Genomic DNA, 71557 nt, shown 5'->3' on the forward strand with positions numbered 1-71557 from the left:
AAATTTTCAAAGTATACATGTGTGCGTTACACACACTTACAAAAATTAAAAACTCACGTGCTTTTTTAGCTTTTGCGCAAATGCGCGATCATGATGCGCCAACAAAAAATTGACGAAAGAACGCACCTAATAAAACTGGAAGCCGAACTTCGTGTCACCGAGAGAGAAACTCAATGGTTGGGATGTTGTCCTTGTCGGTACAGTCACGTCAACTATAATTGGTTGAGACTACTGAAATATAATGTTACTTTTATACCGTGTAGTACTAGTTTGTTTTGACGTTGACTGTACACGATTTAATGTGCGCATGCGTGAGTGAGGGGAATAGGGGGACGTTCCAAAAATCATTCGGAAACCCGGAAGTTCAAGATTGTGATCATAGTAAATTTTAGATATTTTGTTGTGGTAGACATGATTTTTTGTTCATGTATTTTTATAGGCACAAAACAATAAATTATTATTGTTTAATTATTAATAATAATTATAAAAATACTTTTCACAACTGTAATAAGTAACAAAAGTAAATGGCATATGAATATGGCTGTTTTTGTTGTTTACAATATCTTCAGTAACCTCTAGTTACTTATAAGTTTATTTTATCACTATATTTTTTCGTCTACTGCGCCGCTTCCGGGTTTCCGAGTGATTTTTAGAACGTCCCCTAGGTGCTTTTTTTTGTGTGTTTATTTTTTTTCACTTCAATGCGCATGATCATGCACATGCTCATATTATGCAAACTTGAGGAGAGAACAGTGGCGTCGAACGAATAATTCTTAAAAAATAAGAAATAAAATATGGCTAATCCAGCCCTTCATGCCCTACGCTGTTGCAAAATGACTTTTTGCTGACTGCGCATTCAACTGCGCCTGCGCGAAAATAAATAGAAAAAAAATAAATACACAAAAGAAAGCACGGAAAGCACCTAATGCCCCTAAGCATGGGAGTTCACTGGAGTTCACCTTCCAGCACCCGTATTCACGGGGCAAAATTGTTCTCATTAGGGCTTTTTTTTTCCGCTGATGGCGCTTGACAAAATTTTTTTTATATAGATTTCATATAAAGTTAAAACGCCACCATCGCCCTAATGAGAACATCCTCTGCACCCGTATTCACGGGGCAAAATTGTTCTCATTAGGGCTTTTTTTTTCCGCTGATGGCGCTTGACAAAATTTTTTTTATATAGATTTCACATAGAAAAGCTCCACAAACGCCACCATCGGAAAAAAAAAGCCCTAATGAGAACATCCTCTGAATACGGGTGCTGAATACGGGTGCAGCACCCGTATTCACAGGGCATATTTTATGCAATTTAGGGCTTTTTTTTGCCACTGATGGCGCTTATAAATTTTTTTTTATATAAATTTTACATATAAAAGCTCCACAAGCGCTACCGGTGGATGAAAAAAGCTCTAAATTGTAATGCCCTGTGAATACGGGTGCAGACTGCAGTTTTATTATATTTCAGTGTATACTACACGTGTAACTTACACGGTATCTTATCAGTTATCTACAAACCCATCACTGCATATATAGATAGAACCAAGAAATGACTAGAGGTCTCTAGTCTTCTTGGATAGAACTATGTTTACATATTACATAGAACTTAGAAGTTAGAGCAGGTTAGAACTTCACTCTTCTTCTATGTAGTGTACCGGTCAAAATAATACAGATACACAAAATAAATAAAAAAAAACAACAAATTCAACTAATTAATTAAAATGTCAAAATTCTTTGCATGGTTTGCAACACCTGTCGGAAAAAAATTTGTTGGTATTGCTGCAGTAACAACAACATGTGGAGTTTTTTCAGCTCACTATTTTCCACAAACATTTTTACTAAAAAACTACTACCATGATTTCGTAACAATGCGCAAGTATGAACAAAGTACTTTTTAAATAAGTTAATTAACAATTAAAACTAATCTTTCAAATAGATATTATAAACAGGCTTCAAATTTAATGTCTAAGTTAATCAAAAATATACCTACATGATTATTTCAACAATCATTTTGTCGTCTTATTCTTTTTTAATACCTTGATGGAACTGGCATTAATAACAATACTTTTTATTAATTCACCTAGCTTTAGATGTACCTGTTAATAATATCTCGTATTAATATTTTTAATTGGAAGCCCTTAATTTTGAAATATTAATTCTTTCAGAAATGGAAATCCTCTTCCTGTAACGCCAAAATTGACAGCACTTGTCAATGAAGTTTTTGATGATTTGAAGTTAGATGAATACAAAAGAGTAATTATCAAACCATTTATGGTTTTTGGCTTTGACGTTTGGCATGCAGGATTTTTGTCATCTCGTTTTGGATCTCTCATTGGTTTACCAATAAATTTTACATATACTGACGAAAAATTAATTAACAAAGAATCAATATTAATTAACAACGAGCCAGTCGAGTGGAATAGTGAAGAGGCCAAACAATTAATTGATTCTTTAATGTTATCAGAGGAAGCTAAAAAATATGCAATTGCAAGAGAAATACTGATGACAGATAATACAAACGTTACAACTCAAGCTATTGTTTCATCTTTATTGGTTGGTGCCTGTTATGGTTTTACTTCTCACTTAAATGAAAGTCTAAAAAATTTTCAAAAACCACAATCATTGCGTGTATTATTTTACGGTATAATGGGTACATTTTTTTGGGGACTTTGGACAATGCAAAAAGATGCATGGACAAGATATATTGAGGCTGACGTTGATAAATTATTGGCACAATTAGGTCCAGTATATGTTAAAGGTGGACATGAATATTATGAAAAATTAGCAAAACGTAATGCTGCACTTAGAAGACTTCTTGGTGGTGAAGGACAAAATTTATATACAGCAAATGGTAATGAAGTAATTTGGCTTCGACAAAAACGACTTCCTGTTTCTTATAGAAAACAATACTTCGGCGATTTATTAAAAAATTACGAAGTCACTAATGCTCAAGCATCATAGTTGCACTTATAATTATTATTGATTTTTAAATAAAAAATTTGTAAATATGATTAATGAATTTATCATTATTATTTATTTATAAGGCATTTTTTCCTTCTTTTGTCATCAAAATATTGATTAATTATAATTACATATTTATTTACATAGAATAATAATAATAATAATAATTTGATTGATTGGTTATAAATATTTGTTTACACTATATATTTAAAAAGTTTAATTATTCTGATAACATGCATTTTCATTGTATGTACATTAAAATAAAATAAATAAATTCTACAATGGTAAAATAAAAAATTATTGCATTTGGACCAACGTATTGTTTTTTTTTTTAAATTTTTTTCGGTAAGTATATTAAATTATCGTAAGTATAAAACTTTTACGCAAGTCTCAATGAACCTAATAACGTTAACTTGTCTTCTTCTTTTTTAAGTATTTTGTTTGTTTGATCTTGATCAAATTTAACAACTGCTGCAATAACTCTAGCAAGCACCAAGGTTTCCCGACCCATCATATATTCATAAAGAATATTTCTCAGATATTCAATCTCAGTTGAGTCTTCAAGAGTATCATGTCGGAGTTTTATGATTTTACGTAGCTCGGTTAATTCTCGTCGTTGAGACATAACTGTCTGTTGAAGTGAATGGAATGATCCTGTATTTGATTGAACAGCTGCCATTGCAACTCTTGACATATTTTCCAATTCCTTTAAATAAATAATTGATTATTAATTAGATAATTGGATTAAATGTTTACACAGTAAATAATGTGGGTAGTAATTTTAGTATTTTAAACGGAATTTAATAAAGAAAAAAATAAAAAATGGGAAAGCAATAAATTCATTACTAATGCCTAATTACTAATTACCTCAGATTTTTGGTCTAATTTTTCATCAGTCTGTAACAAAATAGCCAATAAAATAAAAATAAAATTGAGCAAAAAATAGCAGGCATAAATAATATTATATTCGAAAGCAAAAACAAATATAACATCTAAATAAAACATTCATACATATCAACATTTTACTTACAAGCTTGTCATTTTGCCACTCTTTAGTCAATTCTTTAATGTTATCGTCATGTTTAGCCTCTAATTGGCTGATTTTTTGCTGAATAATTGCTTGCCACTTTTTTTCAATATCACGCAACTCAGCAGCATGTGAATCTTTGATATTTGCAATTGTTGCAACAAGTTTTTCGATTTCTCTCATTGTATCATCGCTTTGTTCTCTTTTTAAACTTTCAATTTCTTCGGATTTTGCTGTCAATTCAACTTGAAAATCTTTCAATTGTTCTTTATATTGTTGTACTAAATCAGACTCATAATTTTGTTGACGATCTGAAAAAAAAGAAAAAGTATTAATTAATACATTACCAAAATTGAACTAGTTGGATTTCTAATAAATTGGTAACATTAAATTTTTTAAAACTAAGTGCAAATTTATCTGACATTAATTGTGAACACGTTAAAAATTTTCCAACTTGAAAGAATAATTTTTTTGTCAACTCAACAGCCAATTATTTCTAAAGAAAAATGAATTAATAAGTGTTTGAATGACATTAAAACGTAACACTATTTTGTTGATATTCTCACGAATTTTACGTTTAGTAAATGTTGAGTATACATTTCGAATTTGCAATATATTGACAACAATCATACTTTGATAAAAGTTGAAAAAATTCGTTATTAAATTGTTAGAATGATAAGACAAGTTGAAGAAGAAAAGACACAAACACAAACTTACCAAATTTTTTATTCAATGCTGCTTGTAATTGTTCATCTTTATCATGCAATTGTGCTTGGAATTCTTTAACTAATTGTTGCATACGCATACCCTGCTCAGTTTCTACTGTTTTTATTTGATCTTTAAGACTATTAGTTTCTTTTTTTATTTCTTCATTTAATATTTCCATTTGAGACTCTTTTGCTTGTGATGTTATAAGTTTTGTTTCACGATCCTGCAATTGTGCCTGAATTTCTTGGATAAGTTTTCTCAAACGATCTTCTTCTTCACATGAAATACTATTGTTTTTGTTATCAGTAAGTTGATTCTTTCTATCATCCAACTGTGCCTCTAATGTTTCTGAGTGTTTTTTCAATTCCTCTATTACCTGTGTAGTCCAAGCTTCTTTTTCTAATAGTTCATTTAATTCTTTATTTTTTCGGTCATATTTATCATTAAAATCTGCTTGAAGCAATTTTATTCTATTTTCTAAAGACTGTACATTATTTTTTAGTTCTTCAATTTCTGCCAAATGTTTATTAGAAAGTTGTTCCATATCAAAAATTCGTGATTGATATTCTGTCTCAGATTTTTGAAGTTGATTGTTTGATTCTTTAAGCTCTTTCAATTGTACTTCGGCATTTTCTTTTTCTATTTCAATTTCATTTAATTTTGTTTTTAAAATGACATTTTCTTTACGTTGATTTTGCAAAATTAAAGACTCTTCACCAAGTGTTTTTATTTGATCTTTTAATATCTCATTTTCACTCAAAAGTTGAGATAATTTTTCCTCTAATTCAATGCTTTTTTCTTGAATATTTTCAAGTTCTTTATTGACTTTGACTAAGTTTTCATTTTCAGCCGTAACTTGTTCAAGTTTTATTAAATAATTTTTAGCACTCTCTTCATGAGTTTTTGCTGATGTTTCAATATTTTTTAACAATATATTTTTACTTTCTGAATCTTGTAATTTTGCATTTATATCTTGAATAGCTTTAGTTTGTTTATTTTTTAAAATATTTAATTTTTCAATCATTTGATTTTTAGCTTCAAGAGTTTCTACCAATAATAATTTTTCAGTTTCAAGTTTACTATATTTTTCTTCAACATCTTTTAATTTTATTTCTATTGCTTCATTGTTGTTTTGACTTGATCGATTATCTTCCAATATTTTTGATATTTCATCATCTTTAGAAGATAATTTATTTTCCAATTCTTGTATATTATTTTCAAAGGCAATTTTTTGATTATCAAATTCATTTTTCAGCTTTTCTTGATCTACACCATCTTGAATATTTTCATCGGTTAGTCGTTTGCATTCAGCTGCAAGATCTCGTGATTTTTCTAAACTTTCTTCCAATAATTTTGTGTGATTTTCAATTTGCAATTTTATTTGAGTTAATTCTTCATTTTGTTCGTTGAATTTTTGTTCCCAGGATAACAATCCAGTATCTTTTTCTTCAATCAATGTATTTTGTTTGAGAATTTCTGATCTCAAATTAATAACAGATTCTTCAGATATTTCAGTTTTTTTTTGCAATGTTTCATTTTCTACTTCTAGTGTTTTTAATTCTTCACTTTTTGTTTCAATGACTGATTGATACTCCAAAATTTCTAATTTAAATGCTTCAATTGATTTAGATGCTTCTTCCCAATTTAGTGTTAAATCTTTATTTTCAGCTTCTAATATTTTTGTTTTTTTAAGATTTTCTTCAAAAAGTTTTGAATAATTTTCACATTCTACTTTAAGATTCATCAATTCTTCATAATTTTTTTTTAATTCTGAATTTTCTAATTGTAAATCATCTGACTGTTTTAGACTTTCATTCAATTCCATTGCATATTTTTCACACTTCTCTTTTAATTGTTCGAGTTGTTGAATTTTTTCTGATGTAGTTTCATTCTGTATTTTATAATTATTTAAATCTTCTTTCGTTTTTTTTAGTTCAATTTTAGTTGATGACAATTCTTCTTGAAGTTTTTCAATATCTATATCAGTTAATTTATTTGTTTCTTCAATAATATTGAGTTTTTCTTTTTCAATATTTTCTAATTTCTTAGTATCTTTAATATTGCTCAAATGTTCTTCAAACAATTTTGTTAATGTCAAAATTTCATCTGATTGTTTATCCTTGTAATTGACAACTTGTGATTTAATTTCTTCACATGAAACTTTAAATGAATTAATAGTTTTTTTGTAATCTATAATATTTGCAATTAAACAAATTTTTTCACGTTTTAATTGATCAATATTTATTCCATTTTCTTTGAGTTTTTCACGAAGATCATTAATTGTTGAACGACAAGATTTTAATTCACTTTCAAGTCCAAGCAATTCAACTTTTTTACTGTCAATTTCATCAAGTAATTTTTCAGAATTTTCATTTACATTTGATTCTTTATCATTGAGAATTTTAATTTGATTATTTTGTGTTTCTATTTTTTCTTTTGCTTTTACAATTGCTGCTGTATATGCTTGAATTTTAGAATTAAGTTCGTCAATTTGTTGATTTTTTATTTTCAATTCATCTGATATTTGATTTTTTTCTTTTTCTTCAATTTCATTTATTTTTTTTTCTAATGAATTTTTTGTTTTTACCAATTCTTCTTCTACAATTTTCATGCATAATATTTCTTTTTCTAATTGTTCAATTTTTTTTTGATAATTTTGATTTTTTTCCAATTCATCTTGATACATTTTTTGTATTTTTTCACTATCGATGAGTTTTAATTTTTCCAATTCAATAGTAAGACTATCTTTTGTCACATTAAGTGTTTGGAGTTCTAAATTTAATTTTTTAATTTCTTCTTCTTTTTCTTCAAGTTCACGATGAATCGACCATTTGTTTTCAGCCAATGATATTACCGATTCTTCTTCTGTTTTTTTCATTGCACTTATTTGATTATTCAAATTACTAATTTCATCCCTTGCAGTCTTTAAATTGTCTTCAATATTTTTAATATCTTGAGATGTTTGTGAACGATAAATATCAAAGTCACGTTCAATAATACTTTTATCTTGAGTGATTTCTGATATTTTATCTTTATTTTTTTTTAATGATTCTTTATATTTTAACAAAATAGATTCCATTGTTTCTAATTTTGTTTTTAATTGTTCATTTTCAGCTTTCAATGCTTGTGATGATGATTCTTGATTAGAATCTTGTGGCTCTGTTGAAATATCAATAAGCATTTCTGTTTTACAATTTGGATCATCTTTTGAGTCATCAGGTTGATTTTGTAGAGACACTAATCCGTTAGCCTGTAAAAGCCTTACCTGCCAAAGAGCAGGTAAGATGAATAATATTAATAAAAAAAAAAAATTTAACAGTACGTTGTTGAAAATAGTTGAATCAAAAATTAATTCAAATTTAAGTATTTCTATTGATTCATCAATGTAAAACTGATTTCTGTAAACTTTCATCAAGTCGCTTTTTAATTGTTGAAATTTTCAATATTATTTCATTGTTGAAAGAATATTGCAAATTCGAAATACATTTCATATTTCGATTTTATAAACTGTTCTATTTTTAAATTACAATATTATAAGTACATACATTATTTTTCATAATAAATTTAACACGAGAATTTAATCAAAATGATTTTAATGAAAAGATTTCAGCGATAAAGATACTTTTATAAATAATTTTAAAAAATGAGACTTACTTTTGTATTTAGCGTATCAATAATATGATTTTTTTCTTCAATATCATTTCTGAAAGCATCTTCCAGATGAGCTTTCGCTTGTTGTTCTAATTGGGATTGCTCTTTAAGATTTGAAATTTTTCCCAATGCTTTTTCTCGTGTTTCAACTAACAATGTTTCCAATTTATTTTTCGCCCTTTCCATTTCACGATAATGATTTGCCAAATCTGTATATCTGCCACGATATTTATGATACCTCGTTTGAACTTTGCGATATGCTGAATAAAGCTGATCTTTTGATACTCTATCAAGCTGAGCCGAAATATTATCATCGGCTTCACTTGCTGACTGATCCATGTCTGACTGTAGATGATACATATTGTCAGGACTCTCGTAAATTGGAAATAACGATGATGCGTCAGAAGTACTTGTGATACTGCTTACTGATGATTTTCTAGATACACCTTGAGAATTCAATGATGGTGGTGTTAAATCCACACTTTGAAATCCGTGTTTTGCCGGACTGTTTTTTGGTGTTTCTGTTGACACAAAATAGTCCAAAATTAGTATTTTATTTGGTTAGGTTTACGGACTTTTATCACTAATAAAATGGTGACACGATAATATAATACACACCGTCCCCCTCTTCTGTCAAACTGAAGTTGTCGTTTGTTGCTGAGATATCTTGAATTGAACTGTTTGACATTGCTGGTGAAACTGCCTAATTTTGTTTTTATTTTTTTAATTAAATTATTATTAACACATTGAATAATAACAAATGCTAACTGTCAAAACTAAATACCTGGGCAAATTGCTGCATACTTGCTTGTAATCTTGCTGGTGATTGCTTCATTTCTTCAGCAAGTTTGTCTTTAAATTTTTTAAACATTTTTAAAGAAATTTAATATTTTTAATTTGATAATCTTTTTAGAAAATATAATAAACTTTTTAATTTATGTCTACGTGGAATGTTAACTAGAAGTAAAACTAGGACAAATAGTTTCTCATTATTCACATTCACGTGAAAGTTATATATTAGTAATTCATAGTGTCAATGATTCTATGATTAGAATTGATATTCTAATTGTTAAAGAACTAAAGAATTTATTTACTTTGAATTTAGTGAAACAAACATTATTAAGAGATTATTTATTTGTTTAACAATACACAAATTTGCACTGGTCATTGATTGTATTTCGGAAGAACAAATGAAAATAAGAAAAATAGCTGTATATTTATATGATATTGTCCAACATAATTAGGGCGATGACAGTAATGACGTCATACAAACAGATCGCAATATTACGGTATCTTTGACATCTCAATTTCATGACGGTTTTTTATAAGAAATTTCTTACGATTATGGGAAAAATATGGAAAAGTTTCTGCGCATGCGCAAGGCGATAAAAATTCGATTTATAGATAGCCAAGAAGACTAGAAATTTCTAGTCTTCTTGTAGATAGCGCAATGGGTGCATTCCTTTAATAAAAATTTTTTTTTCGCTCTGCAATTTCGCCCTGTAATACCGACCAAAATTTTATGGGGATATTATCATATCCGAGACAACATGTTTTTTTGTTGGTTTCTTACAGGAAATTTTCTCACGATTACGGGAAAAATACGGAAAAAATTCCTACGAGTGCGCAAAGTGGTTAAAAATCGAGTTGAAATATCGAAAAAACGGCTATTTATTGGTTGTATATCGTATAGTTGTTAAAATAACGAATAATTCCAGAATTTAATAATTGCAATCGATAGAGCTCGTCAAAGAGAAAAAAATGTCTTAAAAATTTATTCGATATCTCGAATAATTTTTGAGCTATGATAATTTAAAAATTTCGATATATTGATTTTTTTTTTAAAAAAAAATAAATGCAATCGATAAGGCTAGTCAAGAAAAAAAAAAAAGTCTACATAAAAATTTCGATATTTCGAATAGTTTTCGAGTTATAATAACTTATAAATTTCGTAATATTTTTTTTTAATTTTTATAACGGCAAACCATAAAATTCCCCAAGTTAAAAAAAAAATAATAAATTTCCATATCTCGAATAGTTATTGAATTATCGATATTTTTCCAAAAAAGTATACGAAAAGTAAAAAGTTTTCTGGGTAACGCCAACAATATATCCAAGTTTTTTTTTACTTAGCTATATTTTTTACTTAGCTATATTTTTTACTTAGCTATATTTTTAACTTAGCTATAAGATTGACTTAGTTATATTTATAGCCAAACATACAATATCTACATAATTTTACCAGCTATATTTTTTACTTAGCTATATTTTTTACCATCTATATTTTTTAACTTAGCTATATTTTTTACTTAGCTATATTTTTTTACTTAGCTATATTTTTTACTTAGCTATATTTTTTACTTAGCTATATTTTTAACTTAGCTATATTTTTTACTTAGCTATATATTTTACTTAGCTGTATTTATAGACAAACACACAATATCTACATAATTTTACCAGCTATATTTTTTACTTAGCTATATTTTTTACTTAGCTATATTTTTTACTTAGGTATATATTTTACTTAGCTATATTTTTTACTTAGCTATATTTTTTACTTAGCTATATATTTTACTTAGCTATATTTTTTACTTAGCTATATTTTTTACTTAGCTATATTTTTCACTTAGCTACATCTTTTTTTTCACAATCCCTTCTAAAACTGTATAATTTTTTGTAAAAATATCGATAATTCAATAACTATTCGAGATATGGAAATTTCTATTTGGACTTTTTTTTTTAACTTGGCGAATTTTATCGATTGCCGTTATAAAAATTGAAAAAAAAAAAAAAAAAATAATATATCGAAATTTATAAGTTATTATAACTCGAAAACTATTCGAAATATCGAAATTTTTATGTAGACTTTTTTTTTTTTCTTGACGAGCCTTATCGATTGCAGTTATTATATCCGAAAAAAAAAAAAAAAAATCAATATATCGAAATTTTTAAATTATCATAGCTCGAAAATTATTCGAGATATCGAAAAAATTTTTAAGACATTTTTTTCTCTTTGACGAGCTCTATTGATTGCAATTATTAAATTCTGGAATTATTCGTTATTTTAATAACTATACGATATACAATCAATAAATAGCCGTTTTTTCGATATTTCAACTCGATTTTTAACCACTTTGCGCACTCGTAGGAATTTTTTCCGTATTTTTCCCGTAATCGTGAGAAAATTTCCGATAAGAAACCAACAAAAAAACATGTTGTCTCGGATATGATAATCTTGCCAATTTTATAAGAAAAAGCTGTTTCTTGTAGTGGCAGTACTAGCACATGACATTATTTTTTTTGGCTTACAATTATTGGAAAAATTACCTGAATGACTGTTCAATATTTATGTCAAACTGAAATAAAAAGAGAATTTACTTGTTGTAATTGCTTGTTATTATCACATTGTTGTACAGAATATTATCGTAAATGTTCAAAGTCTGGAAAATTAAATAGAGGATTCTATCACTTTTGTCGTTGTTTCTGTTTCTAGTTTTTAGTTTTTAGTTTTTAGAAAAAAAATTTTTTATTGAAGGAATGCACCCAGTAGGTGCTTTCTTTTGTGTATTTATTTTTTTTCACTTCAATGCACATGATCATGCATATGCTCATATTATGCAAACTTGAGGAGAGAACAGTGGCGTCGAACAAATAATTCTTAAAAAATAAGAATTAAAATATGGCTAATCCAGCCCTTCATGTCCTACGCTGTTGCAAAGTGACTTTTTGCTGACTGCGCATTCAACTGCGCCTGCGCAAAAATAAATACACAAAAGAAAGCACCTAGCATAGGCAAATATAGGCTGCTTTCTTTCATGAACTTGGTGTTCAGCAGTCCAATTCACAGAGCATTACAATTTAGGGCTTTTTTTTCCACTGGCAGCGCTTGTGAAGCTTTTGTATATGAAATCTATATAAAAAAAATTTTACTAGCGCTATCAACGGCAAAAAAAAGCTCTAAATTGTAAAAAATTTGCCATGTGAATTGGACTGCCAGCACCCGTATTCAGCAGATCAATTCACAGGGCATTACAATTTAGGGCTTTTTTCCTCTACTGGCGGCGCTTGTAGAGCTTTTGTATGTGAAATCTATATAAAAAAAATTTGACAAGCGCCATCACCGGCAAAAAAAAGCCCTAAATTGTAAAAAATTTGCCCTGTGAATTGGACTGCAGAGGATGTTCTCATTAGGGCGTTTTTTTTCCGATGGTGGCGTTTGTGGAGCTTTTCTATGTGAAATCTATATAAAAAAAGTTTTGTCAAGCGCCATCAGCGGAAAAAAAGCCCTAATGAGAACAATTTTGCCCCGTGAATACGGGTGCGGAAGTTCAAGATTGTGATCATAGAAAACCGCTCCAAAATGCAACCGCTTTAAAAACGTATATTTATTATTGAGCATAGGGTATGATTTTGTGCGCATTCATTACGGTGCAGACAATCTCTCTCTCGCAGTCATACGCCTCGACAAAAATTTTTTGCGCATGTCCGAATAATCCGTTCAGTTCACACGTATACACAATGAATTTGTGTGCGTTGCCGAATGTTTCCGAGCTCCTACTCGAATAATAGGTGCTTTCTTTTGTGTATTAATTTTTTTCCACTTTCATGCGCCTGTCATGCAAACTTGTTGAGAGAACAGTGGCGTCGAACAAATAATTTTTCAAAAATAAGAATTAAAACATGGCTGATCCAGCCCCTCATGTCCTACGCTGTTGCAAACTGACTTTTTGCTGACTGCGCATTCATTTGCGCATGCGCGAAAATAAACAGGAAAAAAAATAAATACACACAAAAGAAAGCACCTAATAATTCGGACATGCGCAAAAGATGTCATAGAAACGACTTCGACAGAGATTGTGCACCTTAATAATGAATGCGGCACTTATGGGAAAGCATAGGCGATGCGCAATATTAGGTGCTTTCTTTTGTGTATTTATTTTTTTTCACTTTCTTGCGCATGATCATGCACATGCTTCTGTAATGCAAACTTGTTGAGAGAACAGTGGCGTCGAACAAATAATTTTTCCAAAATAAGAATTAATACATGGCTGATCCAGCCCCTAGTAGGTGCTTTCTTTTAGGTGTTTATTTTTTTTCACTTTAATGCGCATGATTATGCACATGCGTATGTCATGCAAAATTGAGAAGAGAGCAGTGGCGTCGAAACAAATAATTCTTAAAAAATAAGAATTAAAACATGGCTGATCCAGCTCCTTATGTCCTACGCTGTTGCAATCTGACTTTTTGCCGACTGCGCATTTAACTGCGCATGCGCGAAAATAAACAGGAAAAAAAAATAAACACTCAAAAGAAAGCACCTATAGTAGTTTAAATATTTATATATGTTTAAAAATGCGAAAAATATAAAACATGTAAATTAACAACCCAGCACCCGTATTCAGAGGATGTTCTCATTAGGGCTTTTTTTTCCGATGGCGGTGCTTGTGAACTTTTTATATAGATTTTACATAGAAAAGCTTCACAAGCGCCACCATCGGAACAAAAAAGCCCTAATGAGAACATCCTCTGAATACGGGTGCTGCATGGCGTATGTAACTGACTGTATATCATAAGGCGTGTGGCCACTAGCATAGTTTTTCGAACAAGTTCTATGCCATAGTCCATTTATTACCAGAAACAACTGACTTTTTCAGTGATAACTGGGAATAATCTAGATGTTTCTGGTAATAAATGGACTATGGCCTAGAACTTGTTCGAAAAACTATCCTAGTGGCGTATCATACGTATGATTGTATGATACCCCGAAAATCGTCGAATTACCCATCTGGGGGACGTTCCAAAAATCACTCGGAAACTCGGAAGGTCAAGATTGTGATCATAGAAAATTTTTGATATTTTGTTGTGGTAGACATGATTTTTTGTTCATGTATTTTTATAGGCACAAAACAATAAATTATTATTGTTTAATTATTAATAATAATTATAAAAAATACTTTTCACAATTGTAATAAGTAACAAAAGTAAATGGCATATGCAATATGGCTGTTTTTGTTGCTTACAATATCTACAGTATCCTCTAGTTACTTTTAAGTTTATTTTATCTCTATATTTTTTCATCTACTGCGCCGGTCCGGGTTTCCGAGTGATTTTTGGAACGTCCCCACTGTTATTTACCCAACATTATACATACATACATACATACATGTAGTGGATACTACTCTTAAATTGTCTTAAATAGAATATAGAAAGATTATTTATTTATTTACAAACATATAAACAAAATATAAACAAACAATAAGGATAAAAAATACTATTTATTATTTTTGACAGTATCATGAATAAAGATAAAAGGTAAAAAAAATTAAAGTTTTCTTCATTGATCTAGCACTACGTATGTAAACGTTACATCTCAATTATATAAAGATGCTTTTAGGTTATATTGTTGAATATTAGTTATTAAAATTACTTTTAAAAACATAGAAATTTATTGATGTACTCGTGGTGAAAATAAATATTGAATTCACTTAAATCTAAAAATTTTATTTGCAGATTTGGCCTGATATTACCAAACAAAACTCAACTGTCAACTCCAACTGCCAAAAACATATTCTGTGATGAAGATGATTCCGATGAAAGTAATGGATTACATTCGATAGAAGTAAATTCAAAACCATGTGCTGGGAATAATTCTCGTGTAAAAAAACAAACTCGATTAAATATTCAAAAGGCAATAGCTGATGACCCTACAATTTATCAGTATGACGAAGTCTATGATGAAATGGAGCGTAAGAAAGACGATAAAAAAGATGTAAATAAAAAAGAATCGAAAAAGCCAAAATATGTTGCAAACCTTTTAAAAGCTGCTGAAAAACGTAGGCAGGATTATGATCAGCGCATTGAAAGAATGGTGCAAAAAGAACGTGAAGCTGAAGGTGAAAAATTTGCAGATAAGGAAAGTTTTGTGACATCAGCCTATAGACAACAATTGGAAGAACGAAAAAAATTAAATGCAGAACAAGAGAAAATTGACAGACTTGAAGAAATATGTGATGTCACAAAGCAAAAAGACATGTCAGGATTTTATCGAGGATTATATGCTCAAACTATCGATAAAAAGAACAACACTGAAGATACTAAAGTAGCAGATTCAAATGATGAAAATCATGACTCAAAACTGGCTAGTATCGATAAAGATGATGTTCTGTCTTCTTCCTCGTGTTCTGATTCTGAAGATGTTCAAAAAAAGAATATAAGCAATTCGACAAGACGAAAAAGTAGACATTATAGAAAACGTGCTGTTGAAGAAGAAGAAGAAGAAGAGGAAGAAGAAGAAGAAGTCGACTCAACATCAGATGAAGAACAATCCGAAAACAATCACAAGAATATAGATAAAAGTCACAAAGAAAGCGAATATAGATATACTGAAGATACATCACCAGCTGAAAAAAAATCAAGACTATCAGTAGAACCAGAAAATGAAAAAAACACAACTTCCAATCAAAACACTGATGAAAAAGACAATGCTTCACCCAATGTTATTTTAGATAGTAAATCAGAAGTGAATGAAAAGTTAATTGATACTGAAAAAGAATTAGAAAATAAAGTCTCTATTTGGGAAAAAAGAACAGTTGGTGAAGTATATATTAATGCTGTACAGAGATATCACGCTCGAAAAGCTCTTCAAGCATCTTCATAATTTATAAAATAAAGTTGAATCGAAAAAGATTCTGTCTTATTGTAAATTTTTCTTGACTTTCAAATTAATTATACTGTAAATTGAACTTCTAAAATAAGTAATAAAATACAAAGTACTAATGTAAACGAATTATTTTAGAAAACAAAAAAAGCTTGTCTTGATCTTTTTTTATTTAAATTTCCTTTTAATTTATCATGAGCATTCTTTAAATGTTGGTCAGCAACAGCTGATTTCTCTTTATCTTTCTTTACTATTCATAAATTTAACACTCGATTTTCTTATTGATCCTGAATACAACGGTATATTTTTACTACCTTGTTGATTCAGTTAAATTTGATATTTTTTGCTTTTGCATTGAATTAAGTAGTTATTTTGATCAAATAATATCATAACGAAATACCAATCAACCGAAAAAAACACTTGTAAAAAACTTAATGAAATAATAAATTAAAATTTATTAATTTTTTGTATTCATACATTCTTTGTCCTGCCGAATATTGATTTACTCTTGATTTATTATTATAATTTTTTTACCAGACCTTGCATTGGTGGTTTTTTTGGTGGGCACAATCGTTATAGCATTCTAAATTTCACTAGGTATGTTTTCTTTTTGATCAGCTCAAGCTCCACTTTGATGTAGGTTTTCTCGTAATGCTCATTCTCAATTTAGGCATTCACCCAATAAAATAATTGAGTATCAATGTGCCCGAAAGGAAAGAAGTGCAATGCAACAAAAAAAAAACACCGATAAATTTTTAACGTGAGACCCTTCTCGGGTATCATATTTTTATTGCTTAATTGAATCACGACGAAAATACTATAATTAATTTTGACTATTTTTTTTCAATTTTAACATTCATTATCAACTTCTTCATGATGTTGATTGAATGACTCAGTGAAATATTATACAGCTTGTAAATTTGTAAGAAAATATTATTGTTATATAATTATGAAGTGATAATAAATAGAGAAAATTGTGAACTAGATAATGAAATAAACGTTAACTCGTTGCTTCATAGCGATTCATGTGAATAGCATGTTTTTCCGAGTGATAAGTTTTAAATATTTGACTTAAAACAGGTGATACTTCTGGATCATTAATCCAAACACTTGTTGATGAAGGTGTTTCTAGAATTGACAAATAGGCTAGTAACATTTTTGGATTGGTCAGACTAAGTTGTATATGAGGATTATTCATAATTGCAGTGTAAATAGCTCCATCAGGATCAAGACCTTCATCCAAGTCTTGAAGACTTTTTCTTCTAGCACCAAGTAGCCATTCACAAGCATTATTTTGATTATTACCAGTTACTTTTAATACTTCAATGACATTTTTTTCATCAAAACCCATTTCAACAAGTGACTCTTTAATTCTTGAACTTGGTCGAAAATCTAAACGTTTGTATTCTCGAAAACTTTCTAAAAGTAAACTCACAGCTTCTATTAAATTTTCTTCTTTTTTTATACCATGTCGTGTGCTTTTGAATATATCAATACAAGTATCTTTAATTGATTTTCTACGAACTGAAGGTGCTGAGCCAGATGATGATGAACTTGGTTCAGGTAAAGTAATATTTTCTGCTTCATCGATTGATGGCAATTCATCTTCATCTTGATCATCTGGATCATCTTGATGCTCAATAAGCCATTCAAGTGCCTCAGACGCATTCATTTTTCGTAATCGAAGTGCTTTAAGAACTTTTTTTTCTGTAAAACCAATGTCCATAAGATATTTAACTGTTTTTGGATCATTTGGAGGTTTACATCGTATTTCTAATTTTTCACGTATTAATTCATAAACTTTTGTTGCTTCTGGACTGTGCATGAGAATTTTTGCTGATGCTTGAACAAGCGTTATAAGTATTTTTCTTATTTCACTTTGAAAATCAGCTGGGCAATCAGTTGATGGTGTTGGTTTTGGTGGATTTGATGGTGGTAAGTGACTTGTTGCTTCAGATATTGTTTCGAATGTTGGACCACGTAATGATTCTTCAAGATTTTCTTTAATACTAAGTGATCTTATTTCTACCATCATTATTTCATCTTTTGGTTTAACATCTTCATCATTTAGTTTTTTATCATCAGTAAGATGTTTTAACTTTTCAGCATGAACAAGACGAATATTTGATGATGTTTTTGAAGAATCAGAACCATAAAAACTTTCTGTTGCTATCAACTTTAATTTTTCAATAGTAAAATCTGGTTTTACTAAAATTCTCATCACATCACCTTCTAAACTAAAAAAAAAAGAGAAAAATACCATAAATATTATTTTTCAATAAATCAGCAATTTTTAAGAGTAATAATAATAATTGTTGTTTATTTATTTTTTACCTAATAACATGGACATTAAAAGTATCAGATGAACTGGCATCATTCATAAACATGTTACTATTATTTTTTTTATCAGATAAATCATCACTGGTAGAAAGAGTCAAAGACTTCCTTTCGGATGTCTTTGAGCTCTTTCTGCTATGCCAGGCTTCGGCAATCTGCTCTCGCACCCATGGGATCATCAAACTGACCTAGAAAAAAAAAAAGAAAACAATAAGTATTTGAATCGAAATTGCACCAATACGAACAATCTGTATTTTTTATTTATTTATTACCTACAACTTATTTTTTCTCAGATTATTCTATTTTAATTTTTATTTAATTGTTTTATTACCTTGACTTAAAAAATTGTGATTACAAAAAATTTTTGACGTTTTTTATTAAAGGCTGATGATTTTATTTACCGAACTGACAGTTTTATGTTTACATTTGTCATCGCTCTATAATTTTGTTTACGTTAGAAAATTATAAACAAGTTTACCATAACTTATCAGACAGAAGATACTTTTCTTTATTTTTTATTTTTAATAGTTAATAATTAATTGTTATTCATTCTTAATTAAATTATCTTATTTCAACTGTGAATTTATTGAACAATTTGTGATATTTATTAGAAAAAAAAACTGACAGAGAAAAGTCGACATGGCTATTCAATATTCGCACATATACATAAATTGATACATAGAAACACCAGTGTGTTGGACTGTTGGGTAATACCAGTGCTGGGTAAAAAAGATACCGTGTAATTTACAATAATTTACCTGGCTTGGTTTCTGACATGATGTAACTTATATCAAGCGTTCACTGCGCTACGGTACATAACTTGTATATTTGTTAAATAAATAATAATAATGATAAAAATTGGATACTTTTATTATTTTCTATGTAATATAATTTAATATACCTAAATAAATAAATAAATGATGAACCATAAAATATTTGTTTAGTATTATATTTATTATTATGATATTATTATTTATGTTAATTGACGATATACATTGTATACCATTATAATAATCAAGGAATATTATGCAAATATTAGGTGCTTTCTTTTGTGTATTTATTTTTTTTCCTATTTATTTTCGCGCATGCGAAGTTAAATGCGCTGTCAGCAAAAAGTCAGTTTGCAACAGCGTAGCACATGAGGGGCTGATCAGTTATATGTTAATTCTTATTTTTAAAGAATTATTCGTTCTACGCCACCGCTCTTTCCTCATGTTTGAATAATATGCGCATGTGCATGATCATGCGCATTAAAGTCAAAAAAAATAAACACCCAAAAGAAAGCACCTATAGATGCTTTCTTATAGCTGTTTATTTTGTTTCCTATTGATTTTTGCGCATGCATAGTCGAATGGGCAGTCAGCAAAAAGTCAGATTGCAACAGCGTAGCACATGAGGGGCTGAATCAGCCATGTTTTAATTCTTATTTTTCAAGAATTATTCGTTCGACGCCACTGCTCTCTCCTCATGTTTACATAATATGCGCATGAAAGTCAATAAAAATAAATACCCAAAAGAAAGCACCTAATGGTCTCTCCTCTTGTTTGCATGATATGCGCATTGAAGTGAAAAAAAAACACCCAAAAGGAAGCACCTTTTTTCACTCTTTGACTGCTTTGTCTTTTTTCTCTCTCACATTTGCTCACATTATCCATTAGAAATTGAAATGCGGAGTACTCATCAGCGCATAAGGCGGCTCTCCTTCAACGGTTTTAAGTTGACCAATCAGAATCAATAGGTGCTTTCTTTTGGGTGTTTATTTTTTTTCACTTCAATGCGCATGATCATGCACATGCGTATGTCATGCAAAATTGAGAAGAGAGCAGTGGCGTCGAAACAAATAATTCTTAAAAAATAAGAATTAAAACATGGCTGATCCTGCTCCTTATGTCCTACGCTGTTGCAATCTGACTTTTTGCCGACTGCGCATTTAACTGCGCATGCGCGAAAATAAACAGGAAGCACCTATGATGAAACCGGCCAAAGAGAGGCGCGACAGCTATTTCATGTAAACCATGAACAGAGATATAATTAAGCTAATACTATACATGGTTTACATGAAAGCTGTCGCGCCTCTCTTTGGCCGGTTTCATCATATCATTATGGCATCTGAATCCACGTGTGTGTTTACGCGCCTTGCCCCTTGGATTAAATTGTTTTTGTTTGTTTAATTAATTCAAAATTCGAACGCTAGTTAGAGCCAAACAGAGCCAAATCATAAATTCGCTCGATGAATGCGCAGCTGCAAACTCACACACACAGCACTCACACACTAATCATGACAAAATAATCATTTTTAATTTAAAATTACATTTATATTTTTGATCACATTATGTAATTTATTTATTGATCACATTTTAATTTAAAAACACTTTTATATTTTTTTGATCACATGATGTGATTATTCTATCAATGTGATCAATAAATAAATCACATAATATGATTAAAAATATAATCTTTTCTAATTTAAAATCGCATTTATATTTTTGAGCAATAATTCTGTGCACCATAGCTCTATTATGAACAAGTGCGTGAAAAAATATCTTGTTTCAGACCTGAATTTTTAAACAAATTGTTGATCACAAAAGAGCCCTAATAAGAGGGTCCTCTGAATACGAATGCCGTCGTAGATATGCGTAGAGCTGTCGTGGAATGATGATTAATGACCGACGTGCTTTTTTCCTATAGAGATTTGAATGAATTCCATTCGTCCGTTTATTAATTTTTTCATTTTAAATTAAAATACTTAATTGTTATTTATTAAAAGAATATATTGTCAATAAGATGATGTCATCATTCATGTTCATGAACTTACTTTACTTAGTAGTGAACTAAGTATCAACAATAAATGGCACGTTTATTAAAAAAATATAAAACAATTCCTTAATTTAATAAAATCTAGTAAATGACCAAACATTGAGATTTAACTATTGACTGTGATTTAGCTTCTTTTAGTAAATGTGAATTATACATGTGTAAAATAATGCCATTTGTACGATTTTTAGTTGCCTGATCAGCAGCAATAACTATAGTTATATAGTTATAAGTTCATTGTAATATTATCTATACGCCGGATATCAAGCTTTTGAAGAATTGGGTTATTTTTTATAAGTTGAATGATACCAGTATCAGTAAGATTTTTGCAATGAACACAGGTCATTTCTTTTAATCCTTTTAATTTGACAATAAAGTCGTCTGTAATATTAAGATAGCTGACGTTCAGTTTTTGAAAATTTTTCAAGTTTGACAAAGCAAGAAGAGCTGTTTCAGTAATACCTGTGCAACGTTGGATTTTTAAACTTTTTAGGTATTTACAATTATTAGCAACAGCAATAATTGTACTATCTTCAAGATTTTTTGTCGCACGCAAATCTAGATGTTTAAGATATTGCAATTTTGATAACTCATCGAAAACAGATGGAGAAGAAAGTGGGTCACCATCAACAGATGGTACCTATAATGTAATGAGGAATTTCTAAACGTTCAAGTTGTTTATAATTGTTTGAAATTTCAATTATTAATTGCCCACTGAGCCTAACGTGACCGTGAAATATCAAACATTCAAGATTTTCCAGCTCTGTTAATTTATTTAACGCAGTTTCATTCATAATGCGATGAAGATTATCTACCCTCAAGTCTTTTAAATTCTTTCAATATTCAACAATTGATGTTGTAAGTTCTGACGGTTTGTCATAAAGACCAGGTGGAATATCAAGATGTTTTAGATTGTTGCAAGTACGAAAAATAGTATTGAGTACTTTCGTAGAGATGTTATTCACACCATTCATACTACGCAACGTTAGATCGATTGTATACAATATATTCCAAACCAACGAGTTTATTGAATAGAAAAATGTCCGCGTGTATATCAAATGGTCGAACGTTGAGATGAAAAAGTGTTGTTTTTTCTGCCATTTCTCGAACAATGTTTTCTGGACAGTATAGCCATGCATTTTTGAAATTTTGTTTGTAAAGTCTGAGAATAATAAGAATTTATTCAAATAATTTATGTTTGTTTGGTTAACTGGTGATAAACAACTATTTGGCATTCAATAAAAACTTACCATAAAAACTGTTTCTTCTTGGTGAAACCGCATAAACAGATTGTTTAAACAGTCAACCACTGAGATTTAATTATTGACTGAGAATTAGCTTCTTTAAGTAAATGTGAATAATGCATGGGTAAAATAATGCAATTTGTACGGTTTTTAGTTGCCTGATTAGCGGCAATAATCGTGTCAATTGTAATATTATCTATACGCCGGATATATGGGATATCAAGCTCTTGAAGATCTGGGTTATTTTTTATAAGTTGAATGATACCAGTATCAGTAAGATTCTTGCAATGAACACAGGTCAATTCTTTTGATCCTTTTAATTTGATAATAAAGCTGTCAGTAATATTAAGATAGCTATGACGCTTAGTTTTTGTAAATTTTTCAAGTTTGTCAAAGCAACAAGAGCTGTTTCAGTAACAGCACTGCAGTAACTGAATATTAAACTTTTTAGGCTTTTACAATTATTATAGAAACAGAAATAATTGTATTATCTTTAAGATTCTTTGCCGCCGATTAAAAATTTCAAAACGTTCAAGTTTCTTACAATAATTGTTTGAAATTGCGGTTATATAGATTCTTTGAGCAGAATGTCACAAATCGTCAATGCAATAATATCAAGTCGTCTTGAATAATAAATATTAATAACAAAACTTTATTAATTAAAAAAAAAATTATATTATTTATTGTTATTACAAATTTAATTCATCTCGGCCAACTTGTACTATCAATTTACGGAAAAAAGTTCTAGATAAGCAGGATAGTAGACAGAAAATCAATAAAATTGTAATAAGAACAATTAGTGACATTATGAATAGAGCAATAAATATACAATGTATTGTATATATGATCATATATTATAACCAACAAGCTCATACGATTATTATTAATATACACTGACATGTTATGATCAAATGCATTTTATTATATGTATTACTTGACCTGATAGTGCCGCATTTTATTGTATACAACTCTATGTTATTATATGCGTAATTACTGTATATAATCATATAACATTGAATGCGATAAGAAGATTATCATATTATATGTAAAGGATTGTATATAATCATGATTTATCAGGTACAGTATTATACAACTATTGTTAACAGTAGGTAATTGTATAATTTTATTCATTTATCTAATAACATAAATATACTGCGCATTCAATTGTATGCAATAACTTGCAAAACTATCGGGTCAATTATAACATACAATAACATGCACTCAATTTTAACATATACAATCATAATCCCATACAATTATATGTTACAATATATAATTTTTTTTCCCTGGTATATAAGAATATTTGAACTTATCTAATAATATTCATCATAATCATAGCTTTCATCAACACTATTTCTAAAAATGCGATTAATATCATCGTCGTCAGGTTTAGCTTCTTCATCATTATCCTCATAGTAATCATCAATTTCTTCACCTCCCCCGTCATTATTAAAACTGATTTGATTTTTCGGTGATAATTTTCTCGCGATTTTTGATTCAATTTTTACATCTTTTTCAGGTGATCCTGTCGTTGACGATATTGTTGGTGCTGGTTTATTTGATATTTTTATCGAACAAACATTACTTGGTCTGATTAGCTCTGGAGTCACCTCAACTTCATCTAATTTATCTTGCGAATCTTTATTTCTAACAACAGTATTCAGACTTTTTAAAACTTCATAATTGATTTTCGTTGATATTTTTTTTTCCTGCAACATTTTTTCAATAGCTTCACCAGCTGAACTTGCTGGTATCTGATTTTTTTTTCTACTACCAGTTTTACGTTTTTTTTTTTCCGGTATGCCATTTTTTATATCTTCCAGTCGTTGAGCTTCTTTCTCCTTCATTTGTTCCAAATAATCAGCATTAATTTCAGTCCATGTACTTGCTTTTATGTCAGTAGCTTTTTCAGAAAGTATATAACTATCCAGTTCATCATCATCAAGACCAGTAATGTCTAGCTCACCATTTGTGCTCTCAAACGGATCGATATTTATTTTCTTATCTGATGTATCATATAGAGATGAAGCAAGTCCCATGGCTGATACATCTGGACCAAGACCTACCGGCTCGTTACTATCAGATAGATCATTAAGGCTGCTTAATTTATTACTAACACAGCTGTTGATAGTATTCATTGTAATTTCTTCAATAAAACGATTAGTATCAACTTCTTCATTTGATTCAGTTTGTTTTTTCTTTCTTTTTTGGTTTTTAGACATACTATGTTCATTAAGCTGCTGTTCAATTTTATGTTGCAAATCATCAAAATCAAGCTGGTTTAATTGTTTGAGACGTTCACAATCTTTTTTTCTGGCAGCTTTAAAAGCTGGTGGATCTTGTTCTTCTTCAAAATCGATGTCAATAAATTCATCAACTGTCAAAGTACTAGATGGTGTATCACCAAATTCAATTAACCTTTTTCGAAGTGTTGATTCATGTACTTGAACAATTTTGATGATATCAGCTGGTGTCCGATTGAAACCGTGAAATCTGGCTGCAATCAATATAGCAGCTCCACAAAGACCAGATGGTCTTCTGCCAGTATGAATGTTGTCTTTTTTCATTCTTCGGACGAGTCTTGAAGCAGTGCTTATAACATCCTTTATTTTATTACCAAAATCGAGTTCACGGGCATACCTTGCAATGTACAGACTTGGATCAAATATAGGAACCGAAATAGAAAGTTCGTTTGTAAAATGAAGATATGTTTTACCCAATTTATAAACATCTATTTGTAAATGTTCACTTATGTCGATGAGTAAGATTTCATCTTTTTCTGCTCTGCACGCTATGTAAATGCATGCAGCATAATTAAGATTACTATTACGTCCGCATGTCATATTTTTGCTTAGTGCTTGTCTGTAAAAATTGACAGCCATGTCACTAATGTTATCTTTTGTGCCTAATTGATTGCACAAAAATTTTATTTCGCTTTTGGCGTTTGCCTCTGTTTTTTCATGTGAGGCACGTCCATTCAAATAGCCATTATTACCACCAAAATTGTTTGAACCACCTGTACTGCCATTTGAAACAAAATGACCAACGACAGTGGTCCCACCAAATGCGTTATCTTCGAAAGTTGTCGAACTCGTTAGCTGCTGGTCTTCAAGTACTGTACCACAATTTCTACAGTAAATACTGCCTCGCGATAAATCTTCATCAATATCAGTTGATCCACAATGTGTGCATTTTTTTCCAGACATTTTTATATTATTATTAGTTATTATATGTATAGTTGACTGAATCGTATAGTTAGTAGAAGTATTAGTATTTCAGCTAGTCTTTTGACTCTATATGGTTGATCCTAACTTTGCGTTTTTTTACGTTTAACAACGTCTCTCTTTCACTGTATATATGATGCACATCAAGCATCGACTGAAAACTATAATTTGTTATGTTATTATTGTGAATTTATCTTTGATAATGTTGTTGTTTTAACAATAAAAATATTGCAAAATAATAAAGAATAAAAATTATTTTTTAGTTGATATGATATGCTTACCTTTTGCATGTAGACGATGTCTTTTTATTTGTGGATTTTTCAGTTGACACTATGGTGGGATTTTGGTGTTCATTATACTTTCATATATTTTAAGTGATATTAAAAAAAAAATATTTGTCAATAACTATCAGAGAGTAATATTTTTATTGTTAACAATTGTCAATATTTGCAGCCTTAAGTGCGTTGTATACTTTCTTCACCGAGCATACGCTAGAGCTAGAATAATTAAATTATGTTAACCACATATACTTATATGTATTGAATACTGCCAAAGTCAAAATTTTTATTTTAAAATAATTTAAAGGTTAAAAACACGTGGGTCACGATTTTTTTTTTTTTTTTTTTAATAAGAGCCTTTTGTTAAGTGGAGTCTCCACGCTATAGAAATGCTTGCAAGATCCAGCAAGATCCATAGTGGTCTACAAAACTAGAAATTTGGTGGAAATCAGCTTTAAAAGCCTTGCAAGACTACCCAACCAATGGAACATGTTCCATTTTTTCGTGCAAGGGATGCATTCCGTGGCTATCCATTCCGTACAAACTTCAAAATGGTGATGAAAAAAATGAAAATTATCATAATATTAAAAGTTACTGTGATATGTCATTATATGGCCAGAAATTTATAAAAATTTAAAATATTAAGTATTACTATTTTTTCAGGTGAAAGTCGACAGAGTTTCTGTTTAGTATCAGTCATTTTAATTTTTTTAATTTAATAATTTTTTCCAAGACACAAGAGCAATCTACCAGTTAAGAGAGCGAAAAAACTAGAAAAAAAAAACAACTAACAATATATAAATAAAAAATTTTAGTTACAGGGCCATCTTCAAATAACCGTACGACTCCAGCACTTCCTTGCGTATGGTCGAACCACTAAGATGGCTCGTGTATATAAAATAATCATGCCAAGGATATCTGTATCCGGTCATTGTACTATATTGTATACGATGGTAAATGAATGTACAAGTTTGTTATAGATTTAAGCATTGCGCGATCGTTGCTATATTCATTATATCATTAATTGTTATTGCAACTTTATTCAGTTACCTTATTGTCAACTTATATAATAATTTTAAATGATAATGATAATTATCATGAAAAAACTTGATTCTATTTTTGTTGTCAGTAACCGGGAGTCGAACCTACTATCTTCGAATTACTAAACGCATGCCTTAACCCATGCGGCCAACGAACGAATATAATCTCGAAGTGGCTGAAATGAATTAAATTTGTAACAATATATAATTTTCTTTTTTTTTTTAACTAATAAAATTTTCAAATTTCTTTTACGTCTTGAATCATACCAACATTGCTTTTATTTTAAAAAATAAAGTCTTGAGATAATGAAATTAAGTTTTCAACTTTCACTGAAGTTAAGAAACAAAAACAAAAAAAAAGTATGATTACGTTATAATTATCTTAAAAGTATCTTTCTTACAAATTTGTAAGTATCAATAATAATTAGCAAGTTTATTAAAAAAATATAAAATGTTTTTTTGAGTCACTAAAATATCATCAAAGCTGTCATGACATATGTACGATTAAAGGTGAAAATAATTTTTCTATATAAAAAATTATTTAAGAAAGTATAATTACTTTTTAACTTTATTATACAAAAAATCATTAACATTGTCATTCAAATTGTGATAATTCCAAGTACTATATAATAAATTAGAAAAAGATATAGAATAGTTTATTAAAAATTATCAACAACTAACCATTGAGATTTAATTATTGACTCAGAAGCTTCTTTCATAACCAGATTATATAAATTTATGTGTAAAATGATCCTATTTGTACGATTGTCAGTTGCCTGATCAGCAGCAATAATCATGTCAGTTATTATGTTGTCAATAAACATCAAGAAGTTCAAGATCTGGAATATTTTTTATAACTCGTATAATAGTAAGTTCCTTGCATTCACCACAATGCAATTCTTTCAATCTCTTCAATTTGATAATGAAGCTGTCTGTAATTATATCAAGAAAGCTTACATCTAGTTTTTCTAAATTTTCCAAGTTTGTCAAAGCAACAAGAGCTGTTTCAGTAATCGCCATGCAACCTCGGATATCTAAACTTTTTAGGTATTTACAATTATTAGCAACAGCAATAATTGTACTATCTTCAAGCTCTAATGCCGTACACAAAAATAGATGTTCAAGTAATATGCACTATTACTGTTAACAACAGATGGTACTATAATACATCCAGCTATTTCTAAACGTTTAAGTTTTTTACAATTGTTTGAAATTGCGATTATTGATTCTTCTTTGAGCGGAATGTCACCAACAATATTAAACATTTAAGATTTTCCAACTCTGTCAACTTTTTTAAAGCAGTATTCTTCATATTGTGACTATTTATTCTCAAATGTTTGAAACTCTTGCAATATTCAACAATTGTATTCGCTACGTCAGGCATTACCCTGGTGAAAATATTTCTCCGAATTTTTCCGTGATTACTCCGAATTTCTCCCAAATTGACCCATGCGGAGGAATGAGTGGAAAAATTTTCTCCTCGTCGTTGATTTCGGAAGAATTTTTCCGCGGTAAAATTATTTTTTTCACATGTTTCTCCCCGTGTGATTTTTTTCGCGGAGAAATATTTCCGAATGTTCCCTTACCCAAGTTGATTCGGAGAAATGACAAAAAAATTTCTCCTCTTCGTTGATTTTAGAAAAAATTTCTCAGCAGTAAAATTATTTTTTCACACGGTTGGAGAAATGGCGGACGAATATCTTCACCCTTTCTCCAACTTTCTCCACCATTTGTTCAATTTTTCTCCAACTTTTTCAATTTTCGATTATTTAGCAGTATTGAAGATGTCAACTTAATATTCAGTGATGATAAAGATAGAGGTCGATACCTTGCGGTACCTGGACGGTAAATATTATTATAGTACCACAGTATATTATATTAAAGAACCGCTAGAGAAAAAAAAAGTACAAAGTCAGTTATCAACGGCTTCACGGGTGTCGAATGCATCTGCACCAGAAACTTTTGATAAAAAATTAACAGAAAAAGGACAACAAAATCTCAAAACCTTGGCTGTGTTTTGATGCTGAAAAAAGCAACTCAGCGATGGTGCAGTAAATAAGCATTTGCAACAAAAGAAACCAACTATTCTTGGTGATGGCCGTAGTCTCACGTTACTCTTAAAATTTTTGTTCATAATGCTTTTAGTGAGAAGGACCGTATCATCTAATGTAGTTGCAGATAAAAAAGAAGAATATAACAACACAACAAATGCCACAACACCAGGCTGGTTAAAAACACAAAGTGCCTCTGGTAGAAATTTGCCCTTAGTGCGAGCCAATTGCGAGGCATCACAAACTAGCAGCAGTATAGGAAATAAGCGTGCAACATTCTCACTGCGAGCATATATGTTACGCGCATTTGACTCGCAGCTACAGTGCACTGCGAGTTTGTGTAATCCAAAAATCTGGGGTTGGGTTAGGTAAATTTTGAATGGTTAGATAATAATAATAATAATAATAATAATAATACTAACAATAATTATATCAATAATAACAGTTTGCTTTTATTTTTTATAATATTTATTTATTTTCCTCATTATATAATATCTCTTAATATAATGATTTATTTAATTTGTTTAAATTCATAATAAATTTATCAATCTACACAGTGGAAAAAAAAATAAACAGGTATTAATGAAAATGATTAATAAAAAAAATATGAAAAGTTTACACGAATCATATTAAAAGTTAATAAAATTATATCAAAGTCGGAAACAAATATTTAAAAGGCAAAGCTTTATTTATATGATGATGATCTTTATTTTCACCTTGAATATCACTTCAAGAATCCACCCTTTCTCCAACTTTCTCCACCATTTGTTCAATTTTTCTCCAACTTTTTCAATTTTCGATTATTTAAAAAAAGAATGACTAATTATTAATTGTTACATAACGCAAAGCATAATGATGTTTATTTTTTTTGAAGCAAAATGAAAATTCGTAGACACTTTTTTTTTCAAAAAAGTTGATATACCTGAGGTACTTGGTTTACAAAACTCTCGTGATCGTTTCATCAAATTGATGAATGTGGGAAAATAAGTGGAAAAATTTCTCCTCGTCGTTGATTTCGGAAGAATTTCTCTGTGATAATTTTTTTTTTTTCACACGTTTCTCCGCGTACTTTTATCGCGGAGAAATATTTCCGAACGTTTCTCCGCCCAAGTCGATTCGGAGAAAATTCGGAAAAAAATTTTGATACCTTTCTCCACTCATTTCTTCGCATGGGTCAATTTGGGAGAAATTCGGAGTAATCGCGGAGAAATTCAGGAGAAATCGCGGAGAAATATTTTCACCAGGGTATAGTACAAGAAATACCAAAATATTTTAAGTTTCGGAAGTTTATCCATTTTTCGAGAAGAACTTGAGCTACATCATAAGGCCCCCATGGAATATTAAAATGTTTTAGATTTTTGCATGTAAAAAAAATAGTATTGAGTACTTTTGTAGAGAGGTTCTTCGCTTCATTTTCTGTATCCATTGTTAAGTCGATGTATTCTGAATTCACGAGTTTATTAAATAGAGAAAGGTTTTTGTGTATTTTATATATAGTCCAACGTCAAGATGAACAAGTGTTGTTATGTCTGCTATTTCTTGAAGGTTTATGTTGTCTAAACAGAAGTTATGTACTGTCAATTTTCGATGATTTTCAAATTTTTAAAGTCTGAAAATAATAAAAAATTTATTTAAATAATTTATATTCATTTAATTGATAGTATTAATTATTGTCACTAGTGATAGACAATTACTTAGTTGATATTTATTAACAACTTACCATAGAAATATTGCGATCCCACAGAGATTCAGAAAATGAATAAATTTCATTAATTTCTCCTGGAAGGCTATTAATTATTGCAGAGAGATTAATTATCTTATTCGAGTAGTTGTATAATCCGCCGTTATTTTGATGCATTTTAATTTATCCAACTGTGTAAATGCTTGAACAAAGTGATCACCATTATCACTCAAGGAATTATCATCAAATTTACATTCCAAGGTTGTTAAATTTTTACACTGATCACAAACAAATGGCATGATACTAGGATCACAAACATCTGAGAGAGACAATTCTTTTAGATAATTACCACATCTTAATATGTAATATTTTCTCGAGGTATGATTGTGTCAACAAATAGTTATCAGAATAACGTCCAATTGATGATTCACATTTGTATTTTTTAATGTCATACCAACCTTTCATTGAATTTTTTATTTTTCGTAATATTTTTTTTATTTGCCGAAAAATGTCACAAGAAAAAATTCGTTGTTATATTTGTCAGACATTTTTTCGTTTTATTTTTTTTTTGAATATTATTCAGTGATGTATTTAGTTCATAAGCATAAATGTAAACGCAATTGACAAAAAAAAAAAAAAATTGTGATTGATTTGTTAAATTTAAAAAATTAGTAATTGCTGCAGAGAAAATACGAAGCGAACCTGTATTTTTAAAGCATAATATCCTTTTATCCTTTCCTTTCTTTATTATTATTATTATCATTATTATTATTATTATTACTATTATTATTATGGATCTCATATTTGACTATGTACAACATAGTACTTTTTATTAGGCATATACTGTCTACATAATGTAGTTTTTTGTATTACAGAACATAGCAAACCGCACCATGTATAACATAGTAAATTTACAAACGCCGAATTCGACTATGTAACATAGTACTTCTTAGCAATGAACGTAGTTTTTTTTTAAATTGAAACATTGTAAACAATACTAGGATAAAAAAAAAACCCAAGCATGATTAATTTTACTATGTGCATAGTACATATTACTTTTTTTTCGAAAACGTCCCCAAGTACCAGAAAAAATAGTAAAAATAATTTTTTTTTTATAGTGAATATCGCGAAAGATCTATGATGATCTCAGACGATTTTCGGAGATCACAGTTTTCAACATTTATTGCACGATTTTTTTATCGCGTAAAAACATTCACTGGGTCATTACAATAGACAATAAAAAAAAAAATTATTCAGAAAAAGTTTAGACCTATGAAGATCTCCAAAGATCGTCTGAGATCGTCATGATCTTCGGCGATATGGTCAAAATGGTTATCGTTGAGTTCCCAGGCTGGGGAAATTTCCGATTATTTATTTTTAGTTAATTTAATATTTTTAAGATTAATTACTTAATTAAAAAGCTACGGCACATGCACGAAGAATATTCTTTTTAAATCTTTCGGTTTGGTTTAGGCTGCGTTCAGGAATTATCGTTTTTTTTTAAATTGCGTATATATAAATATTGCGTCGCCATGGGTGCATTCCTTTAATAAAAATTTTTTTTTCGTTTTGCAATTTCGCCCTGTAATAGGTGCTTTCTTTTGGGTAAAAATTTAAACAGAAACAACGAGGTAGCTTTGTTGGGTTTTATTTTTTTTTCCTGTTTTATTTTTCACGCATGCGTATTTAAACCGGTATAAACCAGATGAAAGTATGAAATATGAAACTGGATCGCCATGTTTAATTCTTATTTTTTAAAAATTATTTGTTTCACGCCGCTGCTCTCTCTCTCAATTTTTGTTGACATATTAATAGATGTATTAAAAAATAAACAAAAATATGAACAATATTTGAATATCGGAACAAAAACAGTAATGTAAAGTTTTAATAATATTGCGATTCATCTATTGTGAGCTAGAACAAGTTGCCGCCGTATGTTTTAGCCGACTGCGGATCTTTCCAAATTCTGAAGTTAAGCTTCGTAAATGAACTTTTCTTAAGTTGGGCCGAACTCTTAAAATAGAAATTATTAATTAGCTATATAATTATCATTCATAAATTAGATTAGGACATTTAAAGATTTCGAATATTGTTGTTTGCATTATATTGAAAATGATAAACATTTTTGCCATTTACTGAATTCTACTAAAAAAATTATGTTCCATGTGAGTTGATAATATTTACTAAAAATATTATTAGATAAAAGTATAATTTTTTTTTGTTCATATATTTGGAAAATATATGATATTATCAACTAAACTTTTGATTCTCTTAATACGAGTTGGTGATAAAAGCGAATTTTATTCTACAACTTTTTATCATTTTAATAAATATTGATGAAGAATTAAATGCCACTTTATAAACGATAATAAAATAGAATTCTGAATTTGTACTTAACAACAAATAGTTATGTGTCCGCAAATATTGTTTCAATAAAATTAATATTCCATTTCTACACCAATTTTCGAAATAGGAAAGCTGTTATTTTGTGCACAATCAAAAAAAGTTAATCCGAATAAACAATTCTATAAAAATGCTATGGAACTTTTTAAGCATCGTATAATTGTACCTTAGGCCTATTGTATTGTTACACCAATTTTATAGCCATACGACACTGAAAATCATCTCTCACCCTGAGTCGTTAAAGTTTTCAATCTTAAGAATAAACAATAGTCAAAAGTGAAAATAATATAATCAGATTATTGACCGCTTGTGTGCATGCAACGTTAATACAAATATGTACATAATGGTTTTTCAATAAACGGTTCTCTACAAAATCAAAGTGTGAAAATCTGATTCATCCGCCGTATTATGATTTATCACCAAAAAATACCGTCGATGACGCAGAAATTTTAGGCCTACAGTTCTTCTACGATTATTATTATTATCATCATTATTGTTGTTGTTGCTATTATTATTATTAACATAGCCTTAATTTGTAAATAAAAATTTTTTATGTTAAAATAATAACAAACATAAATTTTAAATAAATGTGAATGGTGTCGCCATCTTATTGCCAAAGAGTTAGTAAAACAGGGCCCTATTTATCGATTAATTTTGCGGATGAATCAGGATTTCTAGTATTTCGTTTTAATAACAAATGCAAATCTGAGCATTGTAAAATCTAGTGTTACATAATTATGATGGAATCATCACTAGAGTTTATTAATTTCAGAAACTCTATAATGGTTAATATATTCGAACGGAGAAAATACATTACGAAAAATATAGAACAAATGAATATATGATTAGACAATAAAGATACAACTTCAGAAAGCTATTGAGCGCTTAGCTGATTGAATCTGAAAACAGAAAGAGGTTGTAAAGAATATACATAGATTATTATTCGGCTATATCAATCAAACGGACAATACTTTAATATAGAAAAGTAGAATTAGCTATATATACATTTGAATAAAATCGTTTTAGGCTCATTCGTACTAGCGGACGATAATAAGAGTTACTCTATGTATATGGATGAACAATTTTTTACGATAGATTTACCGTTGATTATTTGTTGTCTGTAATCTATTTCTACATATAAATATAAGACGGATTATTTTTCAGACGATGAATAGACACAAACTCATAGACACAAATATTAAAAATTACTAGTGATTTTTATCGTATTCAGTATAATTATTGAATATTATTTTTCGTTAAAGGTGACTCATATATTATATAAATATCGTAAATGAATTTAAAATTAAAAAAATTAAAATATGCTAATTAATAGAAATACATAGTGTCATAAATTTATTATTACAAAATACGAGAAAATAAAAAAAAATATATCATCGAAAATTATAACTCTTAAACATAATAAATATATCTTATTTATCATTCATCTTGTGGCATAACATTATATCGGATAAAAGCAAAATAGTTTAATATGTAATTAGGAAAAGTTGATTTACGTAAAGTATTCAAGTCGGACATAGTGCCAACTGGATATTTACCAACATTCAATATCCCTATTACGGACTAAATGAGCTGAAAGAGACTTTATTTTTTGGATGTTCACCCTGAACGGTGTAACCGAAACTAGCGCTCCGGGCCGCAAGCCAAGAAAGCACCTATGGGCATGATCATGCACATGCGTATGTCATGCAAACTTAAGGGGAGAACAGTGGTATTATTTTAACTTATTTTTTGAGAACCACATATACGACACCACTATTCTCTTCTCAAGTTTGCATAATATGCGCATCGAATTGAAAAAAAATAAAAACCTCTAGGTGCTTTCTTTTGTGTATTTATTTTTTTTCACTTTCATGCGCATGATCATGCACATGCGCCTGTCATGCAAACTTGATGAGAGAACAGTGGCGTCGAACAAATAATTTTCAAAAAATAAGAATTAAAACATAGCGGATCCAGCCCTTTTATGTCCTACGCTGTTGCAAACTGACTTTTTGCTGACTGAAAGCACCTAATTTCTAAACGGGCTTTTAAAAGCTCACATGCTTTTTTAGCTTTTGCGCAGTTATGATGCACTTTTTTTTTTATTTATTCTCATCAATAAAGCAGGATGACATTGATATATGTTTTGATCAGTTTTTATTCGGTTACAATTATAAATGGTATTTGGCTACTTGGTTTCCGAAAAGATTAGGTATGGGTTATTTACATTATTTATGTTTTTTACGTTAATTACAAGTAGCTTACAGGTAATGTAAATAACTGTAAAAATTAACCCATCACTGGCTGTTGACCGTCAGTCCGTCATGACCTGAAGTACCAGGCTAGTCGAGTAGTGGCGCTTTGCTCTTCCTAACATTGCCAACAATTGGCAAACATCTGTGATTTGACAGCTGATAGGTGACAACTGTGAACTGACAACTCTGAACTCTGATTAAGGGATAGGCTGTGACAAAATCAGTTCACAACAATGAAGCCATATAAATAACAATCAAAAAAACTATTAACAGATTTACTAGATGTTCTATTTTAAAACGTCGTTAAATTTTTTTGAAAAAAAATGAACGAAAGCTCAGGATTCGGTGAGTTGCAACAGTTAGTTCAAGAAGAGGAAGGTGAAGAACCATTAAGTCGAGGAGGTGAAGCAACACCACCATCAACACCAGCAAGATCTCATCGAGTTAGTAAAATTGTCCCAGATACTTCCTACTCTGCACCGGTAAATTTTATCAAATAAATACAAGTTGAATAAGTTATTCTTTTTGTTTTATCAATGCTAATTTACATACTCTATAAACAGCAACATATTTTGTGGGAAAACAATGCTCACAGCTCGCCAATTGTTAGCAAAACAAGTTCTGGTCATGCGACGACTAGTCAAGGTTCCATGATATCAGGCAAAGCTCATAACTCTTCATCAAGTCATCCAGGTAATCAATCACGATTGGTTTATGTAAATGAAAAGGAAAAACAACGACCACCTAGACCAGAACCACCGAAAATAAATAAACAACACAAAGGTATAAACAAAACATTTAATTTTGATTTTTTATTCATTGTTTATTTTTGTTTTATTATTTTAAATGTTTACTTATTATTTATAAAAACAAACTAGATCATTTTTATTATTTTATTATTATTTATATTTTGTTGGTTTTTGGTTATTTTTTTCGTTTCTTTGAATCATCTCATACAGACATAGAAACACAATATCCCAAGCACCATTCATTTTTATCAGAAGTACCAGATGTACGTCGAATGGAGCAAGCTCTTTTGCACTTGTTGGAAGATTTTCACAGTGGTAATCTTCGTGCATTTGGTAAGAATAATTTATATTCAATTTTTTTGTAACTAATAAATTGTATAATTAATTTTTTACCTACTTCTATCAGGGAAAGATTGCAGTATGGAGCAAATGACAGAAATTCGAGAACAACAAGAAAAACTAGCAAAATTACATTTTGAATTGGGACAACGTCAAGATGGTATTGGAGGTGAAACTGCTGGTCTTCGACAATCAAGTGCCAATACTCGACATTTGCTTGATAAACTTCAGCAGCTCAGTGTCTGTATTGAAAAATTACATAGCAAATGAACAATAAAATATATTGTGATACGTGTGAATAATATAATTAAACGCAATTAATTGATATGGACTTGAAAATAATAATAATAATAATACGATAAAATATATGAGAATATATATATTTTAATAAACAACATTAGTAAATTGCCAAAAATTTACATAAAACCAATTTTCATTTTGTATACATATAATAACTGCGTGTATTATTTTTTTAAAATATCACAAATTATTTTTTTTTCTCGATATCTCGATCTTGATACTTTGGTTAACTTAATATTGCAAATAAATAATTTTATTAATAAGCTTTGAAATTGTAGATAATATATTAAGCGGAGTGTCGTGAGTCTAATGCAGTCTAATGTGTAAAACCAAGTGCCAGCGCTTTAGCTGCTCGTGATTTGACAAATGGTTCATTATCTCGTAGTAACTGAAGCATTCTTGGTACATCCTGAGGTCGAGGTTGACCAAATAATCCCAAAATAAGAACTGATGTTGCTCTTGTTGAAAATAATTCAGATCTTGAGTAACCATTAACAACAGCATTTCTCAATTCATCAGCTCTCTGTGGTAATTCTTGTTTGAGACAATTAATAATTTCACGATAAAATAATTCAATATTTAAATCATTAGCAACAATAAGTTGAGTACGAATAAGATGAGCAAGTGGTTCTGATTGAAGAAGATTTGCTGAATCATAGAGAGTTTCACGTGCAGCTTTGGCAATCAAAGAATTTGGATCTTCTAGTTTTATTATTAAACAAGGAAGACAACCAAGCAAATGATCTGTAACATCATCATCTGGTGATTTAACAGATTTTAACCATCCTTTGCATATTGCACCAAGTGCACTTATTGCTGCAAGACAAATTTCCCAATTTTGTTTTTCGACAAATGGTTTTAATGCCAAAACAACTCTTGGACTAACTGGTCGTTCAGTTTTTATTGACAGTAATATACTAAGACCTTTGATTGATTCAAGAATAACGTTACTACCTCCATCATCATTAGCTGGCTCTTCTAAACCATCTAGCAATGCTCTCATACAATTATCAAAATATTCTAATATTTGATTTGGTTTTAAATAAGCAATTCTCGTTAATCCAATTGTTGCTAATTTTCTGACTAATGGCGATGAATCAGTTTTTGCGTCATGCATTGTATTTATAATTGCGTCAAGCCAAATTGATCCACAATCAACTCGTCCAATAAGTTCAGCGTAAAAAGCCACGGATACGGCTCTTTGTGCTGGTATTGTACTTGTCACAAGTTTACTTAAATTATGAGCAATATTTTCAAGTATATCATTTTTATTTCCTAAACATCGTATAACAGAACGAACTGTTGATACTAAATTTTCATCAGCTTGTTTATCATTATCAGAAAATGTATCATTTAATAGACTTGATGCAACATTAATATTAACAACAGTTAATACATTTGTCAAGACAGAGTATACTTCTCTTCTTGGTGAGAGTTTGCATGCTTCTCGATTTGGAACAAAACCAAATTTAGTGCTAATTACTGATACTGGAGCATCAACATGTAACCAACCAGACATATACTTTAAAAGTATTGCAAGTAATTCAGCTAAACGTTTTTCAATAAGTACTTCACATGTTGATGATTGTAGTAAATGACGAAGAGAAACAATTGCTGATAATGATGGAAATGATGCAGTAGAAATAGTAGTATTGTTTGATCCTTGATTTAATGAATTTTCTGAAAAAATGTTATTATTTTCCAATCGATTAATCAAAAAGTCAAGTGTTTTGATGCCAAATTCTTCCTCTGAACCAAGTTCTTTCCAGCATTCCTCAGTACCACGATCTAATGGTAATGGTTGATGTAATAAATGTTCTATAACTTCATCTGGATGATGAATTGTTAAAATTTTAATAGCCCCAGCAGCTGTTCGTCGACAACTTGAATTTTCCATTTGTCTCATTTGTCCAATAATATTATCAACAAGATAAAGATCTGATCGTGGAATATCAGCTCCTCGTAAACGAAATACTTGAGTTAGTCCAATTCCTGCAGCAAGACCATTTTCACCACGAAATAAAAGTCCTTCAATAAGGCCAACTGCAAGACTTACAATTTCACCAGATGAAATACGTTCACAAGCAGCTGAAGAAAGCATTTTAATTCCATTATAAAGAACATTAATATCTGTACTCATAATGGCTTTTTTTGATTCACTCAAATCTTGAGTTAAATTATTATCAGGTAGCGTTGATCGATGACGAGATCCAATACCCAGTGTCAATGCAACACACTCAATAACAATTGGTCTTAGTGTGCATTCTTGATCAGCTGACCAAGAAAGTATTCTTCCAAGTAATTTTCCAGGCTCAAGTTTTCCATCAGGATATGTATATTTTAAAGAATCATTGTATGATCCAAGACTTGCACGAAGAACCCGTAGTGTTGTATTTCTTTCAATTGATGATTTCGATTGCATCCAAGGCATAAGTATTTCAATTAAATCTGCTAGGCCATCAGCTGAATCACTAACAATTTCACTACATACAGTTGCAAGACCACTAACAACTCGTTGCATTTGTTCAACTGGTAGTATTAAATCAACCTCGGGACTTGCTCCAATGACTTTATCAAGTACAGTTGAAAGTACAGCATGTCTTTCATCAGAATTTAATGCTGGTGGAATTCGTAATAGAGATATTATTGTTGTGAGTATAGCTGGATAAAGTTGAAGTGGTCGATAGCCAGTGTGAGATTGTAAAAGATTAAGTAATGTTGCAAGACTCGTTGGTCTTCCTGACAAACCACTTGAATTTGGAAAACGATTTGAATGTACTGCTTCACCAACTTGTTCAAGGGCAATTAAACCAGCTTCTTTTGTTGTTGTTTCTTTGCATTCATTTAATTGTTTGACAATCCATGGTAAAATATGATTTTCAAGATGTGGAAATAATTGGCTTGCTTCACTTCTACGACAAATTTCAGCGTAACATTTTAAAAGACTTGCTTTTGTTGCTTCAGCACTTGCAGCTGCTTTTGAATCTCTAACAAGTCCCAATAATCTTGTGGGATTTTTTCTTTGATCTTCAATAACACAAGCAGCTTCCATAAGTTCAATTATTTCTATGAAATAACGTTTTGCTGCAATTCCAATAGCTTGGGGGTATTCATTATTAAATGGATGACATTTTAACATGTAAATGAGACTGCTAAGATGTTGTCGATCGTTAGTTACAGCTGCTAAATAAGGAGCAACACCAGGACTCATTGGATCACTTGCTAACTCTATAGCTAATTTTCCTGCCCAATCATCTCCTTCAAGTTCAACACTTTTTTCCAAAAACTCAATCATCAGCTCTTGCCAATTTGATGATGACGATGAATTTTCATTATTTTCAGTTTCAAATTTTTTTGATATTTCAAGAAGTCGAGCATCCCATTCTGGTTTTAACTGATGACCTAAAAGTGGAGCAGCTGATCTCAAAAATATAATAACACTGAAACGATTTTTTTCATAATTCATTAGTTCAAGACATCTTGCTAAAACTTTTGTTCCAGAAAAATCTTTACATGAATATCCAAAATTGTCAGCTCGTATAATTTTTACAGCCAAAACAGATAGTGATCGCAAAACTGGAACTGCTGATTCTGTATAAGTTTGATCTAACAATGATTTTATTAATGATGGCCAAAGCCAATTTTCAGCTCCATCAACAGTTGTTGCTAGTAAAAATAATGCTTCTTCATATGCCTGTGATTCTTCATTCGGACAATTTGGTACAGCACATTTGAGTACCATAAATTGTATAAATGCAGCCCGTTGTGATGGTAATAGAGGAAGAGTTGGATGTGCAGCTAGAGCAACAATTACACCGACTAACTGTCTAGTGCTTCCTTCACTTAAACTATTTTGTAGACTCAGAGCTATTTTTTGTAATGAAGCATCATCCTCAGGTGGAAGTGTATTAATTAAATGTCGAAGAACAACTAGAGCTCTTGCTCGTTGTGTTCCAGTTGGTACTTTAAGATATTGAAGTAGTCTATCGAGGCCTTCTTCAGGATAAAGTACAACGATTGCACGAAAACATTGAAGAACTTCATAGTGTGTTAATAAAGCATCACGCAATGCTTCAAATGGTGTAACAATTATTAAATCAAAAAGACTGTGTTGTATTGACTCTAGAAATGGTCTTACAATTTCTCTTGTTTCTTCGTTCGTGCAATTTAAAAACATTGCAAGTACTCTTGTTGCAGCTAAACGAATATTTGGATATCTAAAAAGACCCAATAAAGTCGGTGTTAATTTAGCAGTTCTAGATGTTGCATTTTCTTCAGATAAAAGTGGCATAATTGGACACAACGCTAGCAGAATACTCTCAGTTAATTTAATGTTTTTGTTTGTTTTTAACCAATGATTAGTAAGTACATCAAATATTTTTGTCATTTCTTCTACAAATGTATCTTTTCCAATACCAGGATCAGGTGCTTCATCCAAATTCATTATATAATCATTTATTGCCTCAGCAAATTTACCAAAAACAAAACAAAAAGCTTGCTTTTGCAAATCATCATGTGCTTGAGACAGCATCGGAAGCATAACACTCAGTGTTAATTTTATAAATGGAACCATGCCAAATGGATTACACGAAGCAACCATACCCATTGCTTTAATTATTGAACATGCTGGAACAACTTCTGGTTCAAATTTACTCAAAATACTACCCATAGCCTGGGTGCAATGAATTCGACTCAATGCAATGAGTAACTGTGTTGCTTCATCTTCATAATCTTGTGTTAATGCTGTGACTGCGAGCTCAGCCACTGATGCTGCTAAATCATCATCAAGTTTTACTAATTTATCTCTACATGTTTCCATCATTATTTTCAGCACAGCAGATACATGAGTTGAATTCATTTTTTTATGTAATTCCCAGTAATAAACTGATGCATGTATTACTACTTGAGGATTTTCACTGGATATTTTTTTCAGTGCATCTTTTACGGATTTTTTTACCTGATCATTTTTATCATCTAAAATGTCTAAAAGTGCTCCTACCACCGCTATAATTATTTAAAAAATTTAATTATTAGAGTTATACGTTTAATTTTTTCTTTATTCTAATATTGTTATTATATTTTGATTTACCTGGCAACTCAGGGTTTTCCACCTTTTCATCGCTCATTTTTCCTTCTATTATACAATTCTTTCCGGTAAAAATTTGTCAACCTAGTTTTTTATAATATGTTCGATAGCTGCCATGACAATCTAAAGTCCACTGAAAGTCCACTTGTCAAATATTCTATAATGAATTTGTTCAATAACAATTAAAAAAATTACATAGAAAACAAACAAAAACACGTTTTTTTAAAAAAAGATTTATATTATATACTCACCTCTCGGTATTTTATTTTTAATACTTGAAAAGTATCTTTAAACTTGGATAAATTAGGAATCATGAACTGTCAATGTTATGAATTGTTATGAATTATGTAAAAACTGTCAGTCTGTCACACATAAACATACATGTAAACATATGCAAATGTATGTAAACAATAAACATAGGTAACTTAAGGGAGGTGTCCACTATTCAAGATTTTCACGCAAGCTTGTACGTGTCACGCAGATTACTGCGCACGTGCGCAGAAATGTAAAACGCGTAAAATTTTTCCATTTAAAATATACCGAAAAAAACCTTTTACCACGATAAATTTTGTATTTTATTTTTGTACTTGATTTTCCGAAATAAAAACTATAAAAAAAAAGGTTGCTATATGAAAGTATCAATTTATTAAATAAATAAATAAATAAATATATTAACAAGCATGTACTTGCATTAAATTAAATGATTAATAAAACAAATAAATAAAATAAATAACAAAATAATTAAATAAAACGATTAATAAAATGAATAAATTAAATAAATAACGAAACTAGTTACACTTATCAATATTTGCTTCAATTTGCTTACAATAAAAAATATGGTTACATGACCAAGAAGACTAGAGGTGACATCATCATGCGTTTAACCCAGTTTAACCACAAGACAGCCTAACCTGACGCCATAATTAAAAAATAAAAAACAATAAAAAACAGTGCTGATACCGGATAAGATGCCATGTAGTATAAACTTTACTTATACACAACTTACACAAGTGTACACAAGTCAAGCAAGTCAATACGATAAAAAAATATTGCAAAAAAAAAAAAATAAAAATATATATAAATGTTGACCGTTTGTTGATCAAATAAAGTGACTGTATTAAAAATGGGTGTCAGAGGATTGACAACATACATTGAAAAAACTCCACACTATTATTATAATAAATTTTATTTGCAAAATACAAAGCTGGTTATTGATGGCTGGAACCTTAGCTTTCAGATTTATCGTAATTTTTCACAATGCAATTGTTCTTTTGGTGGTGATTATCATCAATATGCAAAAAGCGTTGAATCGTTTTTTGAAGAATTAAAAAAGTGTAATGTCATACCAATTGTCATACTTGATGGGGGTTGGGAAGATAAAAAAAAAAAAACTATTTATTTAAGAGCCATAGAGAAGCTAGGCCATGCTTCAAACTGGAAACCAAAATCGCAGTATAATGATAAATATCTACCTGCTCAGTGGTGTTATGTATTTAGAAATGTCATGAAAAAAATGAATATAAAATTTTTCATGTGTCCATTTGAGGCAGATGATATTATTGTTGCTCTTGCAAGAGTTTATGAGTGTCCAGTTTTAAGTTACGACTCAGATTTTTATATTAGTAAAGCAATGTATATTCCTTTCAATACTTTGGAGGCTATGAGTAAAAATGAGTATGGTTACATGAAAAAATGCCAGATTTATAAAGTTGAAACATTATTAAAACAATTCGAGGGTCTTGATGTTTCTTTATTGCCACTTGCATCGGTTCTAATTGGAAATGACTACGTAGAAGCAAATACTTTTGATAATTTGGTCAATAAAATACAACAATTTAAAAAGCCGCAACCAAAGATTGCCTTAATATTGAATTGGCTTAAAAATTATTCGCTTCATACAGCTGTTGGTATTATTATTAATAGTATTCCAAAAAAACAACAAGATAAAATGATAAATTTGATTGAGAATATTATCAACAGCAGCAATTCATCTTTACCAAAATATATGCTGGGACAACTTGGATTGACTCGTCGAGATATTCTGGTTAGCCAGGCCAATCAATTGAATGTCTTCAAATTTGACAAGAATAAATTTTTTCTTGACACTAATCCTAATACAAGATTACAATGTGATGAAATAAACGACCAAAATGATTATTATTTTAGTAAAGATGGAAGTAATGACAATGATAAGCCTGAGACTTCACTAGACTTGATTCCTGAAGAATTCGTAGAAAGTATGCCTAGATGGTTTATGTATGAATATTTTACTGGTAATTTTCCAAGTTCTTTTATCAACATGATAACACATCAAACCTATATGGAACAAACTCAGATTGAAAATTTTTCATCTCCATCATCAGGAGAAATAAGTATACCAATTGTTAAAGCTATTTTTAGTTTACTCATTCCAAAAAATAAAAGTGAAAGTACATTGGAACTTATGATTCGAAAAAAATGTGATATTTTACCACGGTTAATTAATGTTAAACGATCTACTATTGCTTTTGAAGAATTAAGAGAAGTTGATATATCAAAAAGAAAAGAATTTATTGATAAAATTTTGGGTATTAATAAAATTGACAAACTGGATGAAATGCCAAAAGCTTGGCAATTATATATTGCAGCTATTCTTTTTTGGATGAGACAACAAGTTGTTCCAACGAGAACAACAAAGCAATTAACTTGTCTTATATTATCAATGTTAATTGGAATAATAGATCAACACATGGAACCTCGTAAATCAGAATTGAGATTAGAAAAAATTAGTAGTGAAATTGAAAAAATTATAACTCTTACAACAACACAAAAAACAAATACAAACTTGGATAGTAAATATATGACTGTCTCGGAAGCTTTGGAGTTGGTTACTCAGCATGATTGTATTGTTGCATCACAATATTTTATGGATAATTTTAAAATGGATGATAAACTTATTTTAAATCAAAGAAAATTTGATATTGAAGTTGTTCATGCATTTGCTCAATTTCAAAGTTGTCTTAAACACACTGTGAATCTCAATGCTCTTCTTGGTAATCCATATACTACTGTATGTCCAAGTAAATTTTTTCATGGTACATTACTTTATAATGTACATCATAGTTTAAAAGCACAAGCTGATGTTGTTACATACATTCAGGAAAAACTGGAATATTCTCCAGGCCTGTTCAAAGTATTCAAACTACTGCACCAAAAAATATTTACTGCTTTAAATATTAAAATACCAAAAAAAAAATCACGTGTTTCAAAGCTTTCAGTAACTGAAACATCAACAAAGAAGTCATCCATTCCAAAGCTGTCGAGCTGTACAAGAAAACAATCTAAATATTTTGTTGACATTGATTATGATGGTATATATGATGATGAAGAAATTTATGATGATAATGATGAATAAAATCAGTAACAATTTTTCTTTCTGCAGTATTACAAATACCATTTATGCTTAAGTTAAATAAAACAATAATATAATTTTGTAACAATTGTCTTATTATTATTTGTGTTGCCAATCTTGTTTTGAGTATTATTTTTTATTGTTTATTTTTGTTTAGAAATATTATTTCACAGCTGAAATTTAATGAGTACCATATGCTGGACGGTAGTATCAATATTTATTAAATATATTAATTAGATTGCATTTAAAATAAAGAGGCAAAAACATTCAAAAAAACAATTGTTTATATAATTTGTTTTTTTATTTGTAGCAAGTACATATTATTATAAATTATAAGTATCACACAATTGAATAAATAATTATAGATACATACTTTTTTAAAAATTTTTATGACGGTTTTTATAATTTTTATCGGTCAAAACAAATTAATACAATCTCATAATTATAAATGCATTAGTATTTGAATAAAATTAACGTTTCAAAGATTTTCCGTTGTGCATGGACAATAGACGACATATTCGACATGAATAGGTCTCTCAGTTGGTCTAATAATTTGTGAAAGACGATATATTTTACTCTTAGGTGGGGCCTTTTTAGTAAACTCTTTTTTAACTTTCACTAAGGATTTAGGAGTATGACAGTGATTAATGTCGTTTAATATAGTATATTCCCCACGATATCTATGCTTGTATCGTCCCGAATTATAAGTTATCTCGAAGTTTTGCAGCTTGTATCCATTTGGTGTTACATCTTTCAGAATTTCCTCTACAAGTTTTGCTTGTTTGTCAGTGCACTTCTTACGTATGCATGGAAATTTTTTTTTCATTTTGAAAAAACTGGCTTTAACTGAAATTTTTAAAAATAAAAAGAAGTGAGTAAATTTCAATGACATAATAAAAATCATATTATGCTGGATGGAGAATTTGCTGGATGTTTATTATATTTTACAACGAAAATCGAATTTATCAACAAATTATCAAGATCCAGTTAATAATATTGAAACAACATTAAATTAACTTCGTGGATGTTCTAAAAATCTTCAAAATAGTCCATAAAAACAAGAAATTAATGAACAAGTTGAATTTAAAGTACCACAAATGATGGAACAATCATAACAAATTACTATGAATGATAAAATAACAAATTAAGAACTACCAATAGCAATACTAGTATGTTTAAAAATTGGTACTCAAAGTGTAACTTGTTCAACTGGTACAGATACTGAAGAATTAGGACAATTTTTAACAACAGAAGTACAAACAATTTCAATTGATATTTCAAATTATGATGAATCAATTAGAAATCTTAGTTTACTTTCAAATGCACTGGAACTTTACTATCAATGAACTGGAAAAAACTGATGTAATCCATTATAATGACAGCATTGCAATCAGATGCATTAATTTTGAATCAATTGTATCAAAAACAGAAAGATCCAATTGGAAAATTTGATAGTGACTTATTCCGCTTACAACAAATCAGCAAATAATAATGATCCATTTTGCACAAAAACAATTAAAATAAAACAAAGTTAAAGCATTAAAAGTACAAGACGATCAAGCTTACAACTTACCTCAATATAATATGCGCGTCCCGTCGTCAATATATCTTCACACAGATGACTGCAGATCCTGCAGATGACGCAGATCTTATCAATTTATATTAGAAACAATTGATATTTTAAATTATATTAATTTAGAAAATAAAACTATTAATTTAAACAAGAAATTTTTCGATTGGAATAATTAAATAATTCTTGAACGTTACAATCAGTTTTATTTTCTTTTGTTACACAATTTTTTGGCAAATAATTTTACGACGCAGTACGTGAAGGGTTGGGAAGCAGCAATGCTGCGAGTATTATACAGACGCACCATAGAATACAGACCACTTGACATAATTATCCGCAAGTTATCCGGAGCGACTAGAATAAGTATTTTGTGGAAATTCACCCTAATTTTTGGCTTTATTTGTATCAATGGTTTTCATCAAACATCTAAATCTATCGCTTTCGAATGTTTTCATGTTATCCCGTGTACATGAGATAATTATGCCAAGAATCCTGGTTATGATCGTACAGTTCTAATCATTTCTAGTTAACATTATTAGTTTCCAACTGTTTCCAGTAAGTTTCTAGAAAATACTTAATGAAAATTTTCAGAGATGTTCTATAACAGTTTAAGTAAAAATTACCAGAAACTGCTTCCAGAAATTTTTTGTTCATACAGATTGCTTTTTTATTATCTCTGGCTTTGCTCAGGTTTTGCTCAGGTACATAGCGTACCGATAGTTACCGGTATTTTGTTATCACGGTTTTGCTCCGCCCGGTATTTTGTCTATTCACAGGGTTTTTGCTTTTTGCCACAGGATAGAATATTATAGCCATCGATAAGCCAAATTGTATGCCCTCAATATGATAAGGATTATTGGACATTTTGAGATCTGACTTGATTTGACTAGATCTGGATAAAAATTTATCGATTTAATGAAAATAATTTTAAAATATTCGATGATTATTGCTTAAACAATTCGGTTTTTTCTTCTTATAGATTTAATGAAATACAATGAAGAATTATATATTTTTACGATAAGGGTGCGAACTCATGGGACCGCTAAAGTTAGCGGCAATGTGGCCGATTTCAATATGGCGGTCATAAATTCCGTGGTTTAAGCACTTTTTGTTGACTTCCGTCACTCTAATTGTACGGTTCGACTCAGATGAACAGTCAAAATTTGAGTTAGGGCTCAAACTCACGACAAGCAACATTTCGCTTGTAAACATGGCCGACATAATTCTGAGCGATCTGAGCATGCGCAAATCCGTGAGATAAGTCACAAGTTCGACACTGTCGAACTTGTGATTTAAATCACGGAGGAACTGTGTTTATATGCAGTGTAAATAGTCAGCTGTCAGTAGTGCTACAAAAATAAAAACCAAATAATTATAAAAACATTTGGGCATGACACCACATTACACAAAAAAATATATAAACAAAACCTTGAGCAAAAGTGTTCAATTAAAAAAGAATTTAAAAAATACTCCAAAATTTAATCAAAACATCAATATTGAGATTTTAATAAGGTTATATTTATTTATTTTTTGAACCGTGACAATAGCACAGCTCATACTGAAATCACGGATTCGCGCATGCCCAGTAGGTCCGTAGGAACAACGGCCATGTTTACAAGCGAAATGTTGCTTGTCGTGAGTTTGAGCCCTTACGGAAGTCGACAAAAAGTGCTCAAACCACGGAATTTACAAACTGCGCATGCTCTGATGCACCACCATATTGAAAACAGCAGCCATATTGAAATCGGCCATATTGCCGCTAACTTTAGCGGTCCCATGAGTTCGCACCCTAACTAATTGACATCACTCGGACATGAACTCAGTGGTTCGGATTTGAAATTCCAGAGCCGTACCTACTTAACCACAGCAGTGATTATCAGATGTAAGAAACGTTTATCTTCTTAAACATTCATTCAACCTCGATCTAGTTTGATCTCAGTACAGATCAAGTTTGGTCAAATCAGATTTAGTCAGATCAAGTTTGATCTAGTCAGATATGGTCAGTTATTTCGAATTAGATGAGTCGACTGTTCATACGACCGCCAGAACGGATCTCACATCTCTACTCAAGGCAAGATCCGTCCACGGACCTCGATCCGTGTGAACGAGTCGACTCGTATGAATTCGAGAATAGCCTCCCAGATAAGATTTGATCTGTACCCAGATCTGATTGGATCAAATCTTACCAGGGGTGCTATTCTTGGTCCCGTATTGCGGGACCTTTCCCTGGGGATATCTAAAGCTCCCCAGTTTAAAAAATCTCATAGAAACCACGAAAAAGCGTCAAATACACATCAAATGCTCATAGAATAATAATAATATCTATGAGCATTTGATGTGTATTTGACCCTTTTTTGCGGTTTCTATTTATGAGATTTTTTTAACTGGGTCGGTTTCTAGTATATGTGTGATTCTTTACAAGACTTTTTCATCATTTTTTCATTTAGAAAAAAAAGTTCAAATCTCCATAAGAGCCAATGTTGACTAATATTTTTAATAATTAATTATAAATAATTTTATCGATTGACATGAAAAAAAATATGCCACTGTATTCAAAATTAAAAGAGCTACCTGTACGTAAAATTATAGGGAATTCTCATCATTTTCGGAAATAACATAAGACCGGTAAATAACCGCCTTAAAAATGTAAAAAGGTGCTTAAAATTAAGACTGAAATATTGAGAAAACATTATTATTTTATATTAAACAGTTATGAATAAAAAATATGCACGTAACTAACAGGATTTGAAATACGACGAACGACAAATTATCTAAATGTCTAAATGAATGCTTAGGGGAGCGTTCGATAGCAGGCCGAGGCCAAAAATCCGGCCAATTTTTTATCATGGTTTATTTTATATGTTCATAGTGTCAGCACTGCTACATCATAATTTCAAATATTTAAACGGGATTTTCTCATAGCGAATTTTCGATTTATCAAGTTGTCTTTCTGTTGGCCCAGGCCGAGGCCCTTGGCCAACTATCGAACGCTCCCTTAGCCCGGTCGGCCACTGGGTCATCGATGCAAAGCATAATTTATTTATTTCAATATTTTACGTTCAATCCCTGGTAGAAATATTTTTCCAACTTCTTCCGACTTTCTCCACCTTTTTACGAAAATGACCCATGGTTGGAGAAAAGTTGGAAAAAAGTTGGAGTAAATTTTTGGTTGAAGAAAGGTTGGAAAAAAGTTGGGAAAAAGTTGAAGTACATTTCAATTTTCAGGTTGGAGAAATGGCGGAAAAAAGTTGGAGAAAAGTCGGAAAAAAGGTGGAGTAAATTTTTGGTTGGAGAAATTTGTCCGCCATTTCTCCAACCATGGGTCATTTTCGTAAAAAGGTGGAGAAAAGTTGGAAAAAAGTTGGAGAAAAGTCGGAGAAATATTTCTACCAGGGCGTCACAAGAGGCACAAACGAAATTACGAACTTGAAAACAAAATTATTATTCAATAATGTATTAGATTCCTAAGTCATCAATTCTTGCTATACTTATTTATTAATAGAGTATACAAAATAGTTTTTTTATATTTATTTGTTAGGGTTAATGTATAATAAAAAAGTGAATATATGTATTTCAAAATGCATTTTGAAAAAAAGAATGTTGGTAACGAAATCGTTTCCCGTTGAAAATTGAAAATTTTCGAAACTCCGGCGAATGGGTTTTTTAATTATGGAATCATGTTATATCATTGTTATTATATATTTTCTTCAAATATTTATTTGAATATAAATTCTAATTAATTTTTCGTAACTACTACAGTAATATTTGCTGTAGATTCCTCTCCATGTATACTTGATTCTGTTCAGATCTAAACAGGGAAAATTGAACAAAAAAAAAATTATATATTTAAATAATAAATTTATTTCTCAAACTTTTTTTTATTTATTTATTTATATAATTTTCAGTAGTCACAGTTAGAAAACACCTAGGTTTGCAGATAAATTGAAAATTATTCTAAGTTCCTAAACTCGAAACCCTGGTGGAAAAAAATTTGGCAGATTCTGTTGGGTTCTGCCAGTCAAATATTCGGCTTTCAACAGTCTGCCAGATTCTGCCAGCCAAATACTCGGCTTTCAACAATCTGCCAACATTATTGGACAATTTCAGATCTGACTTGATCTGGATAAAAATTTATCAATTTAATAAAAATAATTTCAAATTAGTCAATGCTCGATTGAAGAATTTGGTTTTTCTTCTTATAGTTTTAATGAAATATAATTAAGATTTCTATATTTTTACGATAAATAATTGACATCACTCGGACTTGAACTCAATGCTTCTGGTGTGAAATTCCAGAGCCTTACCTACGTAACTACGGCAGTGATTATAAAACGTAAGAAAAATTTGTCTTCTTAAACATCCATTCGCCCGTGATCTAGTTTGATCTAGTTAGATCAAGTTTGATCTGGTCAGATACGTTTTGATCTGGGTCCAGATCAAGTTTGACCTAGTTTGGTCTAGTCAGATCTGGTCAGATAAGATTTGATCTGGTCAGATACGATTCGATCTGAAACCAGATCAAGTTTGATCTATACCCAGATCTGATCAGATCAAATTAGATTTTTCCCTGGGTATACTTATAAAAATTTAAAAAATATACTATAAAGTTTAGAAATCTGCAATGCTTCGAGATTGAAGTTTCTTGATACCTTACCATGATGGTTAATAATAACTACAATAATTCGTCCAGGATTTTTTAGTGTTCCGAAGGACACTTATGTTTTCACTTTTCGTGTGACTTTTTGTTATTTCGCGATAAAAATAAAAGTTATGAATCGAATTGGCTTCTACGAAGCCCATTAGGTTCCATTTTTTTTCCCAAAAACAATCATCATATTTTTTTTCAATTTTCAGCCCTTATCAGTTGTGATAGTGCTATTTTTCTACAGGGCTCAATTTCAAATATTGACGGATCGGATCCGGCAATGATTCAATCGACGACGCTTCACCTGTAGACTCTACGATATTTTGTTGAAATTGTTTGGTCGTTTATTTTTTTTTTTATTAAACAAAATGTATAGTGTCAGAATTTGTTTTTGCAAGATATTTTTTGAACCACTGAACTGAATTAGTTGATGTTAAATGAAATTTATGTTTTTTTTTTCCCAGAAGCAATTATCATATTTATTTTCAATTTTTGGGCCTTATTAGATTTAATATTCCCATTTTTTGATAGGGCCCAATTTCAAATATTGAGAGATCGATTCCGGCAATGTTTCAATCGATGACGCTTCATCCATATTCCATAGACTTTACGTTATTTTTTTGAAATTTTTCAGTCGTTTATTTTTTTTTTTATTAAACAACAAAAATAAACAACATTAGAAAATAAAACAAAACAAAAAAAATAGTCATTTATTTTACAATAAAATAAAAAAACAAATGAACAACAAGAAAAAAAATAAAAAATCCTACGGAACACTTAGGGTGCACCTTGGGGGACTTGACTATATTTTTTTTTTTTTTTTTTTAGAATTTCCTGGTGAAAATAGTCTGGCAGATTCTTACAGGCTTTTGGAACAACTGCCAGATTCTGCCAGTTTTCTTTTACCAGGGAATCTAAGTCTTCGTTGCAGTCGAAAAAATTCCAAGTGTTGAAACTAAAAGAAGAGTCCTAAAAAAAAGCTCTAAAATACGCACGTCTACGATTCAGCATGACGAGTAGCTAAGGAAAAGACATATAAAGGCCCTGAAAAACTTTGAGATACTCTAAATCCATAAATAAAAGCTGGAAAATATCTATTACATTAAAAACTTAGGGATAAGCGCTGTAGTCAACGCGTTCCGATGTCCCGATTATGCCATATTATGACATAATCCGCCAAATTATTTTCACCAGGGCGGTGAAAATCACGCAAAAATTGTCTCAAAAAAAAAGACAAAAAGAATGCCAACAGCACGTGGTGTTCCCAAGCGGTCACCCATCCAAGTACTAACCACGCTCAGCCCTGCTTGACTTCGGTGATCGGACGAGAACCGGTATGTTCAGGGCGATGTGGCCGTTGACATGAGTTGCAGACAAAATATCCATCAAACGAAAAAAGTCTATTTATTACCAGAAACATATATATACATTCTTCGACATGGATATATTCAATCGACTGATGTATATGTCAAAATAACTACATTGATTAAATAAATTCTTAAATAAATTTGATAAAATATATATAACTGCACTTATTATTATGTTAAATATATGAACCGCAAGAATATATTTGTAGAATAAAAAAAAAAAATTGCATGCACAAATTGTAGAAAACTTTCGGGTAAAATAAATCTGTAAAAATTTTTTAAATATTGCATCATTAAACAAAATAAAAATTATATGTTTAAAATCTCGTGTAATGTCAGTATCAATTGAATATAATCACTGTGTTGAATATTTGCTATTTTGAATATACGACTTGCTATTTTCTCTTAACCAAAAGAGATCAATATATCCGCACTTTTAAAATCTCAATTAATTGATATTATTAATTTACATGTTAACTGGAGTACTAGCTATTCACAGTGTTGAAAAAAAAGATCTGTCCTTATCGGTTCCTTATACTTGAATGCGCAGCCATATAATAAAAGTTCCAACTTTCATTCTTTTTTACGTAGTGCCATGGGCTCATTCATCCAATCCCTTTCAGTTTTACAGTGGATTAAAATTAAAGGAAAAAAAAAACAAAAATTGAAAGAGAGTCCAACAGAAAAAGAGAAGGTAATAATAGCGTGAAATAAAAAAGAAAAAAAAAGTATAAATCTGATGAAGTTGAACGAGTTGGCGAAAGATGAAGGAAGAGAAAATAAAGAAAAAAAAAAAATTGTTACTTCTTTCAGTCTCCTCATATATAGTTGCGGTAATCCTAAGACGTTGGTGAAAAGACCAAATGAGAAAAATACTTTTTTGATCGGGCTCGCGCCTTTACGGCTTACAACACGACTTGACTTTTCATATATATATATATATATAACTCGCGTTTCAATGCTCTTAGGCTTCCCAATCGTGATTTCGGAGGATTATTACTACAGCCTCTTTTTTATTATCCTTCAACGTCTACAAGGATACTGCCGTCAATCTAAAATAACTTTTTTCTCGTACACTCTTAGAAAAAAAATATGAAATTTATTAACTATCCGATGTTAACAACAGTCGACATGCACAAAAAGTAAGTGCCTTAATTTTTGTGTTAATTACTAACATAATTCATGTGGTGATTTATAACAGAAAGAAAATGTAAACATAATCAATGTTTGACAACTCAATACTATATATATATATCTCAATATTTAATATTCAATATTGAATACTCAATACTCAATACTTAATACTCACAACTCAATATTCAATGTTGAAATATAATCAACTAAATTTTGTTTCAAGATAAATAAAAATCAAATTTATTTAAAAAAAAAGAATATAATTAACGTCTTCTTCAGGTCTATAACTTTCAGTATTCATATATGAATTTAAAATGAATCTTAACTTCAGATTTCTCTATTTGACGTCTGATCCTGATTCCAAACGGATCAGGGTGCCTTATTTCAGAAATCCTGATTAATTATACTTGATCCAGATTGGATCAGGATACTTTAACTTATCCTGTATAAGGTTGCCTGGCTCCAACCTGAACAAGATGGCATCATTTACGTTTTGAAATAAACATAAACTTTTCAAATATAATGACAAAGTTCTCTCGGATTGTAACAAATTGGTCGTAATTTTAGAAAAAACTGTCTTAGTTTATGACCAATTATGTCTTGGATTATAACAATTACACCTTGAACTAAAAAGAAAATTTTTCCAATCATAACAAAACGTCTTGGTTCAAGGTGAATTGTTTTTTAACAAGAAGAATATTGAACGAATGAAGAAAAAAAATCCTGTTACATATAAATAAAACTAATAAAGTTATCTCCTATTATAAAAAGGACACTTGACCGCTTTTTATTCGTGATGTGATTGGTCGAAATTTTTTAGCATTTGTTTATAACTAATATTTTATTATTTTCTCTCTCATACTAACACGTTGCTACGTGTTGTTATATGCATGGTTGCATGCTACGTTTGCTTATTTTCGGCAATTAATTTATTTGCGTTGTGTCGTTCCTAGATCAAAAGTCATATTACAGCTTTTTACTAATTTCTATATATTCATATTTAATAAAAATAGTATTGTTATATTTATTTATATTTATGAATACAACTAATATATATTATATTAAATTAATATTCAAATAAAAAAAAAGTTAGTGTCGTTATTATATACGTTACGGTTACTACGTTTATCAAGAACGTCATCATATTTATCAATATTACTTAATTGAAATAATATATAGATTTGAATATTGTATAAAATATAAATATTTATATAAATAAGTAAACATAAATAGAAAAAGTTAGCGTGTGGTTGCTACGTGTGATTACTAATTATATTTTTTTATCAAATATAATAATACAATTGACTTTATAAAAAGCTGTAATATGACTTCAATACTTTGATTGGGCAACGGTGCCACTAAAATGATTTAATGATTGTTTATAATTAGATCAAACGATATTTTCGTTCATTACAATAATTATAATATTAATTATAAACTTAAAATAAATATAGTAATTCATGGAAATGAAAAATAAGAAAAGTACTTCACGTGATTAATAAAAATTACAATTATGATAAAGAAAATAGTATTAATAATCATATACATAATATTATATACAACGACGCACCGAAGGCGTGGGGTCACCCTTGTATTATTGAAATAATTTATGGCAATTTTATTGATTACTATAAAATAATAATAATTATAATAGAGTTAATGAAAATTATGGTAAATGAAAAATGTAAAATACAAGCGTGTGTCTTTTCAACCTTTTAAATAATTTTTTTTCTCGAGTCAGACAGGACACGCTTGAACAGCCAAGAAATAGAAAAAGAGAGGATAAACTTGAGACGTAATAAGGGCAGTGATAAATAACACTGGAAAGTGGCAAAGTAATTTCTACGTACTCGTAGGTCAACTTGGAATACGTTAGATTCAGCTACCCTATTTTGTATACTTTTCTCTCTTCCGCCACTTTTTAAATATTATAACGCCATTATCACAATCTCTTAATTTGCAAGAAAAAACATTGCTTCATAAAAATATGCCGTAACAGCATTTTGCGATTTTCTCACTTGCTGTTGCTTGTGTATTTCATATAATTTGTTTGGTTAATTTTTTTTATAATTTATTATAGAAATTTGTATTATAAGATTTTTCATATTAAGGTCATTTAAAATAATGTATATTTTTTTCCATTTGCAACTTTAATATCATTTTTTATTCTACTCACCTCTGAGTCAATTAATATTTTTTATTTATAAAAAATTTAAATAGAGATAAACGGGTTAAAAATAAGGGTCAGACAAGATTTTGATGGTTAAAAATAATTTGATGTTAGTTAATACTTGAAGTGTTCATAATTTATTACTTTAAATAATTGTCGCTTTATAAAGTACTGTTTTCAAATTTATCAATAGTGATAAAGACAAGACGAGATGAGAGAAAAGCGAGACAAGCGGAAAAATTGACAAATAGCAATTGGAGAAAGGGGAAAATATATATACAAACTCTTTTAATATAACTAAAAATGAATATATATGATATAGCTTTTTTTATTTTATTATTTTTAATTGCTCTATGATTGTCACCATTATTGCAATAACAACTCAATGCAAAATAGCCGATACTAAAAATTAGCGATGCATGTACAAAAATACATTTTTTATATTTATAGAAATAATTATGTGAAAAATAAGAGACTGTTGTTCACACAAAATATAAACAGTATAATGTTGACAACCCTTAAATATTTGTAATTGCCATTCTTGTCATTTATATATAGAGTAGCTTGTAAAAAATATTCAGTAAGTGGGTTTAAAAATGCAGTATGCAATAATACACATTAGTAATGGAATTTGTATGACAGCTGCAGTATTAAGTAACATGCATTATATAAAAAAATAATATGATGTAATTTGTAAATCAGTAATTAAAAGTATAACACTGAGTGTATATTTCGTAAGAGTGTGACCGTGAATGAAAGAATGCGCTGAGATGACAATAATATGTAAGTCAATCAGACTTCAATCTCGGGGCCATTGTATTTTGAGTAATAAACTTCTGTACCTGGATTATAATTAATGAGTCGAATAAAGATATTAATTGAGTGTAATTAATAATTATTTACTATATACAAATTTTTCAATATGTTTTATCTGGCTATTGTCGATTATTCCAATCAAAAATTTTCATAGAAATACCATGGAAAACCTTCAAGCATGCATCAAAAGTTCATAAAAATATACATATGAGCTGCCCGAGTGAAAAAATTTTCAGGATGCTCTATCTGACCTTTGACCCCGATCAGAAACGGTTCAGGATTCCCTATTCAGGAAAACTGACTCATTCCTGGTCCAAACCTGGTCAGGATGACTGTAGCTTTCTTTAAGTCCGGTAACCATATTCAATCCGGTTCAGGAATTGAACAGTTAAACCTCAACGTATTCTTAATAGGGAAGCCTGATACATTTTTAATCAGAAATATTATCAGGTTAAATTTGTCAAATGATTTTTATTTTCATTATTCTGAATTTCTGTTCAGGAAAGGAACAGAAAACCTTAACGTATTTTAAATAAGGAAGCCTGATCAGATTCTGGCCAGAATAGTATCAGGATAAATTTATCAAAAAATCTTATTTTTTTCCATTCAGTTTTCGTGTTCAAAAAACTGAAAGAAACCTCAACGTATTCTGAATAGGGAAGCCTGCTCTGGATCTGTCCAGGGGGGGCTATTCTCGAATGATGTGAGTCGATTCACTCACACGGATCGAGGTTCGTAAACGGATCTTCTTTCAGGTTCATAAAATCTCCTTTATTAATTCCATCATTTATATTGTTATAATATAATTAAACTGATTTGCGAAACAACAAATAATAATAGAGAATTTTTTCCTTTTAATTTACAGCTGAGGGCCCGAATTCTAAAAAAAATTGAGCGCTACGATCGAGCTCCATGCGCTCAAGTCTTTTTAGAATCCGGACCCTCAGTTTCGTATAATCATCCTGCTCCATTCCTGTTCAGGTATATATCCTGGCTCTAACCTTACTATCTGGCCAGGTATCCTGATCCAATTCTGATTTGAAATCAAGTTTTCTGACTCGGTTCTGATCAGAACCTAGACTGAATTTTTACTCAGATGTTGATGAATGGTTTCTCTATTGGTTTTTTACACCAAGTCCTTAAGGACACACGCAATTATTCACTCTTTGTCCAATCACTCATGCACGCACGAATAATTAGCATAAGTACTAGAAAGCGCTATTACTTGTTTTGAAAATTTACAAAGCGTTAGAAACATACAATTTTATATATTATATTTGGGCAAATTAATACCTCCAAAAGTATGTCCGGATTGTAAATTTATTGTTTTTTAGATGTTTTTGCCACTGTTGATGATGATGTTTTCTTTCTCCTAAAATAAAATAAAAAAAAAAACAAAATAAAAATTAATTATATAAACAAATAGTAATATAGTAATTCAAATAGATGAAAAAATTTATTACCCTTTACGATCATAAGTTGAATAATTATTTATTGAATCATTTTCATTAAGGCCAGAAAAAGTTGAACCAATTTTAGCAATACCACATGCAGAATTGATGTCACGATGCCACGTGATATTACATTTTGGGCAATAAGTGTACCTATATCCATGAGTGCTGACAATAGCTTGTTGTTTACACTTGCTACAATTCTGGGTTGTCATATATTTATCAACTTTAATTAAAACAACATTTTCGTGTGTTAATATTTTTTTTCAATTTTTTTTAATGGTGGCTTTCGATATACAAATCCAAGTGGTGCCACGTCAGTTTGTCCAATAAAAATTATCATTAAACCATTATTATTATCATCATCACTATCATCATCAACATCATTATTATTATTATTATTGTTATTATTGGGGTTTTTGCTACGTTCATATAAAGCACGTTTTTTTGCTTTATTATTTTGTTTTTTTTCAAATATCAATTTTTTTTCATCATTTCTTTCATTTCTTTCAATTTTCTTTAACTTTTTCTTGAGCCGTTCTTTTTCTCGATTTTTGGCTCTTCTTTTTTTTTGTCGTTGAAAAAAAATTTGATTCGATTTTCTTGGGCTTTTTTTTGTTGCCTATGCACTCATTGTTCTTTTGAGTCATCATTTTTTTTTTTTTTTTTTTTAAATTCAATAAAAATATAAATAATCATTTAAAGTATCTACTCTTTGTACATGTCAATTAGATTTTATTTTAAACTATAATAATAAATGATTATTTAATTTATTTAAATTATCAATAATATTTTAACAACAAATAAACATTTTATAGAAAAAAAATAAAAAATAAAAAATAGTAGAAAAGGAAGAAATTTTAATTACCGACCGAAATCCATAATGGCTTCTGAAATTTCATAATTTACCGCTAGAGATCTCATAATCGTGCACACACAGCCGCAACGCTGCTACGCTAGTCTACATAGATTGTATATACCTTGGTCTTCTCGCCTGTGGCTTTGGTTAGATGAGGTTGTGCATTGCTCGTTGAGAAAAAAAAAGGAAAAAATTCATCAATTTATTGAGGTAAGAATATTATACAATCTAATGAAATTTAGATTATATTTATGATATTAATTAATTAATTATTAATTATTTTTGTATATTTTCGTGTTTGTTATAGAAATCAAAAGTTCAAAAGTGCGATATCTTTCTAATCATCCACTCAGCTATCACATAACCTATTACATTTAATTATTCTTTGTTATAAAATTATTTATCGGTATTATTATTATTATTGTTAATATGAATATTTTTGTTTATTGTTCAATGATTAGAGATAATCAAACTTAAGTGTGTCGATAATCAACCTGAATTTATTTCAAATCTAATCATTGGACAATGAAAAAAAATAAAATTTTTTCTCGTTAAATTTTTTCCTTTTATTTAATTATTTATCGGTATTATTATTGTTATTATTATTAATATTTTTGTTTATTGTTCTAAAATTAGAGATAATCAAACTTATAATTGTGTCGATTATCGAACCGAATTTATTTCAAATCTAATTGAACAATAAAAAAAAATAATCGAAAATATATATAGGCAGTTTATCCTTTCTTTTTTTTTTCCTCCTTCTCTTTCTCTCTCCTTTTCTTTTCCTATAATGATTATTATTAACTTCAATCATTCATCATGGCTACTGCAATGAAAAACTCATGTGATGAAGACTATCGTGAATTTCATAAAAACAATGAAATATTTACTGATGCAATCGACATTAGCTGGGGTCTATTACGAAAATATAACTTTTGTTTTGGCACCTCTAATGAGAGGGTATCTCGTACGTCTGCTTATCTTGGCGTTGAGATATTTGAAGCCATAAAAAATATAAGAGAAAAATTTATGAATGTTTTCTTCAATTTTGTGTTGTCTGCAACTGGAATTGGAGGTTTTGAATACTTTTTATGATTTTTTCTGTTGCCATGAAAGTTATGAAAATCGAGTTGTTGATGTTTAGTTTTTGATTTTTTAAATTTTTTGTTGTTTGCAACTGGAATTGGAGGTTTTGAATACTTTTTCTGATTTTTTCGTGATGATGGTGTCATTGGCATGCTCTGGCTTCTTACTCTTGTCTTAGACAATGAACTTTTTGGTGTACTTGTACATGTCGATCTGTAAACAGTTTATCATCATGAAATTTTTATCTTTAAAAAGATAATAAATTATTTAACAATATTAATGAAAGAAATACTAACGTAATTGATTGCACTGATGGCTGTTGGCCATTTCCTATTAATTGTAAAAGTGCATATTTATTTTGCATAGCACCATTATTTTCAACTGCAGATGGTCTCTATTGGAAAAAATTTCCTCCACCAACTTCAACTTCATCATTATGTTTTAAAGTTTCACCAGAATATGGTTGTCTGTTTGATTTTACTGATGAACTTCTGCTATAATTGGTTACGTATTTTCTACTGTCTCCTGAAAAATAGCGACAAATATTTATTCATTAACCATCTAATTAAAAATCATATAAATTATATTAAATTAAACTTACTACTTCTTTTTTTGTCTGACTTTTTCTTATTTTTTCGTTGATTATTGATTGGTGTTTCATTTGATTTATCATTATTGCATTTTCTCGGCTGCCAATTTCTTGCTTTTAAATCAATAATATCTAGAAGCATAAATTCAATTCTTCTGCTCATATTACTGAGTTTAGTTAACTCATTTATTGTTGAAAAATAGCGACTCAGATGATTTTCACTTGTCTTTAATTTTTTACCAATTGTTGTTAATAATGTACACAGATATTCAAGTCTTACGTCATCTGGTGTTGTTAATAAATTTTCTATGTATGTATTAATAACACCATTTTCAAGAAGTCCTTGATTAAATAATTTACCAATGAATTGTATATTACCAATTGATTTTTGACGTGAATGACGATCATTATCCGTCAATGAATTTATCAATTCTTTTTTAATTTTAATTTCAAGTTCATGACTTTCTTTAATTTCTTCAAGTTGAGCATCAAATGAAACTCTGTCAAGAATATTATTTTCCAATACAATTTGACAACGTGCTATTAATAAGCCAAGATACTTTCCTTGTTCTGTTCCATCATCTTCATGTGCATCAATATAATGCATATTTACTAATTGTCTACACATGATTGCAAATGCATAATTTGGGTCATCAATGGCTTTTTTAAAAACTAAATTAACAATACCTTGCAGTCTTTCTTGTGAATCAATGTTTAAATCAACAATTTTATCAATATTATGTGGTGTTAATTTGTTTAATATACCACGTATTTTTTTATAAAGGTTTTCTGTTGAAATATCATCATTATATACATCATTTTCCTGGTAGGTTTCTGAGTTCCATTCATTTTCTCGTTCCACTAATTGTTGTGGTGGTATTGACATGCTTTGACTTCTTGTTGTTGTCTTCAAATTTTCACGTGAATCACTACTAGTCTGATATTGTCGACAACTATTTCGTGAACCACTGTTGTTGTCTGTAAAATATTTTATTAATTAATTGTATATCAACATCTTTATGTTTTCTGAAACTTACCATAAGTATTGTCTTCTGGCCTGTACTTTTTAATAGCACTAGTAGATCTTGACCTGTTAATTTAAATTAAAGTATTGTAGTCATGGTAGTTTGTAGAAATTAGAAATATGAATATTATATTGATGTGTGTGATGAAGTGATGGAACAGAACACTGGAAAGTATCTTGGCTTATTAATAGCACGTTGTCAAATTGTATTGGAAAATAATATTCTTGACAGAGTTTCATTTGATGCTCAACTTGAAGAAATTAAAGAAAGTCATGAACTTGAAATTAAAATTAAAAAAGAATTGATAAATTCATTGACGGATAATGATCGTCATTCACGTCAAAAATCAATTGGTAATATACAATTCATTGGTAAATTATTTAATCAAGGACTTCTTGAAAATGGTGTTATTAATACATACAATTAACAACACCAGATGACGTAAGACTTGAATATCTGTGTACATTATTAACAACAATTGGTAAAAAATTAAAGACAAGTGAAAATCATCTGAGTCGCTATTTTTCAACAATAAATGAGTTAACTAAACTCAGTAATATGAGCAGAAGAATTGAATTTATGCTTCTAGATATTATTGATTTAAAAGCAAGAAATTGGCAGCCGAGAAAATGCAATAATGATAAATCAAATGAAACACCAATCAATAATCAACGAAAAAATAAGAAAAAGTCAGACAAAAAAAGAAGTAGTAAGTTTAATTTAATATAATTTATATGATTTTTAATTAGATGGTTAATGAATAAATATTTGTCGCTATTTTTCAGGAGACAGTAGAAAATACGTAACCAATTATAGCAGAAGTTCATCAGTAAAATCAAACAGACAACCATATTCTGGTGAAACTTTAAAACATAATGATGAAGTTGAAGTTGGTGGAGGAAATTTTTTCCAATAGAGACCATCTGCAGTTGAAAATAATGGTGCTATGCAAAATAAATATGCACTTTTACAATTAATAGGAAATGGCCAACAGCCATCAGTGCAATCAATTACGTTAGTATTTCTTTCATTAATATTGTTAAATAATTTATTATCTTTTTAAAGATAAAAATTTCATGATGATAAACTGTTTACAGATTGACATGTACAAGTACACCAAAAAGTTCATTGTCTAAGACAAGAGTAAGAAGCCAGAGCATGCCAATGACACCATCATCACGAAAAAATCAGAAAAAGTATTCAAAACCTCCAATTCCAGTTGCAAACAACAAAAAATTTAAAAAATCAAAAACTAAACATCAACAACGCGATTTTCATAACTTTCATGGCAACAAAAAAAATCATAAAAAGTATTTAAAACCTCCAATTCCAGTTGCAGACAACACAAAATTGAAGAAAACATTCATAAATTTTTCTCTTATATTTTTTATGGCTTCAAATATCTCAACGCCAAGATAAGCAGACATACGAGATACCCTCTCATTAGAGGTGCCAAAACAAAAGTTATATTTTCGTAATAGACCCCAGCTAATGTCGATTGCATCAGTAAATATTTCATTGTTTTTATGAAATTCACGATAATCTTCATCACTTGAGTTTTTCATTGCAGTAGCCATGATGAATGATTGAAGTTAATAATAATTATCATAGGAAAAGAAAAGGAGAGAGAAAGAGAAGGAGGAAAAGAAAAAGAAAGGATAAACTACCTATATATATTTTCGATTATTTTTTTTTATTGTTCAATTAGATTTGAAATAAATTCGGTTCGATAATCGACACAATTATAAGTTTGATTATCTCTAATTTTAGAACAATAAACAAAAATATTAATAATAATAACAATAATAATACCGATAAATAATTAAATAAAAGGAAAAAATTTAACGAGAAAAAATTTTATTTTTTTTCATTGTCCAATGATTAGATTTGAAATAAATTCAGGTTGATTATCGACACACTTAAGTTTGATTATCTCTAATCATTGAACAATAAACAAAAATATTCATATTAACAATAATAATAATAATACCGATAAATAATTTTATAACAAAGAATAATTAAATGTAATAGGTTATGTGATAGCTGAGTGGATGATTAGAAAGATAATGCACTTTTGAACTTTTGATTTCTATAACAAACACGAAAATATACAAAAATAATTAATAATTAATTAATTAATGTTATAAATATAATCTAAATTTCATTAGATTGTACAATATTCTTACCTCAATAAATTGATGAATTTTTTACTTTTTTTTTCTAAACTTAACAACATTATTTTCTATAAAATAAATTACATTAATTTAGTAAATTGTTTATTCACTCATGGAAAAAATTGTTATCTCAGTGTATTTGTTATCTCTATTGGTGGAAATAGTTCACCAGAGATTCATTTTTTGAGTTTTGTCAAGTTAACTATTAATTATGTGATTTGAATATTTACTTATAGATCTATAGTATTTTTCTTACAACTCAAGAGACGAATTGAGAAGAGTGATTTCTTATCTAAGTAGCCACTGTGATTGATTTGGATTAGAGATTATATATGACTATCATTTTCTCACCCCTAACTCCAATGTCACTCAACAAACTCTTGAAAACTTAAATTATATAGTTTTTTATTTATTTTTAAACCTTAGAAGCGTCATATGAATATTGAAAATATCCATAACAAAAAAAAACGTTTTTTAAACATAAATGAATTCAAGGTGAATTATATGTAGGACGCGTGCCGATTTTATTATATCGTTGGAAACGAGATGGAGAATGAAATAGAGGTGAGAGTGAAGTTGAGTTGAGTCAAGTCGACAAAAGCGTTGTTTTTTTGTTCTCTTTTTTTTAAATTGTAGGTGGTCAAACAAAAAAAAAAGAATCGAAAACAATAAAATCAACTATAAAGAAAAAACATCAGAGAAAATAAATAAAAGCATTGGCAATGCAAGTCACGTGTTAATCGGCTGCGTGTCGGAATTGAGTTTTCGCTTTGAAAGAAAATTCAATTTCGTTCACTTGGAATACTATCGAAAAATAAAAAAATTTCTTTTTTACTTCTTATTTTATTTATAAATAAACTTGTTTTTTAAAGTTTTGATTAATGTAATTACTAAAATATACATAATTCTCGATGACTGTATAAATTTTTTTGTATTATTTACAATGGATTTACGATTTGAGTTAATATCTATACATTTTCTATTGTCAAACAATTATGTGTATTATCAATAATGAGATAATAGAATGTAATTAAAAAAATCATTCGGATGCAATGAGAATAATGTCTCATTTTTTGAATTATTTTTAACAAGTGCTTTTTTCATTTGATGGGTATTTTGTCGCCGGTTGGTGTCAACGGCCACATCGCCCTGAACGTACCGGTTCTCGTCCGATCACCGAAGTCAAGCAGGGCTGAGCGTGGTTAGTACTTGGATGGGTGACCGCTTGGGAACACCACGTGCTGTTGGCATTCTTTTTGTCGTTTTTAAATGAAGTTTCTGAGAGAATTTTTGCGTGATTTTCACAGGGTCATCTCGGGACATCGGAACGCTTTGACCATAACGCTTATCCCAATGTTTATAAAGTGATATATATTTTTGAGCCTTTATCTTTCTGAGTTTTTATTTATGGATTTAGAGTATTTAACAGTTTTCTAACTGTGGCTACTGAAAATCAATTTTATATCACTCATGCATTGTAAACTCAATTTCACACGCGCCCTAACGGTTGAGGTGAACTGACGTGAAGAGTAAACGAAACACTCGAGTAGAAAACGAAAGTTGCCTCTGTTTTTTTCTGGAAACAATTTCCGGTAATTTTTACTAAAACATTTCTAGAAATTTACTGGAAACCATTGGAAACAGTTTCTGATAATGTTAACTAGGGTGCCTTCCGTGGCTACCCATTCTGTACGAACTTCAAAATGGCGGAGTTTGAAAATCTTCTGATATTTTGTTGTGGTAGACCTGATTTTTTTTGTTTACAAACTATCTGATAAAATTTAACAATAGCCAATTTATTTGATAAATTTTAAATAACTAAATAGAAACTCTGTCGGCTTACATCTGAAAAAAATGGTAATACTTAATATTTGAAATTTCTATAAATCTCAGCACCCGTATTCAGAGGATGTTCTCATTAGGGCGTTTTTTTCCGATGGTGGCGTTTGTGAAGCTTTTCTATGTGAAATCTATATAAAAAAAATTTTGTCAAGTGCCATCAGCGGAAAAAAAAGCCCTAATGAGAACAATTTTGCCCCGTGAATACGGGTGCTGGACTTCTCTCTGGCTTATATCATAGTAACTTTTAATATTATTATATTTTTCATTATTTTCGTCGCCATTTTGAAGTTCGTACGGAATGGGTAGCCACGGAACGCACCCAAAAAACTGTATACGATCATAACCAGCTTTACTAGGAGGCATTCCAGTAAGGGGACCGCGGCTTTTTTTGGCCATAATCAGAGTGGATCCATAAAAATTAAAAATCTCCCTAGGAATCCCAAAAAAATAACCAGTCTTATGTACACTCTTTTAAAGCATTAACTTTGAAAAAAATACAATTTACGGGCTAAATAATTGAGATAACAACAATATACACCTACCATTTTGATTGACTATTTTTTTTTATGCCAAATTAATATTTTTGTTTTTTTTGTAATATTTTAGATATAATTTTAGTGTTTACTTTTGTTTACGTTTTGTGATACATAGCAGTGCTGACACTACAGCAAAATTATATTCACCATGATAAACCACACCTATTTTTGGTGGACCGCGGTCCCCTACCGGAACGCAATCCTATGTAGACGTCTGGGGGGCTATTCTATGGTGGGTCCGTGCGTCTGTATAATACTCACAGCTTTGCTGCTTCCCCAGCCCTTATTGCTGTTGTCAGTCGTTGACCGTTGTCAGGATTTTATGCATTGCGTGTACTGCGTTGTAAAATTATTTGCAAAAACATTGCGTAAAAAAAAAAAATAAAATTGATTATAACGTTCAAAAATTATTTAATTAAACGAGGATGTCTGATAATCGATATTTTTACTTGGGTAAGTTTAAAAGACATTCTTTTACCTAATTCAAATTAATGAAATGCCAATAACTGTGATTTTAGCAACATAAGTAGAACATCTCAGAGTTCAGTCAGACATAAAAATAGTGTTTCAAAATACCCGATTAAAGAGCTAGAAAAAGAAGTTGAATATATTTACAATGAGTACTTTATGAAAATTTAAAAATGTTTAATGGTAATTATTTATGATGTCGAGGGTATACAAAGTAACTTTCAGATTATAAAAAAAATTACAAATCTTCCTGCAATTTGAAAGTTACTAACTTTCATCAATATGTTTATTGATATCACTATTTTTTTAAACAAATATAAATCATGTGTTCATAAACAACTTTTCTCATAATATATAAATTAATTTATTATTAATAACATTGATATTCGTATATTCATTCATTAATTACTCATAATAATCAATTAAATTTTTTGATGAGTAAAAACAAATTTATTAAAAAAAAAAAACCTTATTTTGTTATTAATTCTATTCCAAGTACAAGCCCATTATATATGTAGCTGTATAGGAACATCTCGAAATAGTGATAAAAAAAAAAAAAATAATAACTATTATTATTATACAAACAAAAAAGAATTGATTGTTAATTTTTAGATTTTATAATTTCAAATGAAAAATCGTTGATCCTATTAGTTTGCCATAACAGGAAAAAAAAATTAATCACTTTATCATCATGATTGGATATAAAAAAAAATATTTTACCAATACTTTTAACCACTCTTTAACTCTATTATTATTTATCATGACTATTATTATTATTATTTTTTTTTTGTTAATTTTATTTTTATGAAATTTACTTTTCACTAATGCCAATTCACTCACTCCAGCCACGACGGAAAATTGTCGACATTGATCGACTGTTTCGACCTGTCCCCCGGGTGGGTCTGTTATAAAATCTAGTTAAATACATGTACACGACAATTTCACAACACTATGTATATATTTTTTTTTTGCCAGTTACATTTTCCGGTTACACGTGCCGGGAAATGAATTGAAACATGATTTATATTTTATTTTCACATCTCTCTTGAATAAATGCATCGTGTCATGAACCACTCTTCGTTATTTCGTTGGATTCCGATCCGATCGTGGTCGCAAAACACGTCCAGGTAAAATTAAAATAAAAACGATGAGAGTGTGTTGAAGTACCCAATGGGACACAAAATTGTATATTTTATTTCAGTCATTTTAATTGGGGAACACTTTTACGTTAAATATATATAATATAAATATATATATATATAAAGAAAATTGATTGTGAAATGTACCAATCACCTCAAAGAAGAGAAAAAAAAATATATACTTTTACAGCATAAATTTTACACTTGAACCATCTACGAAAAAAATATACTAATTAAAATCCGTGTTCTACATTAAATTTTCTTGGTTCAGAGTTGCGGAGTGAACATAGTTAATATCTAAAATCAAGAAAATTCAATTGATTTTCATTTTTAATTTAGTCAATTATTTTCGTAGACAATTCAAGTACAAGATGCAAATAAAAAAGCTTGTATAACCTCATGTAAACGCAATGTATTGTAAATATAGAAATTTAAATTGTTAAAAAAAAAAGGAAAGAACGTTGAGAAGTTGGATATAGTGTATTTTTGTTAGGGTACAATTCCGAGTATATAGTCAAGTAGCAATCGCACTGAGGCGCATCAACTCGAGTTGATGGCGTCAGCTGTGGACAGTAGTCAACCAAGGAAGTTTGGTGTAAAACCATCTTTTTTACTGTGTACATACAGAAAAGAATTGCATTGAATTTTTTTTTGTATTTTTTTTCTAACATATAGACTTAAATTGATGAAAATTTGTTCGAAAAAAAAAAACCTCTTTTTCTACAAAATTCAAGAAACAGATTTTGTCAGCTGTATATATAGTAATTACTAATTACTTAATTTTATTTGTGTAAAAATTTTATAGCCTCAAGGAAATAAATTTTATTTTTCAGTGTTGTTTTATACTTGTTTTCATTTATTAATAATTTTTTATCTTGATTATTTTTTTTTCTAAATTTATAACAACATTATTTTCTACAAAATAAATTACATTAATTTAGTAAATTGTTTATTCACTCATGGAAAAAATTGTTATCTCAGTGTATTTGAAGAAACTCACCCGTTGTGCTATTTCTAATCTAAGTGTCACACTGTGTACTATCAAAGACATGAATCATCTACTTTCCCACTCATATATGAAACTTATCAAAATATCTTTTCTCTATAATCTCTTTTATAAGTTTAATCTTGCTATTAAAAGTCAGTACGTTTCTGCACGTAATATCTTTTCTAAAATTTTATAGTTATTTGACTCTTATATATATATAAAATATTTTTCTCATTATTTCGTCAACAAATACTCGATATGGTACTTCAAGTACAGTTATATTATTTTATTTTTTATTCTTTATTTTATTTTCAAACACTAAAATACAATAAAAAATTTCCAGACACATTAATTTTTGTATTTTTTACATTTAAGAAATATTTATATTATGCTGTATTATATATTTTCACAAATAAAAAAAATATACGAAAAAGACGTAACACGTGGTACATGATAGGTCTAACGGTCACGAGGGTAATATAATACTTTTATATATATACATCATTGAAAATAAAAGCTACTATATGGACCTCTAAATATATCTACCTAGTTTTTATAGCATATATATATATATACTTACGTTCCAACTTGATTCACTTGATGTAAAAGATTTCTGCCGGTCAAAAAACCATGAAAATATATATAGATACCCATAAATGGATAATAAATAATTAAGTAAAGAAACTCATGGGCCTCATAAATGTCGTGTAAGTAAAGTAATATGGCCACTTGATTTACTCTACTGTGTATATATATACATCTATATTATTTGTGTTAGAAATATATATATAGTTGATTAAGTGTCGAGTAAGACTGAATCTGACGGTCTATATGTGTGTGTGTCCAATAAAAACACTCATGCTTTTACCACTGAAAGAGTTTGCTTTTCGCTTTGCTTTTTTTTTTTATTATTACTTTTTTTTTGTCAATAAAACGTATTTGATCGAGAGAAAATAAGGCGAGTGTATATAATTTTTTGTTCATTTGGAAATAATTTGGTAAGCTGATGATGGAAGAATAAATGAATTGAGGATATCTCAAAAAGAACTCTGATCTGTCTGGTCAAATATATATATAAAATATATTTGAACCTCTGATTCAAACGTTTCCGGACATCATTACGGGTCTTGATTCTCATTTTACGGAAACAGACCGCAAAAAACCTTTTCAAATTACTTTTCTATCTATACACGATTTTGAAGAAAATAAAATAGAATTTCTCTTGAATGAAAAAAAAAAAAAAAATAAACTCTTCCAAAGACACAATCTCTATTAAAACCCAAGTTTTTTTTTACAGTTGCTTTATACTTTCTCATGCTAATTTTGTTGACCTTCTTTTTTTCGTTTTATTTTGTGATTACAGCTCTTGCAGGACTTTTCAATCTCGAAATTCTCAACTAACGTCGTAAAGCTTGGCACTATCTTTTCTGACTGCACTATTTGAGGGTGGCCCCCAAGAGAGGTAAAGAACTAAGAGGATGAGAAAGAGGTAGACCAAACGCTGTATATGTGCTGAGGTTCTTCGCTCCTTCGCCGGGTGTAATTGGAGTTTCAAAAGTTTCCAGTCATTAGCACCGAAGGCCTTATCTAACATCTAATTCGCTCGGTTGTATAGTACATATATATGGATATACACTTTTCTATATTTTTCTATACTATAGAAAAATCTAAAAATATTAAAAAAGTCAGCTATTAATTTCTATACAGTAGTGAAATACTTTTATATATATATATAACCGTCAGAATTTTAATTTATTCATTTTTACAACGATATAAATATTGAACCTTATATCTTTATTTTTATTTTTCATTTCATCTTAATTTATTCTGTTTGCTATAATAAATATTATAAATTTCTAATAAAATAAAATGACATTTATCTCATCGTTGAAGCTTAAGTTTGATAGCTCAATCAGAAAAAAAATATAAAATTTATCCTCAGTTAAAAATTTAGTGTAAAGTTGTTATATTTTTTCGCAAACATGGTGAAAATAATTTCCCCAAATTACCTTGAGCCACGTTCATGGAAATATGTTTATTTTTCGTTATTTACATGTATAACGCTAATCATACTCCTGTTACTTTAATTTTTTTTTCTCTCGTTTCAACAACGTAGAAAACAAATGAAAAAAAAAAATGATTGCATGATAATTTATAGAGATTTTTTCTAAGCAGTTACGCTTTTTTATTTTCAGTGAGTTGATGATATACATAATTTATAATTTTGTAAGAAAACTGAAAATAGTATTGCCGCATCCATATCTAATCAGTAAAAAGACAGTCTCGGAAATAGTCTCAGCAAACTCACACCTTGTATTATATATATACAACATGTATTTTCTTGTTATCCTCTTGTGGCCTGTCAAAGCATGTAAACGAATGGTGCACTTTGGATGCTTTTGTCTCCTTCTCTATATCGTTTTTTCCTTAAAAAATTGTCTGACACTTTGCCCATTACATTGAGCCATCCCTCATTTTATTTTCAAGTAAAAGCATATATTATTA

General features: G+C 29.5%; 9 protein-coding genes and 2 non-coding genes across 17 annotated transcripts; 5 read left to right on the top strand and 6 right to left on the bottom strand.

Moving 5' to 3' along the window:
• The first annotated feature begins 1478 nt into the window (after positions 1–1478).
• Positions 1479–3008, top strand: LOC122848644 (transmembrane protein 177). Its single transcript, XM_044146871.1, has 2 exons — positions 1479–1873; positions 2163–3008. The coding sequence occupies exons 1-2, from the start codon at positions 1719–1721 to the stop codon at positions 2956–2958; spliced, it is 951 nt and encodes a 316-aa protein (XP_044002806.1). The 5' UTR covers positions 1479–1718; the 3' UTR covers positions 2959–3008.
• A 4-nt stretch (positions 3009–3012) lies between these two features.
• LOC122848632 (golgin subfamily A member 4-like) lies at positions 3013–9597 on the bottom strand. 3 transcript variants are annotated; one of them, XM_044146841.1, is made up of 7 exons: positions 9129–9596; positions 8963–9047; positions 8348–8865; positions 4703–7958; positions 3989–4296; positions 3826–3855; positions 3013–3664 (listed from the first exon to the last, which is right to left on the bottom strand). In XM_044146841.1, the coding sequence occupies exons 1-7, from the start codon at positions 9213–9215 to the stop codon at positions 3338–3340; spliced, it is 4611 nt and encodes a 1536-aa protein (XP_044002776.1). In that variant the 5' UTR covers positions 9216–9596; the 3' UTR covers positions 3013–3337. The 3 variants fall into 3 exon arrangements, with proteins under 3 accessions (XP_044002776.1, XP_044002784.1, XP_044002793.1); XM_044146849.1 differs by having other exon boundaries at positions 3135–3664; positions 4703–7943; positions 9129–9597; XM_044146858.1 differs by lacking the exon at positions 3826–3855 and having other exon boundaries at positions 3135–3664; positions 9129–9597.
• Positions 9598–14483: 4886 nt separating this feature from the next.
• LOC122848677 (nuclear speckle splicing regulatory protein 1) lies at positions 14484–16163 on the top strand. The gene is made up of 2 exons (XM_044146913.1): positions 14484–14656; positions 14855–16163. Exons 1-2 carry the CDS (start codon positions 14640–14642, stop codon positions 15999–16001), a joined length of 1164 nt encoding a protein of 387 aa, XP_044002848.1. The 5' UTR covers positions 14484–14639; the 3' UTR covers positions 16002–16163.
• Positions 16134–19408, bottom strand: LOC122848652 (ubiquitin-associated domain-containing protein 1). 4 transcript variants are annotated; one of them, XM_044146895.1, is made up of 3 exons: positions 18670–19010; positions 18336–18526; positions 16134–18238 (listed from the first exon to the last, which is right to left on the bottom strand). In XM_044146895.1, the coding sequence occupies exons 2-3, from the start codon at positions 18515–18517 to the stop codon at positions 17002–17004; spliced, it is 1419 nt and encodes a 472-aa protein (XP_044002830.1). In that variant the 5' UTR covers positions 18518–18526; positions 18670–19010; the 3' UTR covers positions 16134–17001. The 4 variants fall into 4 exon arrangements, with proteins under 4 accessions (XP_044002830.1, XP_044002822.1, XP_044002817.1 ...); XM_044146887.1 differs by lacking the exon at positions 18670–19010 and adding an exon at positions 19097–19408 and having other exon boundaries at positions 16436–18238; XM_044146882.1 differs by having other exon boundaries at positions 16436–18238; positions 18611–18997.
• Positions 19409–23610: 4202 nt separating this feature from the next.
• On the bottom strand, positions 23611–25682 carry LOC122848682 (transcription factor IIIB 90 kDa subunit-like). The gene has a single exon (XM_044146928.1). The coding sequence runs from the start codon at positions 25600–25602 to the stop codon at positions 23710–23712; it is 1893 nt and encodes a 630-aa protein (XP_044002863.1). The 5' UTR covers positions 25603–25682; the 3' UTR covers positions 23611–23709.
• Positions 25683–27751: 2069 nt separating this feature from the next.
• On the bottom strand, positions 27752–28203 carry LOC122852157 (SCF E3 ubiquitin ligase complex F-box protein grrA-like). The gene is made up of 2 exons (XM_044151819.1): positions 28080–28203; positions 27752–28032 (listed from the first exon to the last, which is right to left on the bottom strand). The coding sequence occupies exons 1-2, from the start codon at positions 28201–28203 to the stop codon at positions 27752–27754; spliced, it is 405 nt and encodes a 134-aa protein (XP_044007754.1).
• Positions 28204–35385: 7182 nt separating this feature from the next.
• On the top strand, positions 35386–36831 carry LOC122848697 (coiled-coil domain-containing protein 28B). Of its 2 annotated transcripts, none has more exons than XM_044146952.1 (4): positions 35386–35810; positions 35892–36111; positions 36288–36410; positions 36484–36831. In XM_044146952.1, the coding sequence occupies exons 1-4, from the start codon at positions 35652–35654 to the stop codon at positions 36684–36686; spliced, it is 705 nt and encodes a 234-aa protein (XP_044002887.1). In that variant the 5' UTR covers positions 35386–35651; the 3' UTR covers positions 36687–36831. The 2 variants fall into 2 exon arrangements, with proteins under 2 accessions (XP_044002887.1, XP_044002895.1); XM_044146960.1 differs by having other exon boundaries at positions 36330–36410.
• On the bottom strand, positions 36781–42246 carry LOC122848690 (maestro heat-like repeat-containing protein family member 1). The gene is made up of 3 exons (XM_044146940.1): positions 42054–42246; positions 41806–41959; positions 36781–41720 (listed from the first exon to the last, which is right to left on the bottom strand). The coding sequence occupies exons 2-3, from the start codon at positions 41840–41842 to the stop codon at positions 37033–37035; spliced, it is 4725 nt and encodes a 1574-aa protein (XP_044002875.1). The 5' UTR covers positions 41843–41959; positions 42054–42246; the 3' UTR covers positions 36781–37032.
• A 565-nt stretch (positions 42247–42811) lies between these two features.
• LOC122852235 (protein asteroid-like) lies at positions 42812–45196 on the top strand. The gene has a single exon (XM_044151949.1). It carries the CDS (start codon positions 42926–42928, stop codon positions 45194–45196), a length of 2271 nt encoding a protein of 756 aa, XP_044007884.1. The 5' UTR covers positions 42812–42925.
• Positions 45197–52651: 7455 nt separating this feature from the next.
• LOC122847957 lies at positions 52652–52770 on the bottom strand. The gene has a single exon (XR_006373414.1). It is a non-coding gene; the product is annotated as a 5S ribosomal RNA (ribosomal RNA).
• A 12440-nt stretch (positions 52771–65210) lies between these two features.
• Positions 65211–65329, top strand: LOC122847954. Its single transcript, XR_006373411.1, has one exon. It is a non-coding gene; the product is annotated as a 5S ribosomal RNA (ribosomal RNA).
• The last annotated feature ends 6228 nt before the right edge of the window (positions 65330–71557 follow it).

The sequence above is a fragment of the Aphidius gifuensis genome, linkage group LG1 (genome assembly GCF_014905175.1).
Source record: "Aphidius gifuensis isolate YNYX2018 linkage group LG1, ASM1490517v1, whole genome shotgun sequence".
Lineage (NCBI taxonomy): Eukaryota > Metazoa > Arthropoda > Insecta > Hymenoptera > Braconidae > Aphidius > Aphidius gifuensis.

What these genes read in the sequence shown, in the direction of transcription:
- LOC122852157 (XM_044151819.1), bottom strand. Translation starts at nt 28,203, where the DNA reads ATGTTTAATATTGTTGGTGACATTCCGCTCAAAGAAGAATCAATAATC. An exon ending in AGTACCATCTGTTGTTAACA is followed by an intron (nt 28,033 to 28,079) that starts GTAATAGTGCAT and finishes GTACGGCATTAG; the next exon opens with AGCTTGAAGATAGTACAATT.
- LOC122848697 (XM_044146952.1), top strand. Translation starts at nt 35,652, where the DNA reads ATGAACGAAAGCTCAGGATTCGGTGAGTTGCAACAGTTAGTTCAAGAA. An exon ending in AATAAATAAACAACACAAAG is followed by an intron (nt 36,112 to 36,287) that starts GTATAAACAAAA and finishes CATCTCATACAG; the next exon opens with ACATAGAAACACAATATCCC. An exon ending in TGGTAATCTTCGTGCATTTG is followed by an intron (nt 36,411 to 36,483) that starts GTAAGAATAATT and finishes TACTTCTATCAG; the next exon opens with GGAAAGATTGCAGTATGGAG.
- LOC122848682 (XM_044146928.1), bottom strand. Translation starts at nt 25,602, where the DNA reads ATGTCTGGAAAAAAATGCACACATTGTGGATCAACTGATATTGATGAA.
- LOC122848632 (XM_044146841.1), bottom strand. Translation starts at nt 9,215, where the DNA reads ATGTTTAAAAAATTTAAAGACAAACTTGCTGAAGAAATGAAGCAATCA. An exon ending in TTTGACAGAAGAGGGGGACG is followed by an intron (nt 8,866 to 8,962) that starts GTGTGTATTATA and finishes TTGTGTCAACAG; the next exon opens with AAACACCAAAAAACAGTCCG. An exon ending in AGTGGCAAAATGACAAGCTT is followed by an intron (nt 3,856 to 3,988) that starts GTAAGTAAAATG and finishes ATTTTGTTACAG; the next exon opens with ACTGATGAAAAATTAGACCA.
- LOC122848652 (XM_044146895.1), bottom strand. Translation starts at nt 18,517, where the DNA reads ATGATCCCATGGGTGCGAGAGCAGATTGCCGAAGCCTGGCATAGCAGA. An exon ending in TTTAATGTCCATGTTATTAG is followed by an intron (nt 18,239 to 18,335) that starts GTAAAAAATAAA and finishes TTTTTTTTTTAG; the next exon opens with TTTAGAAGGTGATGTGATGA.
- LOC122848644 (XM_044146871.1), top strand. Translation starts at nt 1,719, where the DNA reads ATGTCAAAATTCTTTGCATGGTTTGCAACACCTGTCGGAAAAAAATTT. An exon ending in GATTTCGTAACAATGCGCAA is followed by an intron (nt 1,874 to 2,162) that starts GTATGAACAAAG and finishes TAATTCTTTCAG; the next exon opens with AAATGGAAATCCTCTTCCTG.
- LOC122852235 (XM_044151949.1), top strand. Translation starts at nt 42,926, where the DNA reads ATGGGTGTCAGAGGATTGACAACATACATTGAAAAAACTCCACACTAT.
- LOC122848690 (XM_044146940.1), bottom strand. Translation starts at nt 41,842, where the DNA reads ATGAGCGATGAAAAGGTGGAAAACCCTGAGTTGCCAG. An exon ending in GGAAAACCCTGAGTTGCCAG is followed by an intron (nt 41,721 to 41,805) that starts GTAAATCAAAAT and finishes AAATAATTATAG; the next exon opens with CGGTGGTAGGAGCACTTTTA.